Raw genomic sequence first — 72,089 nt, forward strand, 5'->3', positions numbered from 1 at the left:
TGATATAAATAATCTCTAGCCTTCCTCTGACCTAATCTGCCCTTTATACTCACACTCTTTTTTTTTTTTTTAGTTATCTTCGTTCTTTTAATCAGTTTTTTGCTCTACCCATTTTCCTTTACACTAACAATCAGACACCTTCATGGTTCTCACATTGTCTTTTAACCCTTTCTGTTCGACATGCTTTCAGGTACACTTCTCTTGCACTCCTCAGTGACATTCTCTTATGCCCGTGCTAATCTACACATGCTAAATCTTTTGCTCCTCCCATTCTCAGAACATTTCTTCATTCATATCATCTACTCGTGGAACTTTTTCTGTCTTCAACATTTTCTCTGCTGAAAACATCTTCAGTGACCACCCCTTCCCATTTCTGCTCTTTCACACATTGGGTCTAGCCCGTTTAAAGTCTATCATAACATTCTAATTGCATATCATATCCATTAAACTGGCAATAATGTTGTTCTCATTCTTCTAGCTGGAGGAACTACCTCGACGTGATATCAATGACGGTAAATATAACCCACTTCAGCAGACGAAGAATGTATCATTAAACAGTCGGTGGACAGCCACCATCATCAGTGGTTAAGACAGTCTTTCGCCCACTCTGTCCTGACCAGTGAAGATGGTGACAGTGTCCACACAAACAAATTAGGAACATTCTTCGTCTGTTTTCAGGTGTCCTTTACCTTTACCTCTCTGGCAGGCACTTCAGTCTGTTCCACTAACACTTTACCATACAATCCTTTCACTATTTTGTTGCTTCCACTCTAATCTCATTTTTTCAAGAACAGTTTATTTTACCTTGCTCTTTCTTTTCATTTTTTTTTTTTTTTTTTGTCTGCCAAATACTTCATATTCTCTAATCTGGCTCCCCTTTGCCAGTCTTTTCGCTTCTTTCCTTATAAACACGTCGTCACAATCCGTCTTTAATACCTATTTATCAATTTGGTACCCTGGCCATTCCTCATATACTGTATATTCTTAGCATCCACTGGTATTGCAACCTCCTCACTCCTTTAATTTGACCCTCTACCTTCCTACATTTCCTTTGTAGTTAATGACCTTTCTACATGGTACGTACAGAGATTCCTGTAGTGTTATATATTAGATAGAATCCCCTATTTCTTTAGATTCACCTACGACGTAAATACCAGATCTCTTTTTGTGACTGATCAACATCTTTTTATCCTATTCACACAATATATCCATCTATCTGTTTACCTTTCTATCTCTATATATTTGTCTACCGATCTATGAATATCTATCAATATATCTATCAATATATATATATATATATATATATATATATATATATATATATATATGTGTGTGTGTGTGTGTGTGTGTGTGTAGGCTACCTGTGGTTTATTGTACGTAAAGTTCGTTTTATCTACCTGTAGTTCACACAGTGAGTCCAGCAGTATTTCCTACGAGTTTCCGACAGAATAAAAGGGCAAGACATTCATTACATAAACAGTCACCCCTAGACAGGCATTTCCACATTACCGTACGTGTGTCAGTGTGGCCACCATTTGCAGTGATGCAAGATGTAATCCTACGCCTCATACTGGACACCAGTTCACGTAGTGTGTACTGTGGAAGCCTCTCCCACTTTTCTTGCACTGCCTGGATCATTTGTCGTCTGTTTTGTGGTTTGGGGCTCTTAAGGTAGTGCCACACATGTCCAGTTGGGTTCTAAAGCAGGTTGGAAGGCAGGCCATGGTAATATGTTGACTTTCTTAGCCTGCAGAAACTCAGTTTTGACACGAGCGGCATGTGGACGGGTGTTATCTTGTTGCAACTTTGTTACATTTGGATGATCGTGTAGACACGGGATCACAAGGGGCCTGAAAACATTGTCGATGTATCCTCGAACCGTCAGATTACCTTCAGAGATCACTAGAGGTTTTTGTAGTTGGCTGAAATGCCTGCCCATGACATGATGCCGGGTCCACCCCAGCAATTATCCTATCTAACAAAATTGCTAGCATAAAGTTCATTACGTCATTTTCAAACACTCAGACGTCCATCAGAGTGATCCACACAGAAACCACATTCATCAGAGAAGAGAACAGCATTAAACTGTCATCTGGTACAATTTCATGCTGGCTACACCACTGTAGTCTGTTCCGACGACGGGCAAGTGAGAGATTCAAATCCCTTAGGAGTCTACCTGAGTTTAGGGCAAACGAACGTAGTTGCCGCTGTAATGTGGACCTGCTTATCCGGTGATTATGTTGACCAGTACTCTCTTGTGCTGTTTGTGTTGCCGACCAGAATCTGTCCCGGAGATGCAGCATCCGGATGTGGTGGTCTTGATGTTCTCTTGTGACATGAACCCCTCCAGGACGCTGTCGGTCGTCAACTGAGCCAGCATCATGATGCCTCTGGATGAGCGTGACATTTGTTGAATGATAACAACCCATTCTACAGGCTACCTCACGTTCCACTACGACACCCCAGCATTCCTAGTGCATGATGACGTTCAAAGCTTGACAAACGTGGCATGGTGGCAGGTTTTCAAAAACTAACAGGTTGTATTCCAATTACACCCGACCAAACCTTGGTGGTGTACGTAAAACAACGACATATTCCATTTCCACCAGTTGGCAGCGAGTGGAATGGGTTAGATGGATTAATTATCTCCGAGATATTGCTTCGTGAACAAAGCGAATCTTTTTGTTTAGATGGATGTTGTGTGAGTACATGATCAGAGCAAATCAGATTAATACTGGAAACAAGCTCCAGTACACTAATTATTGCAACTGTATTAGGTGGTGGGTTTTCATTGACTCTCATTATATATATATATATATATATATATATATATATATATAACATAGCCTATGATTTCATCATCCTTTGTGTAATTCTAACGTACAGTATGCTGCATGTTTGATCACGAGCGTGTTCTACCTGGCTCCCCCCTTTTACCCTTAGAGTAGAGTAAGTCGTTCTTTCTGTTGTTCAGAGCAGGATTGTCAACTCTTTGTCCCCTATGGCTTCATTTGCACGTACCTCTTACAAGTTGTATCAAGCTCTGCCGGCCCCTATATAATGAGCTCAGTCTCTGCATTAATGGCCACTTAGATCTACTCCTCATTTTGCTCACATCTCTGTCCTCCCATGTACAGTTGTTATTATTGTGAGAGCTCAGGAAGTCTCCAACCATCTAGCAGCTGTGTAATTTGAGTATGAGTGTTATTACATTTTGTTCTTGTGCTGTATGGCATAAGGTGTTGATTCGTAGGCCTAGTAAAGTTTTTTTAATTCATATTGTCAGCCAGTGGTAATAATATTTTGTATCTGTAATAATATATCTTGCATTCACTGAGTATTATCTGGTTTTCTCATTTTATCAGGGCAGACTTAGATAAATTTACTCTTGCTAATTTCGTGTTAATAGAGGCTATTGCAGTTAACCATATATTTAACCTTTTTTTTGCCATTACATTATCCTTATGAGTCCTGAATGTTTTGTTGTTAGTTTCAGCATTAAACTTTAACTTGTAATTTTACCTAACTCTTTTGTTTTGAACCTGGAACTTTACGGGACAATAGTGATTTTTTAGTATTCTCACTTAAAGTGTACATTATCTTTCTCTGTTCCGTAACATAAATTTGGCGACCTCTTATCAGGATATTCAGGATACTATCATAAGGATATTGCTTGATATTTTGTGACTGTGATTTATTCATGATGTCTACTATTACTACTCTGGATGAAGCCAAAGATTATTTGTCAAATGTGCAAACAGTGTGTGATGTAGAAAACAGAACAAAGAATGAACTTAAGCTTGTTGCTCAACAATTGGGAATTGCTGTTCGCTCTCATCATTCTAAAGATCAAATTGTTGTCATGATTAATGAAAGCTTGTTTAATGTAACTCCTCCAAATGAGCAAACGCAGATTGAATTAGCTAAGTTACAGCTAGCCCTGCAGGAGGCTCGTGCTAAGGAGGCTGAATTTCAGGCAAATGCTCGTATTCAGGAGGCTCAGGCACAAATTGAACTTGCAAGGATTCAGGCAGGCCATGAGTATCGCATGAAACAAGATGGAGCTGGATCATCTAGCTCTGATGATTTTGATGTGGCTAAAAATGTTAAACTTTTCTCTCCTTTTACTGAATCTGATTTAACAAAGTATTTTCAGTTGTTTGAGAGGGTAGCTACAGGTTTTAATTGGCCCAAAAAGTATTGGCCAGTACTCCTTCAAACTGTTCTCACCGGTAAAGCTCAAGTAACTTATGCGTCTTTGCCTCAGGATCAATCTGATAATTATGATGTAGTTAAGAGCTTGATTCTTAAGGCCTATGAGCTTGTTCCTGAAGCCTATAGAGTATAATTTAGGACAACTTATAAGCAACATAAGCAATCCTATGTTGAGTATGCAAAAATCAAAGAAGATCTGTTAGAGCAGTGATTAAATTATAAAAATGTGGATTCTGATTTTGGTAAATTTAAGCAGATGATTTTGCTGGAGGACTTCAAAAGGTGTAATAATCATAATGTATGCCTATATCTTGATGAGAAAAGAATAGATAATTTGTCTGACGCTGCAGTTTTAGCTGATGAATATCTTCTCACTCACAAGAGATATTCTAGAGAAAAAAGGAAAGCTGAGAGTAAGTACGTTGCCTCTACTCAGAGTACAGGTAACAGGAAAGAGAATAAAGATGATGTTTCTCAGGATGTAAATACCAGCTTCACCTCTAGGTTTCAGAAAAGTAAATGTACTTATTTAAGTAAGCTTGGTCATACTACGGAGAAATGTTTCAGGAGACAGCGTGATGCGAACAAAAATGAGTCTTTAAATATTCAGTCAATTGGTCTAGTGTCCACCCTTGAGAGTTCCCAGAATTCTTTAACTGAGTTAACTGAACCTGCTTTGAGGGGTAAATTAAATTCTTATGATGAAGCTCCTCTTTTGAGTAGTAACGTGGGTGACACTCTCAAGAGTTCATGTGCTAATTTCCTGTCTGATGGTTTTGTCAGTCCTTTGGACAGCAATGAGAGGGAAAACAGTTAAAATATATCGTGATACAGGTGCTTGCCAATCCCTTATGCTGACCAGTGTTCTAGGCTCTAATGTTAATTCCTCTGATGAAACTAATCTTACAAGGTGTAGGGAATAATTACTTCTCTGTCCCTCTGTGCTGAGTGAATTTTGAGTCTGGTTTTGTTAATGGTTCCGTTATGGTTGGGTTGGATGAGACACTCCCAATGTCAGGTGTAACTTTCTTACTTGGAAATGATATTGGTGGAAGTCAAGTGTGTCCAGCTCCTCAGTTGTCTAGTGAGCCAGTGGCTGCGGCCCAGGATTTTGATGACCCTGATGTGTTCTCTGCATGTACTGTCACTAGGGCTAAGTCTAAAGTTACTGATGACTTAGAGGATAATGATGATGATGATGTTATCCTAGCTGACACTTTTCTTGCTAATTTGGACCACTCACCAGATGAGGCAGTACCCCGTAGTGTTGATGATTTGTCTCGTCAAGAGTTGGTTGAGTTGCAGGTTGCTGACCCTGAGTTGAAAGGTCTAGCTAACTCTGCTTGCAGTGAGGAAGAGTCAGCTGGTGCTTCTACTTGTTATTATATAAAGTCAGGAGTACTTATGAGGAAGTGGAGGCCCCCAACAGCATCAGCCGACTGTGAATGGGAGGTTGTACATCAAGTTGTCATCCCTCGTGTTTGTAGGCAGGATATCATTACAGTGGCTCATGATTCTAGTTTGGCAGGACACCGTGGAGTGAGGAAGATAGTGGCACGCATTTTGAAACACTTCTACTGGCCAGGTATCTTCAGGGATGTTTCCTGGTATTGTAAGTCTTGTCACACCTGTCAAGTTGTGGGGAAGTGTAATCAGATCGAAAAGGTTGCACCTCTAGTTCCCATTCCTCCTTTTGAGGCGCCATTCACCCGTGTGTTGGTGGATATTGTGGGCCCTCTTCCTAAGACTTCTTCAGGATTTACTTATGTGTTGACTCTGATTGATATGGCTACTCGTTATCCTGAAGCCATTCCACTTAGAAATATCTCAGCAAAGAACGTGGTTAAGGAAATGCTAGGGTTCTTCACAAAGTTTGGTCTGCCCAAGGAGGTACAGTCAGACCGGGGAAGTAATTTCATGTCAAATGTTTTCAAGCAGTCTCTGAAAGAGTTGGGCATCTCCCAGATCACGTCTTCAGCTTACCATCCCCAGACCCAAGGAGCGTTGGAGAGATATCATCAAACACTCAAATCGATGCTCAAGAAATACTGTTTGGAACATCAGAAAGACTGGGATAAAGGTCTTCCATTCGTTGTGTTTGCCGCAAGAGAATCTCCAAATGAATCACTGGGCTTCTCACCTTTTGAACTACTGTTTGGCCATGAAGTAAGAGGACCCCTTAAGCTTCTCAAGGAATGCTGGCTGTCGGAGGAAGATGACGTCAACCTGCTGGAGTATGTGATGAAGTTCAAAGAATGGCTGTCCACTGCTTTACAACTGGCGAGAGAGAATTTAGGAGCTGCTCAGGAGAAGATGAAGACTTGGTATGATAAGAAGTCCAGGTTACGCCACTTTCAGCCAGGAGATCAGGTTTTGATTCTGCTACCAGTGCATGGGCAACCTCTTGAAGCCAAGTTTAGTGGTCCTTATTTCGTGGAGAAGAAACTCAGTGATGTCAACTATGTCATCGCCACACCAGATCGTAGAAAGAACAAGCAACTTTGTCACATCAACATGATAAAGTTATATCACAGGTGGGACGAAAATAACCCAATCTGCACTGTAGCTGTTCCACCCGAGTCTGCAAGTGAAGTTCTCCCATGCAGCATGAGCCTGAGTGATAGTTTGGGGAAGAATTCTGATATCATGAATGATCTCCAGACTAAGCTTTCTCATCTACCTCCCGAAGAAAGGCAGGAGTTTTCGGCATTACTGCAGGAGTACCCGCAAGTGTTCCGTGCCACTCCAGGAAGAACCACTGTGTTGATGCATGATGTCGATGTCGGAGACGCAAAGCCAATTAAATTGCCACCTTACCATATGAACCCAGTGAAAGTTCCTCTCATCCAGAAGGAGCTTGGCTACCTGTTGGACCACAAGATGATTGAGCCCTGTCAGAGCGAGTGGAGTTCTCCTGTCACTCTAGTCCCGGTGGGTCACAGCGGCTTTGCATTGACTACAAACGTGTTAATCAGATAACCAAAACAGACACTTACCCTCTCCCTCGCGTGGAAGATTGCATAGACAAGATCGGAAAGGCTAGGTACATAAGTAAGTTTGATTTGTTAAAGGGATACTGGCAAGTACCTATGACTGAACGTGCTAGGGAGATCTCATGTTTTGTAACACTAGGAAAGACTTTTGCATGTTCTGTAATGCCATATGGTATGAAGAATGCACCAGCCACATTTCAGAAGCTCATGAATGTTGTAACAGAGGGTTTGGCAGGGTGTGTTGTTTATATTGATGATATATTAATCTTCAGTGACAACTGGAAAGATCACCTATGCCATGTCAGTAAATTTCTTGAGCGTTTGGTTCAGGCTAATCTTGTAGCTAATTTATCAAAGTGTGAGTTTGGTCAAGCTAAAGTTCAGTACCTTGGGTACGTAATTGGTGATGGACATGTTGCACCACCAGGAGCTAAGGTTCAGGTTCTAAGTGAGCTTCCCAGACCTAAAAATAGGAAAGAGCTACAAAGATTTTTGGCAATGGTAGGTTATTACAGGAGATTTGTTCTCAGCTTTTCAATTCTTGTATCACCACTTACAGACCTACTGAAAAAGGGAGTTAAATTTTTTGTCTGGACCGATGACTGTGAATCCTCTTTCAGCAAACTTAAAGCTATCCTATTAAGTCAGCCAGTGCTCGCTACTCCAAATTTTGCTAAGCCTTTTAAGATGGCTGTTGACGCAAGTGAAACAGGAGCTGGGGCTGTTTTGCTGCAAGAGGATGATCAGGGTATTGAACATCCTGTATCTTATTACAGTAAGAAGTTCACTCCACCTCAAAAGAACTACTCAACTATTGAGAAAGAGCTTTTGGCCTTGATTTTGGGTTTACAGCATTTTTCATTTTATTTGTGTTCTGGTTTTGACCCGTTAGTCATTTATACCGATCATAACCCACTGAAATTCCTTAGTAAGTTTAAAGATAAAAATCAGGGATTGACAAGATGGAGTCTACTTCTTCAGGACATACAACATGTCAAGGGGAAAGAAAATGTTATTGCAGATTGCTTATCTAGGCTTTAGACAGATTGTTTTAGAGTAATAAGAAATTTCCTTTGTAAATTTCTTTTTATTTGTGGGGAGGTGTTACATAGCCAATGATTTCATCATCCTTTGTGTAATTCTAACGTACAGTATGCTGCATGTTTGATCACGAGCGTGTTCTACCTCACTCCCCCCTTTTACCCTTATAGTAAAGTCGTTCTTTCTGTTGTTCAGAGCAGGATTGTCAACTCTTTGTCCCCTATGGCTTCATTTGCACGTCCCTCTTACAAGTTGTATCAAGCTCTGCCGGCCCCTATATAATGAGCTCAGTCTCTGCATCAATGGCCACTTTGATCTACTCCTCATTTTGATCACATCTCTGTCCTCCCCTGTACAGTTGTTATTATTGTGAGTGCTCAGAAAGTCTCCAACCATCTAGCAGCTGTGTAATTTGAGTATGAGTGTTATTACATTTTGTTCTTGTGCTGTATAGCGTAAGGTGTTGATTCGTAGGCCTAGTGAAGTTTTTGTAATTCATATTGTCAGCCAGTGGTAATGATAGTTTGTATCTATAATAATATATCTTGCTTTCACTGAGTATTATCTGGTATTTCTCATTTTATCAGGGTCGACTTAGATAAATTTACTCCTGCTAATTTCGTGTTAATAGAGGCTATTGCAGTTAACCATATATTTAACCTATTTTTTGCCATTACATTATCCTTATGAGTCCTGAAAGTTTTGTTGTTAGTTTGAGCATTAAACTTTAACTTGTAATTTTACCTAACTCTTTTGTTTTGAACCTGGAACTTTACGGGACAGTAGTGATTTTTTAGTATTCTCACTTAAAGTGTACATTATCTTTCTCTGTTCCGTAACAATATATATATATATATATATATATATATATATATATATATATATATATATATATATACGATATATATATATATATATATATATATATATATATATATATATATATATATATATATATATATATATATATATATATATATATATATATATATATATATATATATATATATTACGGGTAACTTTACACTCCCTCTTCCGTCTTTCTTTCCTTCATTCTTTCCTCTTCCTTCTGCCTGTGGGTGACTACATTGAATAACAAGCCAAATGGTTTCCTGTACACCAGGAAATGATTTACTAGGCTGGGTGGTAACCATATAACCAAATTTTGGCGCCTGGTGGTTTAGTGGGTAATTATTGCGCTCCAGTCGGATTAAGCCGGTGAAGTCCAAGGGGTGGTTGGGGTTTATTGCTCACGTAATGCAACTCAGGGATGAGTGAGGCTGGTCACTCTCATCTTAAATGTCAGGACCAACTGCTTAGCCCCGGGCTCCTACGCTCGTCATAAGGGAACGTAGGATTGGATATATATATATATATATATATATAGGTAGGTAAGTGGGGCGCCCACCATCCTCTCACTCAATGTAGTGCTGCTCTCGGGTGTCTGCCCTGTCCCCTCCTCCATCCTTGTTTCCTTCCATCTTCTGTCTTTCCTTCATTTTTTTCTTCTCCTTCTGCCTACTGGTGGCTTTACACTCCCTCTACTATCTTTCATTCCTTCATTCTTTCCTCTTCCTTCTGCCTGTGGGTGACTCTACACTGAGTGACAAGCCAAATGGTTTCCTGTACACCAGGAAACCATTTACTACTCTGGGTGGTAAACATATAACCAAATTTTGGCGCCTGGTGGTTTAGTGGGTAATTATTGTGCTCCAGTCGGATTAAATCGGTGAAGGTTTATATCCAAGGGTGATTGGAGTTTATTGCTCATGTAATGCCACTCAGGGATGAGTGAGGCTGGTCACTCTCATCTTAAATGTCAGGAACAACTGCCAAGCCCCGGGCTTCTACGCTCCTTATGGGGCAACGTAGGATTGGATGATGGATGGATATATATATAGATAGATAGATAGACAGATAGATAGATATAGATAGATAGATAGATATAGATGTCTGTATCTAAATCTAGACAATTTGAAAGGTGACTGATATGTTCATGCTGTTATTCGCCATTTGCCGTACGGTTCTCTGTTGCTTTTACTGGATCCATATAACTGGGTATGGGACGAAGGTGTAGACCCCACTAGTTGGAAAATGGATATAGTCCTCCCGTCTCCTAAGCCACGCAAGGGTCATTCTTATGTTTCTAATTATCGTCCCATTTGTTTGACATCATGTGTGTGCGTGAGGCTCGTTTGGTATCTAGAGAAATACGGTGTCTTCTCTTCTTCACAAAGTGGGTTTTGCAGGATGGGGTACGTCTGACGTCATCATTCGACTTCAGTCATCAAACTTTGAAGCTTTCTAGACAACATCTTGTGGCTGTGTTTTCTGGCTTGGAAAAGGCATACGATACGGCATGGTGCCATGGCACCCTGAATCAGCTGCACAGTTCTGGGCTACGGTGTCAACTGTCATCTAATATTTTATTTGAGAAAAGTGTGTGTGTGTGTGTGTGTGTGTGTGTGTGTGTGTGTGTGTGTCAAAAAGCTCTGAAACTGTTCACATCCAATGAAATTTGGTGTCCACAGCTGCTGGAATCCCAGTAGGTGCCAAACGAAATCTCATCGGCGGGGTTTCACTTGTGGGCCAATTTCAAGCTGGTTTGTGTCCCCATTGGATTATATTGAGCGGTCGATCCTTGCTAAAGTTAGCATGTCTGCTTCAAACCAGCCGTTAGAGATCGAATACAATCGTTGACAGTCCTCATGCAACTATCGATTTCGGTGCCCTGAAGCATTCTATTTAATATTAATTGGTGAGTTATTTCTGTAGAGGTAACTCACTTATATCAAATTCGCTGAGGTGCTCGAAACAAATCACGTGTACATCACATCTGCCAGCTTCTTCCTGTGTGCTGACTTTGTACCAGCTTCTTTGTGTGTTCTTCATGTACCCTTGAGGTGCTCTGAGCTGATCACGAGGCAAAGATCCCCATTAGTGCATCATTTATGAAGCCACACAATACTTTAAACATGAAAAAAAAAGTAAAGCAGTTTCGTCTTTTCTTACAATGCATAATAATATGTAAAAGTAACAGCATAGCGGCAGCTTTTGACTTGTGGGTCTCGGTAAGCATCTACTCCAAGTACGAAGGCGAAACCCAAAAACCCTCGGCTGGAGCAAGAAGTGCTTGTTGTTACTAAAGGACTTCTTGTCTAACCGAAGGTTTCAGGTTCGTGTGGGCTCGTCCCTCTCTCTCCCTCGGGTTCAGGATGAGGGTGTTCCAGAGGGGAGTGTGCTAAGCGTCCCCTTGTTTGTTATAATCATCAGTGGCATAGTAGATTTCATACCAGAGGGAGTGTCTTCCTCCCTTTACCTAGATGACTTGGCCATTTGGTTTGCTGGTTCACGGATGACTGCTGTGAGACGCGAATGCAGCTGTCATTCGACAGAGTCGCCAGTTGGGCGGACAGGAAAGGTTTTCGTTTTTCGTCAACGAAAACTGTAGCCATGCTTTTGTTGAAAAAGGTGAGTCCACCCAGATCCCGACTTATTTTTGTGCAGGCACTGTCTCCAATGCTTGAGGGGGACTAGGTTACTTGGTTTGACATTTGATAGCAGGTGGACGTGGGTTCTATTTCTGAAGCTTTGATGAGTGTCCTGAATGCAGCCAATGAATTTGTTGAGGATGTCTTACACCTCGTGGGGTGCTGAGTGAGTGACGCTCCTGCACCTGAATCACACCTTGATGAGATCTAAGCTTGTCTATGGTTGCGAGGTGTAACCTATTTCTTGGGTACTTAACCGCTGCATAGTGTTCTCCATCCTGTACATCATGTTGGGCTGCGACTTGCTACTGGTGCTTTCAAATCCTCCCCTGATGCCTAGTTTGCTACTGGAGGCTGGTGTGCTTCCCTTAGATCTGCAGCAAAAGGCCATTGATCATTCGTTGCTGGAACTGTGTGCGACGTGAGCCACACTTACATGCAACCATTTGTGTGTATCAACAATTAGGTTTTCATTATCATGATTCTCATCCTCACACTGTGGACTTCTTGGCGTTCAGGGTCAGGCAGATCGCGGAGGAGTTTGTCGTTTCAACTGCGCCTGTGTATACTGTTCAGGGCCCATGGATCAGGCCTTGATTCCTTCCAATAGTGCAGTTCTGCAGGGATTTTGCTGGTACTAAGTTTTCAGACTCTTCCCAAGTGATATGTCAGGTAATATTAGAACATTCATCCCTTCATGGAAATACTGTCCCAGTTTACACAGACGAATCCAAATTGGCCACTTGGGTTGGGGGTCGGGTTTTTAGTGGTGTTCCCAGATTTTGTGAGGGAAAGTAGCCTTCTTCTAGATGCATCAGTTTTTACTGCAAATTGTCTGCTGTCATTTTAGCTCTTCAACTCATCTTAGCACATGCGAACAGGTATTTTACGGATATTAGCGATTCCCAAAGCACATTTTTTGACTATTGAGAGTTTAGCTCATCCTCTGGCCCTTGCCGATCCTGAGTTAGTTTTCTTGATTGGCAGACGTGGTAAACTGGTCCAGTTTTTTTTGGGTACCTGCACATGATGGCGTGGCAGGTAATGAAAGAGTGGATGCTTTAGCTAAATCAGCGTGTTGTTGACGGATCTTGACAACTCCCCACATCCTGCTGCCGTACTGATATATTTCCTTCCGTAAAGTCGGCGGCTCGTGCTTGTTGGCGGAGAGAGCGGAATGCTGTCACTAATAAAAAAAATAAATGTCTTTTTTCAGAGTGATTTTATAAACGGCTTTCCCCTCCATGCTCGGTGGTTAAAGGTGGCTGTTCCGCGGCTTCGCATTGGGCACTCACGGCTTAACCATGGGTTCCTGATGTGTGGTGAGACTCAGCCCTATTGTGAAGCCTGCCTGGTTCCCCTTACTGCCCGGTACTTGCTGGGCGAGTGTCCAAGTCTGGGTGAACTTCGCCCGAGGTGTCTGCATTGGCATACGGGGTGGATGGTTCTTACTGACTGTCTTCCATGCTTGGGTAGTCCTCTGGCAGTACAGACAATGTTTTTACTTTTCTAGAGGACGAGGGCCTCCTCCACCTTTCATTATTCATTGGGGTTTTGGGAGTTTTAGCTTCTTATGTTACTGCATTATTTTTATTTTATTTTACTTTTTTTAAATTATTTAACTTACCTTACGACGCCATATGACCTGGCCATTGTGGCGAGTCGATTATAATGAATAATTCAGTTCACTTTGTGTCGAAAGCAACATCCACAAAACCATTCTCATCCACTCCTGACCCCCTAAAGGCAGGCATGATTTCAGATTCTGCATTCCTCCCATCTATATGTAATGTATCTAATATTTCTTCGCCACACCCATCTGTTCCTCTTTTCCAGCTCTTTGGTCTGATTCTCCTTCCTTCCTTCTTTCCTGAACTGCCTTTTCCTTATTCGCCTTATTGCCATTCAAATCGTGTTTCTCCTTCGAAAGTTGAAAATTCATTTTTCCACTTACATAAATTATTTTCCCTCCTTCACGTTTTCCTTCTGCTCTGTTATTTTCACCCTCACACTACATTCTTGTCAGTCTTTTATTTTCTTATTCTTCTCTTTTAGTAATCCTTCCCCCTAAACGCATTTCTTTTTATTCATTTTTTTAAAAAGAAAGTTAAGTATATACCATTCTTTCTCATTTTGATGCATTCTCTTTCCTTATCCAGTCCAAATATGGATTCTTCCGTCCTTTCTTTCCTATTCTTACTAGCTTCATTTATACAGCCTATCTATATTCCCTTTAAAAATTCCCAAAAGTGTTCCAATGTCATTACCGTTTTACCCCTCCTAAATTCTCTCTCTCTCTCTCTCCAAGTATATATATATATATATATATATATATATATATATATATATATATATATATATATATATTTATATATATATATATATATATATATATATATATATATATATATATATTTATATATATATATATATTGTGTGTGTGTGTATGTGTGTGTCATCTTACCCACCTTTGCAATCAGTATTGCGCACTATTTCAATAACGTGTTTTTCTTACCTCTCTCGTCCATGTGTCTCATCAGCTCTCCAACTTTCCTTCATTCTTCTGCTTCCTTCTTTTATTAATCTTTCTCCCTTTTCCCTCTTGCTTTACTTGCATACTTTCCTCCTAAATACCCTTTAACTGCTAGCAATTTTCACGTCTGGAAACAAGCGGCTTTTGATAGCGTGATTAAATATCCAAGTGCGTTCCCATCAGCGAAAAGTGTACGAAACTCTCACACTATATTTCTCTTTCAAGTTGTTGCCTTCCATTTATCTTTCAGTTTTCTCTTGTTCTCCCTTCCCATAATTTCTTACATAAGTTCTTTTCTAACACACAAGTGTCGAACTTCCCACCTGCCCTTTTATCAACAGCTTGATTATATTTTGAATCAAAAACTTTGCAACCTAAGCCAAAAAAAAAAAAAAAATAGTTTACGGCCACTAAAATAGTTCATCATTTTTTTAAAAAGCCGTTATGAATACTTTCCTTCTCGAAAACCTCCAGTATAGATTTATATTTAGGTTCCTGAGTACTTTATAATGGTATGTAATTGTACTTGGTGTTTATAAGCATATATATATATATATATATATATATATATATATATATATATATATATATATATATATACACTCACTGTGCTTTGGCAGTGAAGTGTCTGTTAGTTGTATGAGTAAAATGATAATAGTAAAAGGAAGCCAGTAAGATCATACATATATTAAACACTCTAAAATTTATGAGTAACCAAGTAAGGCATCGCCCTTCACAAACATACCGACAAGTCCATTGCTGGAATTCAGATTTGTTTTCGTAGGAAGGACAAAGAAAGAATGCAATAAAATCTTCCCACATCTTCAAGTTATTTGTGGAAAAAATGAATTGGTTCAAGTTTGTGAATCTGTTTCCAGCTCATGCTCATCCAACGGAATGCCCCCCCCCTCTCTCTCTCTCTCTCTCTCTCTCTCCATGTCAATTTCATTATTGCATAATGGAACCTTAATTGGCCACTCTCGCTTTTTGCCCCGCCGATGTTTTTATAGCAGCCGCCTTGATCTTTTGTTTTACCAGCTGTTGAATTTAATTAAAAGTGATCCTGTTTTTTTTTACCATGTGTTGCTGAGTACCAGAGATTCCTTTGTTTTATTTTTTTATTTGTGTCTGACTACCACCGACTTGAAGCGCAGTACATGTGGTGTGTGGCGACGAGCACTTGAAAACTTAAATACCGTACATTCATGGCACGTATGGAAAGCATACGGTATATTGAACAGCATGGATTATGGAAAACTATAGTCGTACGTCTGGTGCAGAAGGTAAACGATGGATGCTGTAAAGAACGTCTCTGATATCCGATGGCATTCTCGGACATAGTTAGGGATTTGCATTAGTTAATCTAGGTCACTAAGGCTTGGAAAGATGTACTCTTGCTCACTAAATATACAAAGGAAGGGAGTAATCCAAGATGATGGTAATCTATTTTTTTTTTTTTTTTTTTTTTTTTAGCAAGAAGGAACCAGAGGCCAGGAGCCCACAAGACTGTTCCCTCCAAGGGCAAATTTGCTCCACTGTGGAAGAAGATAGTCGAAGAATTTTTGGATAGCCAATAAACGTAAGGTGTACGTAGTTTAAAAGGACAGATATATTTAGTCAGTGATGTACAGGACAGCCGTAACACAAGTATGAGAGATTACGAATATTACTTTCAGGAACTGGACAAGAAATTAGTTTGTTACATACACATATAAGTAATAACAACATTTGGCTTTGGATTAAGTATTGAGAAAGTACAAAGAAACTATATAGTTGCTCTCACCGGTGACCTCAATATAATTACGGTGATAAAACGGTAAAGCTTAGAGGAGGAAAGCTGGCGCTTACCAGGAGGAGCTAGGAGGAAAGATCACAAACAACAGAAACGAGTATAAAATCTGTCGGTTATATAATTTGGTAATAATATTGAAACTGTAGTACTGAGCTCAACATGCATGTGATTGGAGTACATAATTCAGACCTAATGTTTCGTCGAGTTTGCTGGTTTGCTGTCCATACTACTGACACACTGAAAGAAAACAAAAATCAGCAGAGGGTAATACTCAGTGTTTGGTCTTGCTGTCAACAAGAAACGCAGCCTCCGCTCTCCCTATCACCAACCCCCTGAATATCATCGTATTCAGCTGTGCCACAGAGTCCACCCTTGCTGACATCAGTACTTTTTGTTCAGCTTCAGACACACCAGTCGCAATGAAGGAGTTGGAAACAATCTCTATCATCCCTCCAGTAAGCTGATTTCTTTTATTTTTCTCTTTCTGAAGGCACCAAACATTACCATTTAGTGTAGGTGAATCCTCTAGTAGTAATGGAACAATCTTAACCATCCATGACGCTGGCTAAGATTGTCAGTGTTCAACTATTGAAAATATTTTTAACATCCACGCTGACTGAAGACTTAAAATCAAGTGTAAGGCGTTTGGAAAGTTGTGATGAGTTTTCATATATTCAGTTTGTTACTCAGTTAAGCTGGAAACATCGAGTCTATTTAATGTAAAAAGTGTAAAAGAATCTTGTTAAAAAATGATGTTACGTAGTCTGTGGAGAGTGGGAAGGTAATATAACACTTTTGTTAAGTCAGCAGTACTCGTTCACTGGAAGTGGAAATTGCTCTGCCACAAGGTTCCTGTGCAGATGGAACATAGTCGTGGGGAAGGGGGTGGGTGGGCAGAGGGGGTATTACTTGTTTCTTTATTTCTAAAAATTCAGACTGTGTTGCTTAAAGTATCTACCGTACCATTAATACATATGAAGTTTCTCGTCAAGGTTCTCGAAATATATTATACATTATGGACATAAGAAGAGAGGATTACTGTAGTGGGCAGATTGGCTCATGCTAAGCAACTCATACAAGTGATGATAAACCAATAGGATAAGGCAAGGATTGTAACCACCACTATTTATTCACCATCAACATCCAGACAGCAACAACAACCCCTGACGTTACTAATGCCACTAGACCCATAACGCCACCATTGTTGCTGTGCTCCTTCCAGTCAACACCGTCATTGTTTTTACGAGCTGCAAGATACACACTTATACCACCCCTAGCACAAGAACCACATACTTAATTTTTTCGAAGCCAATTTACAGTGTTATTCCTACCTCAATAGCACCAGCACAAATAAAAATTCCAGTCAGTGTAAAATACATTCACTCATAGTAAATCCATCAGTATACTTAGAACCATCACAAAACATTATCATAACAGGCAATACATAAACTCCAACTCTGTTACACACTCGCGCCAGCTCACTGGATTACTAACCGCCTCCGCATACTAACATCGCCATTATTCAAGTAAAACCACCTTGGTTCTAATACAGTTATGCTAACGACAACATTAGCGTCAATGTGTCTGTAAGAATAACAACAAAAAAGGTACCTGGAGATAATTTAGTAACGTTCCAGTACTGTGCTTCCGTGCTTACACCCTGCCCAGGTAAACTCTTTCGCCTTTGTCTGTCAACTTGTACCTTTCCTTCCTGCTGGAAGTTTGTTCACATTCAGCCAGTCCCCATGAAGGGTGACCATTCCAACCCTCTAACTATCATCCAATTGCTTTAACATCCTCTCTCAAAAGTTTTGAGTCATTTCTTAACAGAAAAATTTGACAGCATCTTCCCTATCACAATCTTCTCTCTGATCGTCAGTATGGGTTCAGTCAGGAACGATCCACTGGCGATCTTCTCACCTACCTATCAGACTCCTGGTCATCCTCCTTTCGGGACTTTGGCGGAAGCTTTACCATCGCACTTGACATCTCAAAAACTTTCGATCGAGTCCGGCATAAATCTTTTATTTCCAAACTGCTCTCTTACTGTTTCTAACCTTCTATCTGTGCTGCCTTCATCTATAGCTTCCTTTCTGGTCGTTCCATAGCCGCTGTTGTAGACGGCCATCGTTCTTCTCCTAGATCTGTCAACAGTGGTGTTCCTCAGGGCTCTGTCCTATCACCAACTCTCTTCCTTTTATTCATCAGTGACCTTCTAGGCTGTGCATCTAACCCTATCCACCCGTTCGCTAAAGATTCCACCCTTCACCTTTCCATTCGGTTCCTGCAACGTCCATCTCAGCAGTTACTTCAACAAACAAGGATTGAGGCTGCGGCAAACCTAACATCTGACTTGCTCGTATCTCTGACTGGGGTAAAAATAATCTTGTTGTTTTTAATGCATCAAAAACTCAGATTTTACACCTATCAACCCGACACAATCTTCCACAGGTATACCCACTAATGTTTAATAATACTCAACCCAAGCCTGCATCATTTTTGATCATGCTTGGGGTTTCATTCACTCGGGACTTATCTTAGAAAGATCATATTGCATCTCTTGTAAAATATGCTTCCATGAGATTAGGTGTGCTAAGCCAACTCCGTACTTTCATTACCCCTGCACAGTGGTTGACTTTATACAAGGGTTTTATTCGCCCATGTTGAGTAAAACTCTCATGTGTGGGGAGGCTCCCCACATACAGCTCTTCTCAACAGGGTGGAGTCAAAGGCTTTTTGTCTCATCAAGTCTTCTCTTGCTGGCCCCTTTCAACCTCTGTCACCTCGCCTCACTGTTGCATCTTTATCTCTTTTCTATCACTGTTTCAGTGGTCGCTGCTCCTCTGAACTGTCTGCTTGCATCCCTTCACCTCTACGACGGGTGCGTAGCACCCGTCTAGCAACTTACTCTCATCCCTTTTCTGTCCAACTCTCTAATGCAAGAGGTAACCTTTACTCCCACCCCTTCATTTATGCAACAGGTCAACTCTGGATCTGTCTCTCTATCTGTATTTCCTACTTCCTATGATCTCCAGTCTTTCAAACGCAGTGTGACCAGGCATCTCGAAATGAATGGATCTTGGGCTCTCTTTTGGGCTGTTTTTGTTTTTTTCTTGGAAGGAGCGGTTTGTGGGCCTCTAGCCTTTGGTTCCTTCTTTCTTGCATAAAAAAAAAAAAACTATCATAATTTAGTTCTAAAATGCTCGAGCTGTGTGTTCGAGGCGGTAGCATCTCTAAAATAGTATTATTATATATAATGGTGATGTTAGCTGTACTGTACTGGTCGTTTGCCATGTTGGTGTAAAAAGGGTAAGCAGGTCATTCCTGATGTTACCATAACGATATTACTGTTGTGACATCTGCGGTGGTGAAGGTGATTATACGGCAAGTGATGGCATTCCACCACTCGCCGGATATCACCTAACCACAACAGTAATACCGTAAACGCAGTATCAGGAGTGGCCTGTGTACCTCTTCTGCAACACGACACAAGAGCATAACCGTACAGTTAACATCATCATTATTACTATTTTAGATACTCAAAACTATTAGTCAATGGCCTACGCTCCGAAACACCACAGACTGAGGGCTTTCTTCACAAATTCAGCATACACATTGCAATTCTACAATGAGCAGAAGTACAGCGCACACACAACTCCACACCCCACACAGTACTCAACCATTCGCAGATACAGAAAACACCCAAACATTGCACAGAGCATTACTAATCTCAGAAAACAACACGGCTCACTCAGACACAATTCCTCTCTCCCACATATACACAAAAGATATCATCACAAGGCTACAGTAAACAACGAAATCAACATTAACATTAACACACACCAAACTGTAAATCCTTTGCAGCAACACCCAGTCACTTCAAACACTCCTCTCAGCTGAACCGTTACCCTTCCTAACAGCTGCATCCTCAACTTTGTCTTCCATATCACTTCCTCCTTATATCCCTCCTTCAACACTTCTTCCTCTTCCTCTTTTTTTTTTTTTAACAGTTCTTCCTTCCTTCACTAAAACAAGTTACCTCATCTTTCCCCTTTTCAACGCCGCTTTGTCTCCCTCTCTCCTCCATACTTCCATCTCCAAACAACACCTTCTTCTCTCACTCATTTCAGGTATTACTTGCCTTTCTAATGATACACTTCACCCCCTCCGCCATAACCCCACATCTCTTCCTTTCTCAACGCCTCTTCCTTTTCCTCCCTTGTTGCCCAACACCATTTTTCCCTCCAGCTGATTCCCTCCTCCCTATTACCCTTATCCCCTTCCCTCGGGTCGAGCTCCGGCAGTATTTTCATTCGTTCTGCAACATACTGCGGAATAATGGCCACACCACATAGTAAGAAGGACCAGGTCAAGAGTCCATTGTGGGGATATCGCTTGACACATTATACGCTGGTACTATGAAAGTATTACATTAAACTCTTCACTACGAGGACTTCCTTTTAAATGCTATTGAACAGTCAGTTGATTCGATTTTTTGATATTCCTTCCAATGCTGTTGGTGTCAGTCCTTTTTTATCTACCTTCCCCAGTTCGATATCCGATTACCTCAGTCAAACTTCCTTTCCTTCCATTTTCAACTCTTCAGCTCGAGGACTGTTGATTTCAAACGAACTCGTATTCATTTTGGAACTCGCCCCCCCCCGGCACTGAAGGGATATATATATATATATATATATATATATATATATATATATATATATACTGCGGAGCCTCTGCGGTATATTGGTAAAGTGTGCGTTTTCGTACACTGGAGAGCGAGGGTTCGTGCCCCGCCAGGGTAATAAGCCTCGGAAGCGTTCTCCCGGCCATGTACTGCTTTGGCGGACACCAGGGGTGCTGTGGTTGAACCAGTGTCGCATACTGTTATGTTTGCACCCAGTCGGCTTGTGCGGGCCGATTACAGTACACTTGGTTCACAGACTACACACACATCCAAAGCCACTACATTTACACTTACAAGCACTTCTCACACTACATACAATCTCTACCAGACAGCCTAAGCCACTTGGTAGAGATACATTGGCTGTATCGTCCCTACTTCGGTAGGGATAAGCCCATCCTGCAGTGGATACTCAAACGGCTGATGATGATGATGATATATATACTGTATATTCACTATAGAGTCATAAAACTTGACATAGATATGTGTCGGACAGTACACTGTGTCATAAGCATTTTTTTTTTTTAAATAATAAATGTCATAAAATATTTTTCCAAAGATTTCGATGTGACCTGCGCAAGGAATCTGAAGATACCCAGGTTATGTGTCTTCCAGGCCTTCTCTTCATGCCCACCTTCAGTAAACATTGGGAGTGAGAAGATGAGGGCAGTTATGAGCTTAGTTAGGTGTGCAGGAAGGTAGGGGGGGGGTATGTGCTTGGTCAGATGAAGGGTTGCAACAGTGTAGCGAAGCCTATGTTTTAGGTTCATTCTTGACTCCATTAAGCAACCATATTCCTTTAGGAAGGATCACTGAAAGGGCTCAGTGAAGACAAATTGTAACTGCTTTGCAACCTGGAGACTCTTTCTTGTTCCATTTCATCATCTGTTCGTTAGCAGAATAAAAGTAAAAAGTTACTAACACAGTGAACAGGTTAATGAATGTTAGATTCAACCCCTCCACTAAAAAGTTATTCTTAGAGAGAGAGAGAGAGAGAGAGAGAGAGAGAATCACAAAATTATAACATAACCATCTTACCTTGTGGACCTTACAAATGAAGAAATGAACTTTCGAGAACTTCACAACGCAGATGTCTTTACTGTAGTGTTCGTGTCATCACCTAATAGATTACAAGGAAACGAAGAACCGAACCTGAGGGTATTAGATATCGTCTATGGTAATCGCTCCACTACTCGTTAAGAAAAAAAATAAAGGTGTATACAGTCGTCTCATGGTAGAAGTTTTAATGTAAATATTGTTATTCCAGAGACAAGGTTAATGGTCTTCTTACACACTTCCTCCAACATCAATGTCCAATTTTCTTTCATATTCTCTCATAGTTTCTTTTCTCCTTCTTCCCATACACACGCCGTCATTAATCATTTCGTTCCTTGTTTTTCTGCCAGCTCATCCCTTCCACTCTTTCCAACTCCTTCTCCTCCTCCTCTTCCTCCTCGTCCCCCTGCTCGTTCTTCTCCTCTTTATCCATATGTTAAAGATTTTACTGTTATGAATTTAAATTTCTTCGTTCTTCATTCCTTCCATTATATTCTTTTCTATCTCTTATTCCCATACACTCAGTTTTCCTGAAATTATTCAATCCCTGCTTCTCTACCAGCCTTCCATAGCTCATAACTCTTATCCTATTCTTTTAAGTTCCTTCTCTTATTCTTCTTCCTTTTGCTCCTCGTTTTCTTACTTTCCCTCCCTTAAATCCTTATTTCTTTTCTTCTCCTCTACTTACTTTTCCTTTCCTTCTTTCTCTTCTTTTAGTTATTTTTCATATCATACTATTTTTCCCCTTACTGATATATATATATATATATATATATATATATATATATATATATATATATATATATATATATTTTACGCTCGTGACTGGGAATCGAACCTGAGACTTCTAGGTAAAAAAAAGTCAGGCACTGTTACCATTACACCACGGCGTGATAAATGCCAAGCCACCTGAATTTTTTGATGAACCAGGTAAATCCATTATGGGAGAATATATTTCAGCCACAACACATTAGGACTACTGCTCAGCCCCACGCAACTGGGCAAGCGACAGAGCAATTTTAATCTATCTCAGCCACAACACAAGCGTCTTTATTTTGGAGAGACATTACACGCGTGTGTACAACTGTTTTTTACGCGCCTGACCGGGAATCGAACCCGAGACTTCTAAATATAAGTCATGCACTGTTACCACAACACCACGGCATGGTAAAACTTGAGTCATATGAATTTTTTGACGAACCAGGTAAATCCATTATGTAATGTGTGTCTCTCCAACATAAAGACGGTAGTGTTGTGTCTGGGATAGATTAAAACTGCCCTGTCACTTGATGAGTTACGTGGGGCTGAGCAATAGTCCTAATGTGCTGTGACTGAAACAATTCCCTCCAAATGGATTTACATGGTTTGCCAGAAAATTCAGGTGACTCAACTTATATCTCGCCGTGGTGTAGCGGTAACAGTGCCTGGCTTTTTTTTTTTTTTTTTTTTTTTTTCCCTCGCAGTCTCGTGTTCGATTCCCGCTGAGGAGAGTAAAAAAACATTTGTACACACGCGTGTAATGCGTGTCTCTCCTTTATATATACTGTGTAGATAGATACAGAGATAAAATGTAAATATCTTTTCTGTAATTTTTACTCTCGTACTTGTCGTCGTCGTCGTCGCCGTCCTCGTCCTGGTCCTCCTCTTTCTCCACTGAATCAGTTCAAGGAAGGACATCTCCCCTTTTACCAGAGGTTTCAGCTGGCCCGAGAGTGCGTGAAAAGGGCTTTAAAAGATTGAATCTCAGCTCTATTCCGAAGAGAGAGAGAGAGAGAGAGAGAGAGAGAGAGAGAGAGAGGCTATGTTAAACATATCTTTCGTAAATCATAATTCATCGCTAAAATTAACCAATTTTCACCAGTATTACTTCTCCCTCCGGCTGAATTGTGTGGTAGTTTAGAGTTTGGTTGTCAAGAACTACTGTCCTTGGCTCCACATTACGTGTTCCATCCATTTGCCTGTCTCCCGAAACAGCCCAGTTTCTACTGTTTCATTTTTTGCATTTTATTCTCCTCCGTTTGGTAGTATCTATAGACTCTGCTCCTTACGGGTATACTTCAGCGTATGTCACATATATATACCGATTTATATATTTTTAGTTCGATGTTTCATATGCAATGAAGGACAATATTTAAAAAATCTAAATACTGTACTGGAAAATAGCAAGGAACCGTGAGTCACTGGCAAAAAATTGCCTTTTGTGAGGGTTGTCGAGTACAGATACGAACTATCCTCCGCTCATTACCTGTTCTGGATCCAAATGTATATCACACCTTCTTGCTTGTCCCCCATCTCTCCTGTCCCCTTCCAAAATTTTCCTCCACTACAGCGGTCCATGTTACGGTCACAGTGAAGTTTAGTACAAAAGTTGAGAAGCAAAAAATTAAGTCAAAGAGATAAAAGGCTTCCATAACACCAGACTGTTTAGAGATAGTAGATATTTTTAAATTTCTCCCTCTCTGACTCTCCATCATTTCCATTCATGCTTTCCTCTTTCTTCCTCTCCTCCACATTCCTTCCTTCTCTGAACCATGTCCCTTACCTTCCTTTTGTTCTCTCCCTCCCACACGCCCTCCTGACCTCCTTCCCTGTCCCATCTCTGCGTTTTTCACAAAATTATTTGCTGATTTCAGGACAACATAATTTGTTGATATCTCTATCTTCATCCATTTCTTTCCATTCTACCCGTCTTTTCTTTTTGCATCATCCCCACTCCTCACCCCCTTCATTCATTTACTACTTCATGCTTTTTTTTTTCTAGTATTTGGTTTTACTTTGTGATGTACGAACAGCACGTCTTCATTACTGCTATCTGAATTTAATACCTCTCTCTCTCTCTCTCTCTCGCTAGTGAATATGTAATGTGAGATGGAGATCCATAGTTATACCATCAGGAATTCAGATTACTATTATTATTATTATTATTATGTGTCCAACTCTGGGCATAGGCTTCGCAGCCTGCTCTCAAGGTCCAGTAGTCCTCCTACATGCCATACACCTCTACATGTCACCACTTCGGCGCTAACACCCACCGTCCATATTGAATACGTGCTAGGGCTGTCTCATACAGGACTGGTGTAATGGTAATAGCGGGGGTATTTTTACGACATGTCGGCGGGTCTTCTGGTAGATCAGTAAAGCCTGATTTTATGAACTTCAAATCCTTGAACTGTTCCTGCCCCAACGTGGATTTGAACCTGAGTCCGGTAGGACTGTAGGCCACCTCTCCACCGATTGAGCCACCGCCTCCCCCATTAAAGACCAAGCACCACTACTGAAGTGTTTCAGTTCTCTGTCACTCCTATATTCATTTCGGAAAAGATGAGTTTCCTTTGTCACCCAATGCTGTAATTTTACGTTGAGATAAGGAATTATTGTCAGCTGTGTACTCACAAAACCATTTTCTCAGCAGATTTGGCCAGAGGCAGCGATCACTGCCAAATTATCACATTCTGGCAGCGTCTGAGTCATGACAACTAAGCAACAAACATCCGTTGGCTTACATTTGTCTCTCCCAGGGAAATTAAGATGTATCCCATGTACCAGACTTAGAGATTAATAGAGGAAAATTTAAATAATAAAATAACATCATTATTTCAATTGAACGATTAGATAATATGACAATATACTATATTAATATTAAGACCATACTAATTAATAGGGAGACTATTTAACTAAATTCATAAAAAAATTTAAAATGATATAATATTGAATTATGTCACTGTGAAGAACATAAAAGTACAATAATTTAATAGCTGGTTATACAGGATATACATTGGAATCGCGAGAGAATAAGCTCTCGTAATTACTAAATAATGTTCACATCATTAGTTGGATGTCCACACACCTTCTCACAAATCGACACAGTAAAGTTGAAGTGGTCGGTGGTGCTGTTGGTAGTTGCCTCTGGGCAGTGGGTAGTGGGCCGTCACGTTCCCACGCAAATTTCTCCAACTTCAGCATGAGGTTGCAGTTCCTTCATGTCATTTTTAGGTTTAACAGGTTTCACTGTTTTCCTTGTGCCATGTTGTAGCCTAACTTCCTGGAGTCTTTTTTTTTTTTTTTTTTTTCATACATTTAACACAGCAATGGACAAAATCCATCACAATAAAAAATCCTAGCAAAGTAAATGCAATCGAAGGATATACATATATATAAATGAGAGCTCAGAAATGTATGTGATGAAGGAAGTGAGGTATCTGTACTATAGCATTCCCACAAGGAACAGCTGTGATGGGGAAGATACTAAAGGAAAACACAGGACAAAGTTGAAGGGTTTGACAGCTGACGAACACGAATGTAAGAGATCAGGCGGACATATGGTCGTGCGACAGAAGAAATCACAGTACACAAATGCAGTGCATTTTATACAGTTCTAAGCTTGAGGAAGGAAAAATAGTTTCCACATTAAAGTTAGTGCGAGCCCATTGCAAAAATTAAACGATGATCTGACACTGGGACAGAGTCTGTGGTAACATGACTACTGACAAACCCTCTACTTGAACATAAATTATTAGAGGGACAAAGACAATGATATAAGATGGAAGGCGATATACAATATTTGTGTAACAACTTTAATCTTATCATTTCAATAAGATATCCATATCTTTGTACAACTGCATACCTGTTTCATTCATATATGTAACAATACAAACTTATAACACAAATGACGTCCCCCACTAACATACTTCCCCCCGGGGTTTTACCAATGCCCCTGGGCGGAGGACCCCATCTCTGTCCCTGTCACCCAGATATGAACCAAGAACAGCAAGCGCCAGCGAGGCAGTCTATACTCCCCACAATATCTTACTTATAAAAGGAATCCGGATTAACGTTGAAATCAGCTAAGTGGATCTGACTGATGGAGGAACAGACCTAAGCAACAGTGGAGAGAGTTGCTGAGTGAAGCTTTTGTCTGTACTCATTAACAAGTAGAGTAGAAGGTGATGAAAGTGATGAAAGGGTAACAAGGACAAAAGGAGGAGGAGAAGGAGGAGGAGGAGGAGGAGGAGGAGAAGGAGGAGGAGGAGAAGAAGAAGAAGAAGAAGAAGAAGAAGAAAGAAAAAGATGAAGAAAAAAAGAAGAAAAAGAAAAAGAAGATAACGAAGAACAAGAAAAAGAAGAACAACAAGAAAAAGAACAAGAAAAAGAACAAGAAAAACAAGAAGAACAAGAGAAAGAAGAAAAACAAAAACAAAAAGAGGAAGGAGAAGATGCAGTATATACTTTCCTGATATTCCTACCACTGGAAGTACCTGGGAGTTCCCTTAAGATCATCTGCGCAAACCAATTTACTTACAGATGGCAAGTCTTTAATCTCAAATTTGTTACCTTTACGAGATATCACGCGGTGTGGGCCTGTAAACGTGTCGCACAATTTTAAACTAGGAGTATATAAATACTAAGTCCCCAAAGTTAATGTTGATAGATAAGACCAAGCTATGCTGCAGATGTAGGTTATCCTCCACTGATGAGGACAGATTAGCCTATACATACTAGTGTTTTTTCTGGAAGTCTGCCAGTTTCGCTTTCACAAAATCCGCGAAGTAACAGAGTGGACTTGGTTTTGATAACACTGAATAGTGAATGTTTTTACAGAATCAGTATAGGACAAACAATGGAGTTTAACCACTAGATTTATTAATAGAGATACTGATAGAAGCAGCACCCTGGGGTATCCACTCATCCCACCAGGAGTTTTGAGAACGTAAGTACCTCAAGCACTCCAACGCCTTACGATTTCGTCTTTCGACATGGCCACTGGAAGTCGTTTGTCTGGGTGTGGCATTACATTTATTGGATGAAACTGTGGTTCATCGTGGGAACAGGTCCCTGTTGCAAAAACACTTCTTTGCAAAAACAGATCCGTCCAGTAGTTTCCGTAAATAAAGTCCTGAGTGTATTAAAAGCACAGGACAATGAAGTAAGAGCTATACTTGGAAGGGTAAGTCTTCTAAACAAGGTGGACGGGCGGAGAAAGAGATAAGAGGAGAAAGGGAGTTGAGAGTGAAGCACGAGAGAGAGATGAAAGTAGCTGAGTATGGTGGAGGGGGAGAGAGAGGGGAAGGAGGGAGAGAGGGGGGGAGGTGAATTACGAGGAGGAGGAGGGAGAGGGGCAGGATGGAAGAGTGAGTTGAATATTGTAACGGGCAAGGGAGGAAAAGAGCAGGGGAAGGTTAAAGAGGGTGGACGTAAGAAAGACTGCATTGTAATTTTTAGAGCAGTTTGCATGATATAATTGAGTGAATTAGTCAGGCATGTTTGCAATGTTGTCACTGTGCTAGGGTTGAATGAAAAATTAAACTGAATGATTTCCTAATTACATTCCGAGAGTAAGGTGCCAGGAAAAGGGTTAAATATTCCTATCAAGCTAATTTGCTAGTTATATTTTCACCCACTATCCACATTACATTCAATCATCAAAATAATACTCAAGACCTGAGACCAACCAGCCTCAAGAAAGGAAAATAAACAGCATAGAGAATGAGTGATGAGTGTGGTAATGGTGAACTTGTAATGCGTTTTTGCTTCTTTTTACAGGCAAAAAATAATGTGTAATGCTTTCCATATGTGATGTTCTTGTAATGGAATGTAAGCTCAGTGTGTGGCTTTCGTTACAGCAGACAGGTCAGGCATAGTAATCGAATTATTTTTATTTTGTTTTATCATCATGGCAACTGTCATGGTACCATTTGCAATATGATTTGTTACTGGCTGTTCCTGCCCCAGTCTACAACTGTTTATGAAAAGAAACTATGCACATTAACACCCATACACAAACACATTGACAACTCAGGGAAAAGGAAATGTTTTCAGCAGTTTATTATCATTATCGCAACACAATTTATCACCTATAATACACGGTGGGGAATAAACTTTCAAAACAGCAGTGCAATACAGTGTGTGGTGTTGAGGTATTTCGGAATATGGAATACGAACAAGGAAAATGTAGTCTATATATTAAATTCTTTTTTCCCCCGACATAGTGACATTACATTACTGCTGCTGTAAATATTATATTTCTATGAGAAACAAGTTTTCTTCAGCAGTGCTAAAATTTTGTAAACAGCTTTAAAATCAACAATAACAGAACTGCAGCAGAAAAGATGCAAACTCTGTCTACATATTCCTTGTTGCTGATGATACGTGAGGAAAAAGTGTACAGTAGATCGCTTTGCGAAGGGATGAAACCAATATTTAGTAAGGATGGATGTTGTGTGAATGGCTTTGTGGCGCATTTTACTGAGTACACTATTTCATGGTTCTACTTTGCCTTTCTCGGACGTTGCTTCACCCTTATTCTAAGACCTAAACCCTGGAATCACACGATCTTTCATATCACATAACTCTTGCTAGCTCAGGACGAATTTATTCAGTTCAGAAACGATTTTTCAATTTTAAGCTCTAGTAACTGCCATTATTATCCCATTCACCACAAGAAGTCTCTCCTTTACAAAAAAAAAAAAAAAAACATATACCGGGATGTATATATATATATATATATATATATATATATATATATATATATATATATATATATATATATACTGTATCTATCTATCTATTTATATTATCTATCTATCTATCTATGAACTTTTTTCTGTCTATATGCTAATTGTCATAATAAAGCAGCTGCAGTGAAATAAAATACTTGTTTTCATGTGGTGAAAACGAAAAACTCACTTCATTTTTTTATGTGGTTGCTTTGACTTAACTGAGCCCTTGATCATACGTGGTAATGAGTCTCCTTGAGTACTGTTTAGTCGACTTTCCACTCTGAATACATTTGGTCAGTAAGGAAGCTGAAAAGAGTTAGGGATATTTGTTGGATCTAACACTATATTTTGATCCTGGATCATCGTGAGGTGAGGCTGAATTCGGCATTAGAACATGCCAATACTACCCTTATAAAATGTGTACATAGCGTCCAAATTTATTGGATGACTGAGCCTAAGCAAACAAATCTAACCTTTGTATATGATGGTAAAGCGTGTTTACATTATCACATCGAGACAAAAGTCAGGATGATGCAAGCCTTTTGACCTTGATCCAAGAGTAGAGCTGAGTATGTATAAGACCAGTCCGATGGACTCGTTATGTGTAAAAAATAATAATCTTGTATCAAATAATACGTAACTATGTACTAACCCTATTGTATGGCTGTCATATTTAGTTAGCTTGTCCTGCTTTCCAACAAGCAAGGAATAAAGCAACAGAAACAGTCTTGAATAATATTCCAAACCAAAGTCGTTTTTATAATTCATATTTGTAATGCAAAATTAATTAATATTTAGTCATACAATTTTTTTTTTTTTTTTAGTGTAATTAGTTGCAGTTCTTAAAATTCTAGTATGAGCATTCGCAGAAATAGGATGCTATTTGCAAAGCAAAAAACTAAATGTCACTTCTCTCGTGTGAAGTATACTACATCATCATAAATATTATTTCGAAAAAAACTGTCAGTTCAGTTTTGCTCCTGTGCAAGGGACAATGACAAATGGAACACTGTCCAGGCCATGAAAGTTAAGGGAAGCTTCAAACGTCGGATCCTTCTGACAATCTAACGAGTGCACTGGAGAGGGATGGTGGGGATGGTGGGAGATGGGAGAGTGAGATTGTACGATTCGCCTTCCCTCTATAGGCAGACTTTATAAATTTACCCTCTCCCTTGCTCAGTATTGGCGAATAATACTAATTCACTTCGGTAAGCAAGCATACAAACCATGTTAAATTAATCTGTAAGTTTTGATACACTATATCGCATTTCGTTGACATCAGTGTAAACCACTTGGTAAAGAACCATGACGACACGCCAGTTACCAAATGCGATGAGGACCCCACCACCTCAACCTGAACTAGGTGTTCTCGTTCCATTTGGTAGCAACTGTACATTCACATTTGACGAATCAATAATTACACAATAGCTTTTTGTAGAATTCCACTGAGTTAGAAATACAATCACTCAGTGTCAACTCTGGTCACAAACAAGAAATCATTGTGTGTGTGTAATTCACCGGGTCGGTCAGGATCACTTGATGGTCGTGATCGTCAGCATTTTACCCTCCCGGAAGGGAGCTGAGAGCTCATATAGTCCGATCAAAGGGCAAGGCTGTGACCTTCACACACCCACACACCCGTCCCCTTGCTCAAGGGGGACAGTAACCACCCACTTCGTCAGCGAAACTTTTCGCAACCTGAGCGAGGCGCGAACTCCCGTCTACCAGATGGCAAGCAAGAACGTTACCACTGCACCAGCGAGTGTGTGTGTGTGTGTGTGTGTGTGTGTGTGTGTGTGTGTGTGTGTGTGTACATTCCTCCTGACGCCTTCTACGCGGTACGAATGTAATACAACCCTCAGCTCCTCCCTCTAACACAGACTCCTAGCTCTGTACTGGATGGGAACTTTACTTTAGAAAATGCTGCCTGGTACGAACACAATGAACACGACTGTCAGTGCCTCAACACTGCATCACAGTTCAGCAACAGGTACAGTGCATTCTCAGTGATGCCGGTCAATAAACCTATCTCCAGTATTAATTACACCGCTGCCCCTACTTCCCAAACATTACAGTCTCTTCACACACGACCATCTGGCAGACGGAACTCAAACTCCTTTCAGAACACCTCCCTGTTCTTATCACCACGAGAGTACATCTCAGACCAAAGTGATGGCACATCACAAACACAGACTGTATTAAAGCAGACTGGAAAAAGTACACAGTACAACACTTAAACGCAATTAGCAATACACCTTATTGCCAACATTGACAGGCACACAAATTTTAGATGATCACACAAAACGAGAATTAACACCGCATTCCTTGAGGCAACAGAAGATACTGCAACCTTAACTTTAAAGCAGGGACTGCTCGTTTCAGAAAACAACGCGACTCACGGAAACATAGCTCCCCCTCTCCTACACATACACAGAAAATATCATCTCAAGGCTACAGTAAATATGAAACGAAATTAACAATAAAATTAGCAAACAGCAACTGGGAATCCTTTATAGCAACACTCAGCCACTCCACACACCCCTCTCAGCTCAATCGATACCCCTCCCAACGGCCGCATCCACTACTTTGTCTTCAGTTTCACTTTCGCTTTATATCTCCCCCTGAAAACTTCTTCCACTTCCTTCTTTTATCAACACTTCCACTGCCTGCCTCACCTTGAAAAAGTATTCTCTTCCTTCCTCTTTCAACGCCTCTTCGTCTCCCTCCCTCCATTCTCTTATTATCTGCAAACAACACCTCCTCTCTCTCGTTACAGGGTTCTACATGCCTGTCTTATGATAAACTTCACCTCTTGGTCACCCCACCGTATCTCTCCTTTCTCCACGCTTATTCCTCTTCCTCCCTAACTTCTCTACACCACTGTTCCCTGCATTTGATTCCCCCCTTTCTATTGCCCTAATCCCCTCCCCAGGTTTGAGCTGCGGCAGTATACGCTCTCGGTGTACATACTTAAGGCGGAGTAATGGCCTCACCACATGGTAGGAGGGACGAGGACAAGGGTCCGACATGGGGAAATAGCTAGATACATTATACTGTGGTAATATAAAAATGTTATATTTAACCCATTCACTAAGAGAACATCCTATTGGGCCGCCAGCTGACTCGATTTCTCGATATACCTTCCAATATTGTTGGCGTCGGTCCCTCTTTTTTATCGACCTTCCTCAGTTCGATATCCGATTACCTCAGCCATTTTCCCTTTCCTTCCACGTTAAACTGTTCGGGTCAAAGACTTTTGATTTCAAATGAACTCATATTCATTGTCGAACTTCCCCCCTCATGCACATATATATATATATATATATATATAGAGAGAGAGAGAGAGAGAGAGAGAGAGAGAGAGAGAGAGAGAGAGAGATGGATAGCTAGCTAGATAGACAGATATTGACACAGGTAAACATGTAATGTCCTCTCCTGCTTAATGTCTCTCCAAAGCCACGTAAAATCATCAGGAGATAGCAACATCAAAGTAAAAATGACGTCCCGGAGGTGTTGGGATTTATGCCAAGAAATCTGCCACTAGTTTTTCGGTAATTTTTTCCGATTTACATGGTTATTAAGTTTCGCCATATATATGGCGAAGCTTATGTTTTTTTCTTTTCTTAGATCTTGATAATAATACAGGAATGTACTCAAGCGCAACCCAAGTACTTGTGGCAAATATATATGACCTTAACCAGTTTTTGAAGGTCATATACTCATTTTTGTTGCAAAAACTGCATATGTGAAATTGAAATATCTCAGAAACTAATTGGAATACAGCTATTTGGTTGAAAATCTCATGAAAAAAAGTTTACAGAGAATTTTGGCTGAATACTTTCTTTCTTAGCCAATGGAAAGTACCGAATACAAATCTCCTCAGTGTTTTCTTTATAAGACGTTGTAGAGAAAACCACAAATGCTGTAAAGCTGTAACTTTACAGAAATATAGTTGTGGCCCCTCTCATTATCTGAAAGGAATATGGTTACAGTTAAGCATACAGTTAACCAGTTATTGAGACAAATGTAAACTGTACCCATGCAAACAGACACTCAATACCATCAATAGTTACGGCGAAGTTTCCTTATTGTGGCTACACAATGAGTGAATAGGTAACTAGTTTTTTAAATTGTTTCTGACTTTACTTTTTTATTTATATTTTTCCACTTTTTCCAACTTATTTTATATAGTCTTTTTTCCTGATATTTTTACACTTCCATAACATATATTTCTGCTATATGAAGCAACCTATTAATTATCTCCCTGTTACTTAGTGCGTAGTGATTCCTTCTTTCATTCTCCTTTCCTTCAGCTAGTTTTTGCCTTTGCCGCTTACATAGCTGAAATAATATTCTCCCTCTCTCTCTCTCTCTCTCTCTCTCTCTCATACATAGGTCAGGCGTCGTGGCCTATCTTCAAATATGGTAATAACTCTGGAGAGGACTGGAAGTTCTTACGACATTCGTAACAGTGTTGTCTGATATCGAGCTGTATTCTCACTGGATCAGGTCCTTGTTTGCGACTTTTCTTTTATACCATATACAGCCTTATTAATGTCTTTCATAGTATTAACCTTTGTTTAATACCGATATAGTATGGATCAGTATCATATAGATTCCTCAGGTGTATTATGTAAAACACCTCGCGAGGAGAATGTATTGCTATATCTTTCAGCCAACTAGAATACGACCCAGGAGTGTTTTGCTGGCACTTCAGCATGGTGAATACTTTTGTCTTTGTTTTTACTTGGTATTACTTTCCTTTTCTTTGGTGTTAAGGTAAATATAATCTGGCGTCTTGGTTAATTTGCTCCATTAATCAGTCGACAATTTTACTTTGCACCCGCGATATTTTTCAAACTGCCGGGGATGTTTATATGGCTTTTGGGCCTCTTCAATATGTATTTCATAAGATAAAAACTGCCTTGTGGTCGTAACAAGATCTAAATATTAATATGTCATCGTTTTTACGAGGCTGATAGCCTGCTGCATTAGTATGTACATGATTCAGTAATCCTGGACGATGTGCAATGAATGTTCAAGCGACAGGCTCGGTATAGAGGCTAAAGGATCTGGGACATGAACATACAGAGAAAGAGAAGACTGGGGACAGACGACAGTATTGCTTGGAAGTAGGCTTCAGAGAAGACCCATTTCTGGACGCAGGTTTTGGAAGAACAAAGCAGCGTGGAGTGATCACATTCTGCACGCCTCACCTCCTCACTTGAGTTGCCGAGTTTGGGAGTTGTGCAGGGATCTCACAGTAAATGTATAGTAAAAAAGTACGATAAAAGAAAATATGCCAATATATATTGTACAAGAAATACCTGAAATATAGATAGGGCAAACATTCTAATTATGACCACAAACATATAAACATAAAAGGAAATGCCATTATGGATGTAATTTCCATTGACTGTTTCTCGAGGCCCACGCTTGACCAGCTTAGGTTTAAAACGATAGAAAACCCTCACGATTTAAAATATTTCAAATCTGTCAATAACACACGCACTGCACGATGCATACTCGGCCTCGGACTGACTCACTAATACTGTACAGCTGGGATCAATGAAACAAAGAAACTGCCTTACCCCCACACAAATGCCCTGGGTCGCTTCTGGCTGACGAATTAGACTGGACAGAAGGATGGGTGTGATACACGTCTGCTACCCCCCCCCCCCACACACACACTCACATAATGTAAGTAGTTAATGATAAGTGATCCAGTTTGTGTATACACATGGCTGCCCATGTAGTTTTGTTCCAAGAAATACTGTTTCACTGTTTGTAGAGTCCCGGAAAAAAAAAATCACACACACACACACACACACACACACACACACACACATTCAAAGATCGTTTTGACTGACGTTAATGAAGGTCATAGCGTGAATCTCAGTTACGGGGCGTCGGACTCGAGTTTATTATCCATTCTGGTGTTCACGCCAGACTTGAGGCCAGAACTGTTGGTAGGTAAAGGTAAAATATGATGGATATGGTATAACACGTATGGCATGACATTTGATTTCAAGGGTAGTGGAATTTAGGCGCCTGAAGGGCAAAGGAAAATATTGGTGTGAATATTGGAGTAGACCTACAGAAAAAAAGAGAAAGATTGAATTCATTAGTCCGAGGTTGGCTTTTGTACTTCATTCTTGCCACCGCCAGACAATATCAAGTATTTAGGAAGATCTTTAATTGTGAAGGCATTAACCACTGCAGTCGAGCACGGTTTTTAGGTTCATTGTGGCCTCTATTAAGCAATTTTATTCGCCTTAGAAGGACCTCTTGAGTTGAAAGGGGCTAAATGCAGACAGATAATAACCGCTTGGCAGTCTGAAGCCTCTTTCTTGTTTCATTTCATCATCTGTTCATTGGCCACAATAAAAGTAAAAAGATGTTGACACTGTGAACGGTGAAAATGAAGGCTGTAGTCAACCCCTCCACTAAGAGAAGTTAGTCCACGTAAATTCTTCTAGTATGATATAATATGAAAACCGACATCGTGGTGAAAGAAATGGCGAAGGGAGGACAGGGAATGTAGCGGTATAAAGAGGAGTAAAGAATAATGGTGAGAACAGAAGAATCTGAAGTAACGAAATTTTGAGCCGAAGAAAGAGGTGGATCAGGGAGATGGAGAAAACGTGGCGAAAATTGTGTGTGTGTGTGTGAGAGAGAGAGAGAGAGAGAGAGAGAGAGAGAGAGAGAGAGAGAGAGAGAGAGAGAGAGAGAATGAAAATCATTCTCTTACCATCCTACCTTGCAGACTTGACCTGTGAAAAACTGAGCTTTCGAGGAGAATTTTACGTCGCAGACGTCTTTAATATCTAATTCATGTTATCTGCCAATATTCTGGATGGAAGGGACGTAGGCTACTCGACCTAAAGGTATATGATAATGCGTTTGTTTATCCCTTACTACTAGATAACAATAACAGTCTGCGCAGTCGTCTCGTAGTGGTAATTTAAATGTAATTGTTGTTATTATACAGAAGAGATTAATGGTCTTTTTACATATTTCCTACAACATCAGCGTCCAATTTTCTTTCATTTTCCCTCATAGTTTCCTTTCCCCTTCTTCCCATACACGCTGTCATGAATCACTTCGATCCCTGTTTTTCTGCCACCTCACCCTTTCCACCCTCTTCCTCCTCCTCCTCCTCCTCCTCTTTTCATCCTTCCCTTAAAGATCCTACCATTGAGAATTTTAATTTGTTTTATATTTCCCATTGTTTCTCTTTTTTCCTTTCTTGGTCGTTTTCCCATGGGCTCAGTTTTCCTCAGTTTATTCAATCCCTGCTTTTCTATCAGCCTTTCCTAGCTCAAAACTCCTCCCATATTCTTTCAAGTTTTCCCTCTCGTCCTCACCTTCTTACTTCCCCTCCCTGAAGTCTTACTTTTTTCCTCTCCTCCTCCTCTTACTTTTCCCACCTTTAGTCTTCCTCTTTTAGCTATTTTTTCATCATTCATTATTCTTCACTGTAATTTATAGTCTCACACTGCTTGTCGTCGTCCTCCTCCTCTTCCTCCTCCTCCTCCTTCTTCTCTTCCGCTTCCTGCTTCTTCTCCTCCTCTTTCTCCACCGAATCACTTAAAGGAAAAACATCTCTTTTACCACCGATATTTCAACTGGCCCAAGAGTACGTGTAAAGGGTTTTAAAAAATTGGATCTCAGCTCTATTCCGGGGAGGGAGGGAGGGAGAGAGAGAGAGAGAGAGAGAGAGAGAGGCTGTGTAGAACATATACTTCGTAAATCATTGCTTCATCACCAGAACTAACCAATTTTCACCTGAATTACTTCTCCCTCTGGCTGAATTGCGTGGTAGTTTAGAAATCCGTCGTCAAGAAATACTTTCCTAGACTCCACATTACCTCTACGTGTTCTAACCACTTGCCTGTTTCCTGAATGTGCTCAGTTTCTACTGCTTAGTTCTTTGTTTTTTATTCTCGGGTTGGCAGGCTTGTGTAAATCTGTTCCTTGCGGGTCTGTTTCAGCGTCTGGCACGTAATTTTTTTCTTCGGCGTTTATTATGTAATGTAGGCCGATATCAAAAGGACCGAAGAACTGTACTGGAAAATAGCAAGGATTCAGTGTAATGAATAAATCACTGGAAAGGACTGCATTTCGTTAGGGTCGAGGAGTGTGGACACAGAGAAGAACAATCCGCCGCTCCACATTGCCTTTTCCGGATCCAAATTTATTCTCGCTCGTCATTAGATTTTCTGTGTCCGAATGTATATCACACTTTCTTGTCTGCCTCCCTCTCTCCTGTCCACTCCCATATTATTCCCAACACAGCAGCGGTTTAATATTGTGGTCATACTGAATTTTAGTATAAAAGGTGAGAAGCCGAAAATAAAATCCAGGAGAAACAAGAAGCGGTGCCAAGGCACAGCAAACCTATCCCCGGCAGTCAATTTAGTGCAGACGTATAAACATAACAGGATATCTAGTCAAAGATATCACATCAAATATGGAGAAATTGGGTGAAAATTTACGATTTTATGCCCATTTGAAATTTTAGATCCGACCCACCTGACACTGACCCTCTACCGCTGATTGGAGGGTGACCCCCCTGATGTAATGAGGCATGTTATAGAATGCAGATTTGAAAGATGTACCTTTAGGTTTTTGTTTCATGTCTGTATGACGAATTGAAAAGGAGGTATAGCGAAAAAAAAAAAATCTATCATTTTTGGGGCTCTACAGCCTGGACCTTGGCCCAATTTGCCCCAAAATTTAATCAGTTGACCAAAAGGTCATAGCTCATCATCTCTGTAGTTTTAGCCAAAATCCCACCAGTAGGTTTCGCGTAAAGTTGTTAAGAGACAGACAAGCAGACAGACAAACAAACAAACAAACAGGCAAACCGATGAAAACAATACCCGGAGGGGCGAGGACGGTAAAAAGGTTTCCATATGACGGACGGGACGGAGTCCGGCAAGGTATTTTTTGGGTGGAATTTCTTTGTCTCTTTGTGTCTTTGTTAGCAACATTACGGAAAAAGGCTGAATGAAATTATATGAAAGTTTTAGGATATATGAGCACTGGTCCCAAAAGGAAGTGATTAATTTATTTTTGTAGGTAACCGAGTGACCCTGAAAGGCTAAAGTCAAGGTCACGGATTGTCAGACCGCTATAACTTGTACCTGGTTGAAGATAGGGATAATTACAACTATTATCAACATACAGGAACTCCCATATGGGCTTTCATTTGGCACCAATACCTTTGACACTGAGTGACCTTGAAAGGTCAAACTCAAGGCCACGGAGATTCAGGGGGTTATAACTCGAAACTGGTTGCAGACCAGTATTTACCATTATCAACATATAGCAAGTCCAATATGAGTTTTTAATGGGTACCATGATCTTTGACCTTAAGTGACCTTGAAAGGTTGCACTTAAGGTCACGGATATTCAGGGGGCTATAACTTGATACTGAACATAAGAACATAAGAGGAGAGTAGGCCGGTTGGCCCATGCTAGGCAGCTCCTAGAAGAGTAACTGAACTACTAGAATGAGATAAGGATAGGAAAGAAGAAGGTTCTCCCCCGCCCTCCAAACCCTCCAGCCGAAGCCGGCAGGAAAAAGTCAGAAAGAACACCACGCAGTATAGAAAAACTGGCGTGGACATTTTACAGGAAAGTGTGAAAGGAGAGTAGAGACTATCATAGTGTAACCTGAAAAGGAAAAATTACGACATAGTATTGGTTATAAGATTTTCTTTTTTCTATATCCACCCCTTATTAGTCATATGTTTGTCTAGCCTATGCCTGAAACTCTCAATGGAAGAGGCAGCAACTACTTTACTAGGTAGCTTATTCCATTCGTCTACTACTCTATTACCAAACCAATTTCTACCTATTTCCTTACTGAAACGGAATTTTTCTAGTTTGAAACCATTATTTCTAGTTCTATCCTGTATGCTCACTTTAAGTACCTTGCTAATATCTCCCTTATTTATACCCTTCATCCACTTAAACACCTCAATTAAGTCTCCCCTTACTCTACGCCTCTCTAGCGAATGCAGACTTAGTCTTTTCAGTCTGTCTTCATATGACAGGTTTCGGACGTCATGTATCATTTTTGTCATTCTCCTCTGTATATTTTCTAATGAATTAATATCCATTCTATAGCAAGGACACCAAAATTGTACTGCCTAGTCCAAATGTGGCCTTACTAATGCTAAAGTTTCAGTATTACTTTAGATGATCAATTGCTCACGCTTCTCGAAATAAATCCTAGGACCCTATTTGCTTTATTTCTCGCATTAATACACTGTTGCCTTGGTTTAAGGTCGTTACTAATCATAACTCCTAGATCTCTCTCTTTGTTATCTAAGCTGTATTTAGTATCTCCAATGGTCTTGCCTACGTTAAGCACTTTACATTTTTCAACGTTAAATTCCATTTGCCAAGTTTTAGACCATTTGGACAATGTATCGAGGTCTCTTTGTAAGTTATGGCAATCGTCAGTCGAGTTAATGATACGCCCTATTTTTGTAACGTCGGCAAATTTGCTGATGCTGCTATTGACTCCTAAGTCTAGATCATTTATATATATAATAAATAATAAGGTACCGAGTACTGAACCCTGTGTGGGCTTTCATTTGGCACCATGACCTTCGAGCTTGAGTGACCTTGAAAGGTCAAACGCAAGATCACGGATTTTCAGAGGGCTATAATATGAAAACGGTTGAAAATAAAGATATATACTGTGATCAGTATCTAGGAAGATTGAAAATAAAGATATATTCTGTGATCAATATCTAAGAAGGTTGAAAATAAAGATATATTCTGTGATCGATATATAGGAAGTCCTGCATGATCTTTCTTTTCATTTGCAGCATTACCGTAGACTTCAGTTGCATACTCACCCTAAATAGCAGTACCAATTCAGTATTTAATAGCAATAAAATAACTGCTGTCGGGGGAGGTTTGTTGTGCATGGCACCCCTTGTTTCTCTCTCTCTCTCTCTCTCTCTCTCTCTAACGAATAAATAAAACGATGAAGTGTGGAAATGAACACTATCTTCCCAAGCCACAAATGAAATTAAGATGCCAGTTACTGCATAACCGCTGCGAGTCCGACGTACGTTTAGTTTTTGTTTTCAGGAATCACTCCTTTCTTCCTAAGTATCCCATCTTTACTGTCATTTCTTATTAATCTTCTTTCCCTTTCAGGTGACTTTACGATGAGTGACAAGCCTAACCCTACGTTTGTATCCTGGGGTGTTTGAACACCCCCCCTCCCCCAAAAAAAAACAATGTATGCTCACAATTTTGAGTTGACAACACAGACATTCCTCTGCTCTCCAGTACCTTCGTGAATAATGTAAGGGGAGGGACCACCGAGAGTTTCACACTCCTGTCCCTGGTCGTGTGAAGAACAGACGCATATTTGTCCTTTGGGGTGTGTAGTCACCCCACGGTACTAGCTTCTCCTTTATGGTTCTTTAATTACCTCATGATGTTTTTCTTGCAATTTCATGTTTATTGGAACATTTTGCACTTATTTTGGTTACTTATACATTTTTCTATCATTGTCTTGGTGTGTTTTTGGAAGCATAAACAATGTATATTTTTCACTGCCAATCAGCAACAGAATTAGTTTTATATCACAACATTGACATATTTCTCTAGCTATGATTTTAGTAAAGAATCTGAAAATGAAACTTATTTAGGAGTTAGTATATTGTCTATGATGATTTTGAGGAAATAAAAACCATATCATATATAATACTGTATACCTCAATCTAATGAATAAATGTTAGAACCAAATTTCGCTTTCGTTTAATTTCGACCAATTCTTTTACACATATATTCTCCAACATCAGTTACAATGAAATTAACCTGTTCATGAGTAACTGGAGGAGTACAGTCAAGAAGTTATATGAATATATTAGAACAATTAGCAGCAATACATGAGTTTTGGGGGGTGGGGTGTTCAAACACTCCAGGGTACTAACGGTGTTCCAATACGCCAGGGGACTAACGCAGGGCTAATGGTTTTCTGTAAGTCAAGACACCATTTACAACGATTGGTGGTAACCGTATATCCAACCCATATGTGTTCCCTACGCACCAAAAAGTGGGCTGGCTGAGGATTAGTGCCCCTCCCCATAAAACAACTAACTCACAGGAAAACGACCATCCCATGCTGAATTATGGCGCCTGGCTATATATATATATATATATATATATATATAAAGACAAAAGGCGATGGCACCTCAGATTGCTACCACCGGCAGGGCATGGCTGACAGCACAATGCTCTCCTGGTCGTCATCAAGGAAGTGTGCCAGCAACGGTTACTGCTAACACAGACCATTTTTTTTTCCCGTGAAGCACAATGTTAAGCATCTTGAATCCAACAACTTAACTGTTGACGGACGATATGGTTTTCGCCAGGAAAGCTCCACTGTTGACATACCCAATTTCTTTACCCATACCATCCAATAATCAACTGACCAACCAGGTGAAAACCACGCAGTGGAGCTTGATATTTGTAAAGCTTATGACAGAATGTGGCACCGTTCTCTGTTTTCCAGGCTCCTTTGCTACTGTCTATCATCTTTTGTCCCAGTAATTTCCTCTTATCAAACAACAGAAAGATGAGATTAAGGTAGATGATGTATATATCAATCGCCACTCAGTTAATACCGGCGTGCCACATTGATCAGTCGTACCCCTAACCCTGATCCTCGTTCATATTAATATCCTGTCTGTCACTCATAATCCCATTCATTCATATTTAGATGATTCAACGCTTCGCACTTCCTCTACATTGAAACAAAAACTCATGAAGTCTGATATTTTTAACTCCCAACTCAGCACAGCAGTCTCCATATATAAAGCCTTATCTGTTGTAAGATCTCTAAATGGAGCAAAATAAAATGGTTTCATTTAATGCTAGGAAAACCAAATATATCCAATTTACTAACAAACAGATATAGCCTAATTACTATTTTACCTTTTTGAGCAACCAATAATCCCATCTCTAAAAGTATTGGAATTCTCGGTGTTTCGCTTAACAATGCCCTCAGTTGGACATCTCACGTTAGATCACATGCTATCAACTCAAAGAAACTTGGTTTATTGCACAGAATCCGCTATTTCTTCACTGTCTAGCAGTTAGCTATAATTGGCGAGAGTAATTTGTGCTGTCAGCTTGAATATTGCCCACCCTTGTGGAGGGGATGTGGAGTGGTTGTAATATAACTGGATAAAATTCAAAACAAAGGTACAAGAATAATGAACAACCAAACAATTGCAAATGAACCATCTCGCCTAAAAGTACTGTAAGGTAGAATGTTGCCTCCCTTGCTATATTTTACAGATACTTTTATGGCAAATACTCAAACAAAGCTGCATCCATTGTGCCACCTCTCCACACTTTCCCCCGTGCTTCAAGGGCATCTGGTAGCACTCATAACTGGAATTTATCTATCTATCTATCTATCTATGTCTGTCTATCTATCTATATATTACATACTATCTGTCTGTCTGCCTGTCAGTCTGTCCTCTTCAGTAATAATGGAAAATTAGGTAAAAAACCCTCTATAAATATCAAGCTGGTGTAACATTATAGTTGCTCATCTGCCGCCCCTGATAGCCAAGATGAGAACTAATTGACCAAAATAAATAACATGGTATAAACATGGAAGCCAGTTACAATTGATTTTTTTATTAGTTCATCCACCATTATTATCTTTATTAGCTACAGCCAGCCGGACGGGTGGACGGACTGCTGACGTGGGTGGGTGGACAGGGTTGAGTGGCAGGGTGGGTGTGGTGGGTCAGCGTGAGTGGGTGACTGGTTGGGCAGGATGAGTAGGTGACTATGGGATGTGGGTGGGATGGGTGGGTGGGAAAGTGAGGGGATGGATGGGTAGGGTAGGTGGGTGGGATGGTAGGTGAGCGGGGTGGATGGGTGGGTAGTGGGGTAATAGACTCAAAATCCATAGGGAATATATCCCTGATTAAATGGGATAAGGAAGAACATAGGTTCAATGGTTAAAATGGGACTCCGGGGGTCTTCTCTCACAGGGGGTGGCCATCCAGGGCCCCAGGCAATTTCCGTATGGACGAGGGTTGTACCCAGACAAAGCCGGTTACCGCTGCACACACACACACACACACACACACACACACACAGAGATAGAGAGAGAGAGGGAGACAGAGAGAGTCAGACAGACAGACAGACAAGTACATAAATAAACAGATAGATAGACAGACATATATTACTAAGGCATTCAACTGTTCGTACACCCAGTGAGGTAAGAATAAACCTAACTCTCCAGTGTTTCATTTATATACTGTATCTCATTACCACACCTACCGTCACTCCAGTACAGCCTAGTATATTCTCTTGCAATTAAATTTGTCCTGATAAAAAGAATTTGTGAAAGGTAGATGGCTGAGTGGAGGAAGGGTAATTGTACTGATTGGAACATCTGGTAATGCAAATACCTGATAGTACGGTTAATAGGCAGTTATATGGGGATAATGCTGTAAATGAGGAAGTTGTTTATTTAGGGCTAATGTCCCTAATAAACTTCATACATTCGTCTGGTGAGAACCAGTGTAAAAATTGTCATCAGCGTGGTGACAAATGATCTGAGATAGCTCACAAGCTGATTATAGTAGCTCCTAGTACCTAAAAAAAACTACAGCCGTTTTCAGAGTCAAAAGTTTTAGAAATGATGAATTAGTAACAAGAAAAATGAAAGTTGCCTTAATGCTTTCACTGAGATTACGTCCTACGCATTTTGTACTTGCAAATCATATATAATTCTTATGATTTTCAGTTCACGCTGAGAGAGTTGCGGGCAGTGTGCATTATCCTCTATGGTACCATTATGTTTATTATATTCTGCTTCTGTAACGAAACTCAAATTTATTCTGCTCATAAAAGTAGCTTATTCGAAGTGATAGTGCTAATTCGTGATGGGATACTGGCATGCACTAGAGGCGTTGACAGGCGTTATTTTCCAAAGCGTATCATCGTTATTATAACAGCTAGATTCTGATGCACGTATTTTAGTTCATCCTTTAACAAAGTGGATGAATCAATGAAAATTAATAGGGTTAGGCATTCGGACAATTGAAGAAAGTGGGGTACATTAGGGAATATATTAAGGCAAATACAAGGTGGTGGCGACCATCATCCACTCACATGATGTAGTGTTACCTACTTCTTCCTTCACCTTTATCACTTTTTTTCTGTCTGATCTCCTCCCATCCAATTTCTCCCATCTTTTCTGTCACTTTTTATTACTCCTCTTTGCTTTTCAGGTGGCTTTACATCGAGTGACAAGAGTAGTAGTTTACTCTAAGCCAAGAAACCATTTACAACGCTTGGTGGTAACCATATAACCAACCCACACATGTTAGTGCCGCTTCCCGTAATACTACTAACTCACAGACAGCCATCCCTTACGCCGGGTCATGGTGTCTGGCTATAGGTAAATGGTGTCATTCTTCTCCCTCATTATAATATTATATCATTAGACACCCAGTGTGTTGAATGTAGACTGTAGACCCATCCTCTCCCTTTCTCTCCGCTCTTACTGTTTTTTGCATTGACTGTTTTCAAATATTTTTCTCTTCTCAACGACATCACAACGATGCTTCTTGCTCTGCTTCACCCATACTACTCTTAATGTCAAACAGCCTAAGAGATTTAATGAACTGGAGATGCCTGATAAAACGTTCAATGATCCCTTCGGTGCAATAGGTCTTTTCTATCTATCTATCTATCTATCTATACACCTAGGCTATTACCTCCAGAAAAAGGGAGGTAACCGAGACAGGACGACACACTCATACTTTACTCATCCACACACACACATTTACCCGTATCTTAGCCCCACAGGAGAAGGGACAGATCCTCACCGCACCACACTGCACGAGGGTCAATGTGCGGTGTAATAAATTTGTCTGAAGGCAGGAAGAATAAACTAAAATATTACGACCTGTTGGGGAATTCAGTAAATGAATTGAAGTAACAAGGCAAGGGTTATAAATGGATAGGAAGTGATCCTGACGTAGGCGAAACGGGGAAACAATGAGAAGGAGAATGTAATTAGCTAGTGACGAGGAAAAGACAGACGGCGGAGATAGATAGATAGATACACACACACACACACACACACACACACATACACACACACATACACACACACACACACACACACACACACACAGATGGGCAGACACAAATGCCACTGAGAGAACAGATGAACAGATGGGAAGAAAAGGGAAAATAGAGAAGAAGATGCCAAGGGTCACATCTATGATTTGGGACAAAGTGAAAATTAAGAGTGAAAGAGAGACGGGTGGAAAGGAGGAAACAGTCTCTTGAAACTGGGCCCTTCCTCTTACTCTTTTCTCAATGAGAGAGAGAGAGAGAGAGAGAGAGAGAGAGAGAGAGAGAGAGAGAGAATCCTTTTGTCAATATTACGGTATACATACATGTCACGGGGTTTTTAAAATAAATGCAATTTTAAATGATAATTCTCAATAATTCTGAAGAGCAGGGACAATGAATTGTCTTGCTAAATCAAGCAATGATTATACCGGCCCGCTTCGCCGACTCTCTCAGAACGAGAATTTATAAACTTTCTCAACAGGACACAGCAGAGACTAATTACTCACAGTCGCTGTTTATTAGTACTGTTAGCCTCTGGAGAAAGTGACTTCACCCCTGACAATAAATAACTAATACTATTAATAATATCAGGTTCTTGCTGATGCGTAACTCCTAGAAGGCACAACGGATTTTAAGCTTAATACAACAAGACTGGCCTAAGTACCAGTTATGAATAGCAAAACGTTTGTGCAAGCTAGGAGCTATAAGGGAAATAAGCTTAATTGTGGAGAAATGAAACACGAGTTTACATTACATTAAGCTCAAAGAAAAAGAACTGTTAAATTTATTAATTACAAAGGAACAAATTCAATGTTACATTTCAAAATGAATTCAAATAAAGAGATCGCACTCACTCACTCAAAAGCTAAATTCTTACGCCTAGGAAAACAACATGCGGTGCAGCCGGCCAGCATGTGAGGAAACAGTACACTTAACTAAACTCTTAAGTCTAGGAAAACGAAAAGAAAATACTGGTCAATGTAGCGTATCACCAAGGAAGGGTGAGAACCTGGAGAACTGTAGTCTAGTGGAGTCTGGGTCCTAGATGACCTCTCTCATTCTCACTGCTGGAGCACAGAACCTCACTCCGTCGCGACAGACAAAAGACTATATTCAAATACGATGCATGTGGTAGGAATATGCACAGGCCACCGGAAGAAGGCGTGGCCAACGGTCGAGGCAAGCAGGGGCGAACAATAAAGAAACAATGATATCGCTCAGTAGAGCACTTAATGACGTGCATTAGATCGGTCACTTTTGAAGCAGTGACGAATATTTTGAAAAGTATACCACCGAAATGGAGAGAGAAACGGTTAACTGAACGATACACAGTGAGTTTTCCACTAGTAGTTCGTGGTTTCTCACAAAAGGGAAATGTCGCGAATTTGATTCGTGACAATACAACGGACATTTTCTCTTCTTCATAAAGTACCTTCTTGTTCAAATCTTTACATTTTTCGACTCCTTTTCCTTCCTATACTTCCTATCTCTCTTGCTCTCCTCAGATTTTCCCTGTTCTTTTATCTATTCGATCTGTCTCATTCTTGTTTATTCCCTGTCGCTACTTTTCACATACATTCAGTTACTCCTCCCTGCTGACGTTCCTTCTTGTTGTTCGTATTCCACCTGTTCTTTCCATCAACCTCACATTTTCACAGCACAACATTTGTATTGGTATTTTCTGTTTCTACACAATATTGATTAGTCTCTCGCGTTCAGTCGATCAGTTCGCTCCGTCTCACAACCTTCCGTCTTGACAGTCACATCTTGCAGCGCTCATCCTTCCTAGCTGTCACTCTTCCCTTCCCAGTAATTTTCTCCATTTTTGTCCGTTACTTCTTTTCACTTTTAAGGCACAGGAGGTATGAGAGATTGTTTTTCTGTTGATTTTCCCTAATTACAGTACTAAAGAAGCAGCACAGAGATAATTATTTTCAGTTTCTTTTAACTTTCCACCCCGCGCGCTTGTGTGTGTGTGTGTGTGTGTGTGTGTGTGTGTGTTATATGGTTATCACTCACACCGACTTCTGCAAAAGCAATCTAGAGGAGCTGGTGAGTAAGAGAAGTAGCAGCAGCAAGAGTGGTTTGATGGATGGGATCTTATTTCCCACCTGTGGTTTTTATAGTGGCTATTGAAACTGTGATCAAATAAAACAGAATAACACGTCTACTACGTACAGATCGATTTAATGTAGTTTTCATTTTCTTATTTCCATCTCCATCCATCATTCTTAAATTTTACTCCTACAGTACACCCTCACGATTGCCGTGCAAAACAGCACTGCACGTAATCGCGTATTGGTATATATATATATATATATATATATATATATATATATATATATATATATATATATATATATATATATATATATAGACTATCCCAGCCAAAAATATAGAACATATTGAAGTGGATAATCGCCCGACAGAACAATGTCATTAAGGTCTATCATCCTTAGAAAAAGAGTGGTTGACGCAACCTTGACGGCCGATGGCCAACACCCACCTAAAGGGTGAGCTGCCAGCTATATTATAACACAGTAAACTCCGTTTGCGTTGTATGCATCATTTCTCTGGTTATTAAAAAAAAAAAAAAAAAAAGGTCAGTTGAGGCTTCAAAGCTGTTGCTGTAGCTTTCAGGCACGTATATATATATATATATATATATATATATATATATATATATATATATATATATATATATATATATATATACGATTACCTGACAGTTTCATTTACCAGTTCCCTACCAGTTTCCCTCTACAAGTTCACGAGAGAGAGAGGGGGGGGGGAGAGATATGCCGTAACATTATGTTCCCTGTCTGCTCATGTTGTGTTGCAACATTTATCTCTGGTATTTTGTGAACTCTCTAATAAAAAAAGGAAAAAAATGATCGGTTGAGGCTTCAGAAACTTTGATGCAATTTTGGCACATTTTTAATTTTTACTTTTGGTTTATTCGCCCCTGTATATATATATATATATATATATATATATATATATATATATATATATATTAGTTAGATTTATCAGTAACCTGCCCGATTCCCTTTACAGTTCGAGAGAGAGAGAGAGAGAGAGAGAGAGAGAGAGCATCATATTCTTTTCCTGCTCATGCAGTGTTGCCACAAGTAACTCTTTTTTTTTTTTTCTATAAACTGAAATATCTGCCACTAAATAGACGTATCCATATTTTTTTTTTGTATCCCCTTTCCTGTTGTATCCTTCAGATTTCTGTGATGGAAGCTAAATAACTAATTTGCTTTTACTTAGGTTTAACATGAATTCATTTTTTTTCCTCTAAGATATGTCATGATAATGTGCCAGAATCAGAATACTCCTAATTAAGGACACGCTTTTTCATCCGGTCATACTTACAATAGTCTGCGATGAGAATAAGGCATCGTCATGTTACGACAATAGAAAAATTTTTGTATCAGTTCCTTTAGTAGAAAGATGTTGACATCTTACGCATCCATGTTTAAATGAGCATTCTCGTGGAACAAGTATTTTTGATGGTATTAGGAACGTACATTGCGCAAATAATGAGGGTGTACTGTATTTAGTTGTTCGGTGGCAGTCGCCTTATCTGGGTGTCGTAATCAGTAAAGCAGTCAGTCAATCGCCATCATCATAATCATTCGGACCTCATTATTTCCCACCTAAGGGTGAACTGAGGTAGGGCCCTGAAAGTAAGGCAAGAAAATGCATTGCCAGTGAAATGAACCAGATAGTTATTCACTCACCATTCACGCTTATCTGCTCCTTTTTGTGATATATTTACATTTAGATTAATTCCACGTAACTGAAGAGTCAACCACACGGATGTCACGTCGAAAAAATTCATATAACATTTTTTGCTCATAATTCCCTGATCTATCATTTCCGGAAGTTCTGCTCTCTCCTCCCGGGACACCCTATATCTATATCTATATCTATCTATCTATGTGTCTATCTATCTATCTATCTATCTGTCTGTCTATCTACCTATCTATCTATCTGACTATCTATATCAATCAATCTATCTATCTATACCTAGCTATCTGTCTATACCTAACTATCTATCTATCTATCTATATCTATATCTATCTATATCTATCTATCTATCTATATATATATATAAAGCCTGTTAACACCATATAAACTTTGTTCAAAGGTGTGAACAAAATCGTTTCGATTTTTTTTTATTATCATAAAATAATGAACATATATTCTGACATGAAACAAAGCAAACGCATAACGGGTAATGCAGTAGTCTTCAGGTGACGTGAACAGCAAGCACTGAGCGTAAAGAGAGCTAACCATTACTGAGAGAAGAGTGTATAAATGCCGTAGACTCGTCAGGTTTAGGCATGCAGCCAATCAGAGCACGAGGCACGATGTTGCCTGACTTTTATCGGCTTCTGCTTCACCCTCCCCCACAAACACCAACCTGGGGCCAGGCCAGCTGCACCAGCGTCTTTGGCTGGCTCAGTGAAGGGATGTAAGGATTTAATGGTGGGAAAGTATGGATACTTAACTTTTTTCTTTGTGATGATTATTTATAAAATGGAAAAAAAAATGAAAATATTTCAAAGATAGACAAGGACTCCCTCACAATCTTCCATAGACCCCATCCTCGACTGGGACCCACTGCCCTAGTTGATCACTAAGAGCACCTTCCTTTACCATTCTGAGTCACAAAAATAACGACTGGACATTCCAACACTTTCTTGACATACCATTCCTTTATCGACATCCATGCCCCTCAATATTCTTATTTACTCCACCTTTCTTTCTCAGTTTCCCAGTCTTTTCATGCATGTCAGTCGCTTTTCTATAGTTAACCTTATACTCTTCTCATATTCTGACATCCTGGACTCCGACATTTATTCTCACCTTTCCTACCGACCATGTATCGTGCCCTCTCTCTCTCTCTCTCTCTCTCTCTCTCTCTCTCAATATTCGGCAAGACATCGTGGGCACACATTGATCCTGTTGATAATTTTATGGGAACAATGGAAAGTTTATGCCGGTCCTGATATTACAGTCTGATTCTCGTTGTTAAAGAAGATATAATAAGTAGTTCTTTTTTTTCATATATTTAACTTTACCATCGTCTTTTATGTTCTGAGATTTTTCTTAATATTGATAAAGTTTACATATAGTACTTGGCAAAAGAAGTCGCGCGCACACACACACACACACACACACACACACACACACACACACACACACACACACACACACACACACACACACACACAAGTTCTCCTCCTCCTTCCTCGCTGAAACCCGCAAAGGGAAGTAAAACTCTCCTCTCACTGAGAAGACTGACTGGACCCAGATTGCATGTGAAGGGTTCAGCAATAGTGGACCTCTACTTCTTTATTCTTGAGAGAGAGAGAGAGAGAGAGAGAGAGAGAGAGAGAGAGAGAGAGAGAGGCGGGGTATTGTTTGTTTGTGTGTGTGTGTGTGTGTGTGTGTGTGTATTTTCTTTCCGACACACACACACACACACACACACACACACACACACACACACACATCTATCTACCTATCTGTCTACATATACCAGGGACAGGATCCCACTGCTATCTGGCGCGTCCTCTGGTGGCGGATAGGGAATGGTCTTGAAGATTATACGAGGTACCGTCTTAGACAGCGCGAAACCATGGGATCCCTTATTGATATATTGGGCTCCACTGAATATACTGAATACGGTGGCACAAAAATTACATCTCATCAGAAATGGCAGTGAGTGAGATTATTTGCCGCAATCCTTCCAATCAAAAATTATTTCTACCGTTAATGATTTCACGGGCTTTCCTGTTGGATCATCATCTACTAAAGGTCCAACCGCACTGCCTCCTGAGCTTACGGGTGGTGTGCCACTGAAGGTAAGTAGGCAGTATCTCAGCAAATCGGAGGCCTGGACATTAAACAAACTGAAATCCATGAATATCTACACATAGAATATAAGAAGCCTTGCAGTAGAGTACAAACTTCGTACATTAATGACTGAAAGAGAAAACATTAGTTGAGATATTGTAGCTCTAAGCAAGATCCACAGAAAAGGAGAAAAATTAATTCAGCTCCAAGACAGCAAATACCTAATTTACTACAGAGGAAGGCAAAATTAAAGTATTAGTGGTAAAGGACTTCACAGCAGAAATCTAGCAGAAAACAATTTCAGCAGTACATCCGAAGATCTGATAGAGTAGCATGGGCTGTAATTGGGATAGCAAAAGATACACCCTGAAAGTAGTACAAGTATATGCACCGTCTTCCCAAACCTCAGATGAAGAAGTAGAAACATTCTATGATGACATCTCCCAGATAATGGAAGAAGGAAAGACCAGATATTCAATACACACGGAAAACTTTAATGCAAAAGTAGGCAAATCGAAAAATGGAGAAGCATCTATGGGAAACTTCAGAGTGGTAGAAAAGAAGGGCAGAGATGAAATGGTATTAAATTTGGTGAAATGTATAACAGGAGAATAATGAAGTCATTCATCGCTTAAGAACAGGGGGAAAATGGACCTAAGGAAGTCCAAATGGACAAACAAAGAGTGAAATCAACTTCATTACAGCAGATAAGAATAACACGACCATAAATGTCAGGTATCAGCAAAGCCACATTCAGTATCAGAAGTGAAAGAAAGAAGCCAATTAAAAATAAAAAGATATGGCCAACAAAAGTTATCGAAAACAAAACAGCCTCTCCGTTAGAAATAATGATCAGATTTCAGGCTCTAAGCTATGCTGAGTGTGACATAGATGAGTTGAATCATAAACTAACAAAACCGTTATCAAAGCGTAGTAGGAAAAGTTAATACAACCAAAGCCAACAAGCATTCAACGAGCTCACGAAAAGAAGAAAGGAGGCGAAAGTAAAAACAAAGAAAAATTAAGTAGAAAGAGCGGAATTAAATAAGCTTATCAACAAATGACTGAGAAGAAGAAAAAAAAAGAAACATGGATCAGATCAAAGAAACCATCAAAAAAAGGAAAACGTTTGGAACATGTCCAAAGTAAAATAGGACTGGGAAGGCAACAATTTATCACACACACACACACACACACACACACACACACACACACAGCGCGCACGCGCAGTCATTAAGTGCAGAAATAAGATGGTGAAGAGAGTTGAAGAATTTTGCGAAGAACTGTATGTACCAAAGAGAATGATACCAACAGCTAACTTTTCATTTGACACAAGTGAAATACCCGAGGTAACATCAGACGAAGTAAACATTTCTCTTAAAAGTATGAGAAGACGGAAGGCCCCAGGAGAAGACAGAATAGTAGCAGATTTACTGTCGGACGCAGTAGCAGAGGTAGGAAACAGGCTCGTCCACTCATTTACTCAGTGTATAAAGGAGAAGAAAATTCTTTGAAACATGGTTTAATGCAGCAATTAATTTGCTTTACATGAAAGTCATCTCAAATAATCTTGTAACTATCGACTCCTTAGCTTAGTATCAGTTATTTTGCAAACTCTTCCCAAAAGTCCTTCTGAGAAAGAAGCAAGAAATTTGAAAGAAAACCAACCACGTGAGTAGGCAGGATTCCGAAGCGTGTATTCGACTACTGATCAACTACACACAATGAATGATCTGAGAAAACTACAAAGTGTAATAAACCATTGGGCTTTGGCTTTGCTGATAACGAAAAGGCTTTCGACTCAGTGGAGCACATAGTAATTAGAAACTCACTGCAGAAACAAGGAGGACATGAGAACATTGTAAAACTGCTTCAAATTATATATATATATATATATATATATATATATTTTTTTTTTTTTTTTTTGCGAGGAAGAAGGAACCAAAGGCCATGAGCCCGCAGTAACAGTTCCCTCCAAGAGAAAAACAAAATACAATAGAGAGCCAAATTCAAGATCCGATCATTTTGAGATGTCTGGACACACTGCGTTTGAAAGACTGGAGATCATAGGCAGCAGGAAATACAGATACAGGGAGACAGTTCCAGAGCTGACCTGTTGCATAAATGAAAGACTGGGAGTAACGGTTAACTCTTGCATTAGAGAGTTGGACAGAAAGGGATGAGAGTTTGCTGCCAGACGGGTGCTACGCACCCGTCGTAGAGGTGGAGGAATGCAAGCAGACAGTTCGGAGGGCAGTGACCATTAAAGTAGCGATAGAAAAGAGATAAAGATGCAACAGTGCGGTGAAGAGACAGAGGTTGAAGGGAGTCAGTAAGAGGAGGAGAGTTAATGAGACGAAAAGCCTTTGACTCCACCCTATTGAGAAGAGCTGTATGTGGGGAGCCTCCCCACACATGAGAGCTGCACTCCACACAGGGGCGGATAAAACCCCTGTATAGAGTCAACAATTGTGCAGGGGTAAAGAAAGGGCGGAGTTGGCTTAGGACACCCAATCTCTTGGAAGCAGATTTTACAAGAGATGTAATATGATCTTTCCAAGATAAGTCCCGAGTAAATGAAACCCCAAGCATGTTCAAGGATGATGCAGGATTAAGCTGAATATTATTAAACATTAGTGGGTATACCTGTGGAAAATTTTGTCGGGTTGATAGGTGTAAGAACTGAGTCTTAGATGCATTAAAGACAACCATATTATTTTTACCCCAGTCAGAGATACGAGCCAAGTCAGACATTAGGTGTGCCATAGCCTCATCCCTTGTTTGTTGAAGTAACTGTTGAGATGGGCGTTGCTGGAACCGAATGGAAAGGTGAAGGGTGGAGTCATCAGCGTATGAGTGGATAGGGTTAGATGTACAGCTTAGAAGATCATTGATGAATAAAAGGAAGAGAGTTGGTGATAGGACAGAGCCCTGAGGAACACCACTATTGATAGATCTAGGAGAAGAACGATGGCCGTCTACAACAGCGGCTATAGAACGACCAGAAAGGAAGCTAGCGATGAAGGCACAGATAGAAGGATAGAAACCATAGGAGGGCAGTTTGGAAATTAAAGATTTATGCCAGACTCGATCGAAAGCCTTTGAGATGTCAAGTGCAATGGCAAAGCTTTCGCCAAAGTCCCGAAAGGAGGATGACCAGGAGTCTGAAAGGTAGGTGAGAAGATCGCCAGTGGAGCGTCCCTGACGGAACCCATACTGACGATCGGAAAGAAGGTTGTGATAGGAATGATGTCTTAAAATTTTTCTATTGAGAATTGACTCGAAAACTTTTGAAATACAAGACGTTAAAGCAATTGGACGATAGTTGGAGGGTTGGGAGTGGTCACCCTTCTTTGGGACTGGCTGAATGAGAGCAAACTTCCAGCAAGAAGGAAAGGTACAAGTTGACAGACAAAGGCGAAAGAGTTTGCCTAGGCAGGATGTAAGCACAGAAGCACAGTTCTTGGGAACAACAGGAGGGACCCCATCAGGCCCATATGCCTTGTTAGTACTGAGGCCAGTGATGGCAGAAAATACATCAACTGAAGAAATTTTAATGTCAGCCATGAGGAAGTCAGAGGGGGGAAGTGATGGAGGAACAGCACCAGAATCGTCTAAGGTGGAATTGGAGGAGAAAGTTCAGTGCGAAGAGATCTGCTTTATCAGTAGAAGAAATAGCTACAGAACCATCAGAGTAGAAAAGAGGAGGGAAGGATGATGAGGTAAAGTTGTTAGAAAGATTTTTGGCAAGGTGCCAGAAGGAGCGGGAAGAATTCGAGTTGGAGAGTTGAGAGCATTTAGTATGGATGAAATTATTTTTAGTAGAGCGAAGAACAGACTTAGCACGATTCCGGGCAGAAACGTAAAGATGATGTGATTCAGGGGTGGGTTGGCTCCGGTACCTTTTGTAGGCCTTCTCCTTGTTGCGGACAGCATTAGAACAAGCGTGATTAAACCAATACTTTCTTGCGTTAGTCAAAGGATATGAGAGAGGAATGTATGCTTCCATGCCCGAGAGAATAACCTCCGTAATGCGCAAGGCACACTCAGATGGCTCACGGCCATGGAAGCAATAATCATTCCAGGGAAAATCAAAGAAGTACTGCCTGAGGGCCTCCCAGTCCGCAGCTCCAAAATGCCACAGACGACGTTTCCCTGGAGGGTCCACAGCCCATACTGGAGTGATAAGACAGGTTAAGGTAATAAGGTTGTGATCGGAGGAGCCCAACGGAGAGAAAAGATTAACAGAGTAAGCAGAAGGATTAGTTGTGAGGAAGAGGTCAAGTATGTTGGAGCTCTCTCCAAGGCGGTCAGGGATACGGGTAGGGTGCTGTACAAGCTGCTCTAGGTCATTAAGGATAGAAAAGATGTAGGCTTGTTCACCAGGTGGATCAGTGAAAGGAGAGGAGAGCCAAAGGTGGTGGTGAACATTGAAATCTCCAAGAATGGAGATTTCAGAGAAAGGAGAAATAGACAGAATGTGTTCCATCGTAGAAGTAAGATAGTCGAAGAATTTTTGATAGTCAGTAGAATTAGGGGATAAGTAAACAGCACAGATATATTTAGTCAGAGAATGACAGGAAAGCCGAAGCCAGAGTATGGAGAATTCAGAAGAATCAAGTTCAGGAACACGAGAGCAAGATAAGTCGTTGCGTATGTAAACACAACAGCCACCTTTGGCTTTGAAATGAGTATAGAGAAAGTAGGAGGATACAGAAAAGGGTTTGCTGTCAGTTGCCTCAGACAGCTGAGTCTCCGTTAGAAAAAGAAGGTGAGGTTTAGAGGAGGAGAGGTGGTGCTCAACAGAGCGAAAGTTAGATGAAAGGCCGCGAATGTTGCAGAAATGAAGAAGAAGAGAGTCAGACAGTGGTTCCAGGCACCTCGAGTCGTCACCGGGAGAGGGGCAGATGGCGGGGGCATTTATGGTCCCCCCCCTTGGGACTCCGAGGCTGGGTGAATTGACGCCATTTTTGGTGAATTTTGAATAGGAAGTGTAGTGTGTACTGTGCATGTAGTTTGGTGAAGATAGTTAGAGAAATTTGTACTGGAGAGCATGCTGGCCTACTCTCTGTGTAACTGAGACACTGATGAGGGCTCTGCTATAGTTAAATTACATAAAGCTTAAAAAAAACTAAGGCTGAGAAGGGCGTGTGTCAAGGAGATACAGCTTCACCAAAATTTAGTGCCGCATGCCAAGGAAGTATTTTCAGAAAGGTAGACTGGGAGAACAAAGAAGTAAACATAGATGGAGAAATCTTAACCCGAGACGTCCTGTCGACGTATGGGTACGTTGCAACATTTTGCATTTGCCAGTCCCATCAACGTACTGGTACATTTTGCAATTGCAAGGTCCCTAATTTGCACAATTTTCAATTTTCGCACTTGATTTTTCGTATGTATACATGGGACACCTTCCTCTATTCCTCTACAAGATGCCAAGCAGGGACAATGCCTTACACCGCATAACCTCCCCCCCCCCGCATGCCATTGTCTTGGCTATTCACCTGTTACCAGTGACCTGGCCAATAAAGATATTCAGGGCCACAGTGATTCCCCAATTGATGACAATGTGGAGGACAAAGTTTACATAGCATTATAGGAAGAAACAGTCAGAAATGATGATCAGGTAATGTGGCAAAATAAGATCAGGAATGGTGATGAGTTAGTGAGTGAAACAATGCTTATAATGCCTATATTACTGTTTGAAAACCAATATACTCTCATACTACATATAAATTCATACCAAATAAATAAATAAATACCGTTTAGGAGTGGTGTGGAATAGTTATCCTCCCATAGAACTCGTTTTCTTTGCAGCCAGCCTGATAGAAAACCCTGTAAGGTAAGGAGGTACTCCTACCTGTATCGAGTATTTTAAACCTCAGGTGAGCAATTTCTCTATGAATTTTCGATATTTCTCACCAAAAGCGGAGGTTTTAGCCAAAAAATTTTTTTTCCAAAAGTGGTCGGGACTGGGGCGTGTTGGAGGTGCGAAAGTGGTCGGGACGTGACGGGTTAAACCATTTAAGATTTCCACATGACATTGTCCTAATCTCCGACGCAGCAGACATTGCACGAAATGTTAAGTGACCTTAAGAGAGAACGTCTCAAAATTTTGTTAAAGATGAAGCAGAGTTAAACAAAAGTAATATTAAATCCAAATACACCAATGAGCGTCATCAGAATATGCGAAGAAATTCTTGAAGTCGAGAACTACTGTTACTTAGGGAAATACTAAAACTAACGAAAGACCATGATAGTGAGATAAGAGGACGCATTACAACTGGATGGAAAGCCTTCGGTAAACATAGAGACATCATGAAGAGTATCTTGCCAGTAAGTATGAAACAAAAAGTATATGACGAATGGGCGATTATAATCCCAGCTATGAACAACGGTAGTGAGACCTGGAAACTGACAAAATGGATGGGAAATCAACTAATCCATTCTCAAAGAGCAATGGAAGGGTCGGTGTTGGGAATATCTTTCAGAGACACGGAAAGATCATCTTGGGTGAGAAAACAGACTACATGTATAGTCAAAAAGATATAATGGGAGTTTGTAAAAGGACAGAAATGGAGGTGGGGAGGTTATGTAGCATGAATAACGGATAACTGATAAAGCAAGAGACCGACTAACTGGAGTCAAGAGACTGTTAGAGTAGCAGAAAAAGGCCAGACAGAAGGTGAAGAGATGAAATAGAGAAGTTTGCAGGCAAAACTTGGCAGAGTTTGGCTCAGTCAAAGAATTCGTGGAGAAGGTCGGAGGAGGCCTATCTGGTAATGACACACACACACACACACACACACACACACACACACACACACCCATATATATATATATATATATATATATATATATATATATATATATATATAGATATATATATATATATCATCTGCTGTTTGAGTATCCACTGCAGGACCGGCCTATCCCGACCGAAGTCGGGACGATACAGCCAATGTATCTCTACCAAGTGGCTTAGGCTGTCTGGTTGAGATTGTATGAAGGGTGAGAAGTGCTTGTAAGTGTAATTATAGTGTTGGAGTGGTTTTGGATGTGTGTGTAGTGTGTGAACCAAGTGTAATCGGTCAGCGCAAGCTGACTGGGTGCAACCATACTTTATAGTAAGCGACACTGGTTCAACCACAGCATCCCATGTGTCCGCAAATGCAGTAAGTGGCCGGCTGAACACTCCCAAAGATTATTATCCTGGCGGGGTGAGAACCCTGGTTCACCCGTGTACAAAACGCACACTCTACCACTGTACCTCCATATATATATATATATATATATATGGTGGCTGAATCGATAGAGAGCCAGCTTGTAGTCCTGATGGACCCTGGATCGAATCCCGGCTGGGGCAGGGAACAGTTTAAGGATTTAAATGTCCTAAAAAGCAGACTTTCCTGATCTACCACATGACCCGCCGATATGTTGTAAAGATACTCCTGCTAATACCAGTACACCAGTCCTGTATGAGACAGCCCTAGTATGTATTCAATATGGACGGGGGGTGTTGCTCTCTCTCTCTGGATATATATATATATATATATATATATATATATATATATATATATATATATATATATATATATATATATCAGAATATTCGTCATTTGGGTTGGAAGGAACTGGAAGACACAGGAGTCTGTTTTCATGTTCCACTGCCATAACTTTCTTGTATATATTTATTTATTAATTTTTACTTCCTTGCGGTATTCTGGTTCATATTAATGATCTCTTATCTGTCACTCACAATCCCGTTCACTCATATGCAGATGACTCAACACTACATAGTTCATTCACACTCAGACATCCATTTACAAAGTCTAATATCTCTACCTCTCAACTCAGTACAGCCATCTCCATAAATCAAGATCTATCTACAATCAGTGAATGGGGACAAAACAACGTTGTCTCTTTTAATGCTAGTAAAACTAAATATATACAGTTTACTAATAGACAGATATTGCCAGATTCGTACATTACCTTCATTGCTACTAATATTCCCATCTCCAAAAGTATTGAAATTCTTGGTGTCTCACTTGACAGTGCCCTCAGCTGGACTTCTCATGTCAGATCACTTGCTAAGGCCGCCTCAAAGAAACTTGGATTATTGTACAGAGTCCGTAACTTCTTCGCCGATGAGCAGTTAGCTATAATTTATAAGAGTCATGTGCGCTCTCAGCTTGAATATTGCTCACCCTTGTGGAATGGTTGTGGAGAGGTTGCATTGAGACAACTGGACAAAATTCAGAATAAAGCTGTTAGAATCATTAACAACTCTGCCATTACATATAAACTACCTCCCCTGCAAGTAAGAAGGAATGTTGCCTCCCTTGCATTATTTTACAGATATTTTTTTGCCAAGTGCTCAGACGAGGTTGCGTCCATGGTGCCGCCTCTCCATACCTTCCCTCGTGCTACACGGGCATCTGGTAGCGCTCATGACTGGAATGTCACTCAGCCATATTGCAGAACTTCTGCCTATCAGAATTCTTTCATTCCCCGAACTGCATCTCTCTGGAACTCGCTTTCCTAGAGTTGTTTTCCTCCAAATTTCAACCCACAACTGTTCAAGTCTAACTGTTACAGATATTTTATGAATGGAGGACACCAGTAGTCTGGTGTATGGATTATTTTTTTATTTTCCCCCATTTGTTTTTCCTTCCTCCGTTCTGTTATTTAAAAAAAAAAAAAAAATTCTGCTGCTCAGGAAAGGTGCCTCAACCTGAATGAGGCCGCTTACAGAAGCCCTTTTTGTGTTATCATACCTTCTGCATTCTCTTCATGTTACCCCAGTACAAGTATAATGGGCTTATAAGGCGACATGCTTCGTAGTGTTTGTGGTAAGTCGATAACATACTGGCAGTTACTAGACGAACTGACACTTCTTATTTTTCAAGAAATTTATCCTGGCTTCTGTAGTAATTACATTCTAATACCTTAACAAAATGAATGAAATAATGGAAAGAGTTTCATTAAGGGAGAAGACAAAACTGAAAGGGGAGAGGATAAAGTGGGATTATATGAGAGGAGGGGAAAGGGGAAAGGGAATGCAAATTGAAAGTGTGCCATTCTTCTTTGTCATAATCTTTCATCAAGGAACACGTGTGAATATTTGATGAAAGAGAGACAGGAAGGGGAGCGCTGATTAAGAAAGGAGGAAAGAGGAACAAATTTTAAATGGAGATGAGCTGCTGATGAATTAGGTAGGGAAAATAGACACGAATTAAGAGAGAACATAGAAGCGAGTTAGCTCACGCGGGGGGAGGGGTGTGTTATAAACATGAGTAAGGGAATTTAAGAGCTGGAAAAATGGGTTAGAAGAGCTATCGACGAGGGAAAGAGTGGAGAGAGGACAGCAGTGGGTGAGGAAAGAGGAAGGAGAGGGAAGACCAGATACAGGTGAAAAAAAAAGAGGAAGAGAGGATAAATCTAATTAGTAGAGATGAGGTAACAGAGAGTACAATGAAGGGATTATGTAAAGGTTTTGCAATAGAAGGATGATACTACAGAGATGTTGGGTCAGGTAAGAGACAGGAGAAAGAATATGTGATACGGATGAGGAAGTATGAAAAAGAAAAAGAAGGGGGAAAATGAATGGGAAAATGATGAGAAAAACTAGGTGTAGGTGAATTGATAGAAGTAAATAAAGGATGGCAATAAAGGGGGATAAGAGGAAGAGAAAATGAACAGTTGAACAAAGAGAACCGAAAAAGTGTCAATATAAGGCAAAATAGCGACGCCTTACTTCCGGTTTCCAATTGCTTCCTCCGCCATCCACCACAGCATTTAGTTCAACATTGACAGGATGCGAGAACATTACACATATCCTGAATTATGATTAGTTTTTTAATAACAATCTCCCAAATTCACTTACTCTAGTGTACACGCACGTTAATCTTCCGTAAAACAATTTCCTTACCACCGACAACATACAGTACAACCCAATACATCATCTTCCTATAGCATAAGCATTTCGTTTACTCAGAGCATAATTATATTGGAATAATCAGATCACTTTTCCTGGGGTCCCACGGGCATGGAAGGGTGAAAGTGAATAAAGTTTTTTTGCTACCATCCCAAAAGGTATGTTTTTGAATATATATTTTTTTAATTACTCTCCCCAAAGGTATATTTGTGATGACCTCCATCATTGGTATCATTTTCAATATATAAACCTTTAATCCTCGAACTCTTTCCTTCTTTAGATATTATCCAAGTGATTTTAGTCTTGCAAATCTATGATAATCTGTTTTACCTGCTTCCCGAGGGAGTGGGGTGTGTGAGCAAGACTGCTTGGTCCTTGTCTCACTGTGATGAATTAGGTACAAGTATTTATAGTCACGGTGGACGAGTCGGAAGGTGCCATTATCGTACCCTGGCAACCTACTAGTCAACAGTGCGTCCGATTTCGCATCATAATATGCACAAATTATGTTATTATTCACAAAAATATTATACACGATTATCATTGTACAAGAACATATTATACACTAATCACACACGTATCATATACACGAAATCGGACGCACTGTTGACGGGTAGGTTGCCAGGGTATGATAATGACACTTTCAGACGCGCGCAACGACTATAACTCTTGTGAAATGTTATGGCCCGACCACATCAGGGACCGAAAACCTTGTGTGGTTCATTTTATAGTCAAACCTTTCATCAAACATCCTTCAGTTATTTACTTTTAATCCTCTTTCCCTTCCTCTTGCTTCTTTCCCATTTTCTTTAAATCACTTGTATCAGTGCTCGGTACTTTACCTAATCTCACCTTTGCATTCATATTCTTCCTGTCGACTCTCTCTTACCTCCCCCTTGCCATCCCTTCCTTTGGTCAGGCTTCTGACTGTTTTCCGTATTTTTATGTTTAGCTTATATAAATTTGTTTCTTTTTCCTTGTTTATTTTCCCTGGCATCTTCTCTCTCTCTCTCTCTCTCTCTCTCTCTCTCTCTCTCTCTCTCTCTCTCTCTCTCTCTCTCTCTTTCTCTCTCTGGTTTACTTTAATCACCCCCCTCTTTCTACTCTCACATTTCTCGTTTTCTCATTCATCGTCTATTTTCTCCTTTTCATTATTAGGTACCCTTTACGCTCAACTTCCTCTCAGTTCTGCCTTCTCTCCTTGTCTCCCTGTTTTTCATCATCAGATTTTATTCTCTTGTCCCTTTTTTTTTTTTGTTGTTGTTGCTGTCTACCGTCACCCTTCCCTTTCCCAGCTTCATCATTTCCACCTCACCAGAATTCCCATCTCTCTGTCCGTATATTTTTTCTCTCTTTTTATCTTCCAACTCGCACTCCCTCCTTTTTTACCTCTAATCATTCCAACACTTACTCGTCCCTTTTCTTCTCCCCTGCATATCTCTTCCTCCGCGTGATGGCCAGGCCACAAAAAGAACCAAACACTGATGGACTGAAAGGGTGGTTGAGGGGAGTTGTATTTTTGCATGTGATAAAAACATTTCTCACACCTGTATGTTACTGGGGTTGAAGTACACACACACACACACGTCACCTACCCTCCCAATTCTGCGCGTCTAAACTTCCTTCTTCTTTCATCCCCCTTCATTCCGCCCTGTATTCTGCCCATTAATTCTTATTCATTGTTTTTATTCACTTTTTTTTTTTTTTAATAAAATCTCTCTTGCTCCCACTTTCGCTCTACTTTTGTTTAGTTCCTTCCCTGTTTATCTTTAACCAATTTCCCCTCCTTCCTCGTTTTGTACTACTCTATATTTTTTTGTTCACATTCTTCCCTACCCCTTGCCCTCTACCTTATAAGGTATTCACACCCTTCGTATTATAAATCCATTTTACTGTCCTTCCTCCTTGCTTCCATCTGTTCCGATTCCCCACAACGGCTTCCTTCTTTCTCTTCCCCTTCAGATAATCCTGTCTTTCCCTCTGTCTTGTGTTACTCACTCACTCATTACCATTACCCTTATATCATTCTGTATTTTCATGCTATTCTTAGAAGTTCCATTTCCTTTTGTCCACTGTTAAAATCTCATAAGTGTCCTGAAAAACCGATGTAATAAATAATTTTTTAAATAAATAAATAAATTGGCATCAAGAGCACCTTTGCGTAAACAAGAAGTAGCCGGGACGAAAGTGATAAATGTGATCCAACACACTTTTGGTCTTAGGGTTCTCTACAAATGTTAAAAATGTTCGTCCTGCTGCCACTCATCCCCTCCTCGCCGCCAGTGGTTCTCTTTAACTTTTGCTGGCTTGTAAGCTGAATATATACTGTTTTAATGTTCAGAAATTTTCACATGAACTTTTTATGTTAATTCTATTGGTTCTTTGGTCTTCGCAAAAGCTTGTACCTTCTGCTAGGAAAATTACAAAAATATTTAACATATTTCACCCCAGAATCCAGTTCCCCATTTAATGTTCACGTGGAGTGCACAGGGTCTTTTAATAAAGATGTCTGTCGTATCGCCCTGATATATGGATTAGACAAATAAGTCTGCCAGCTACTTAGCTCCTTCCATGTGGTAGCATGAGTGTGTTTGCGTCACTGGTGGTTGGTTGTGGGGTCATGTCAGTGCCAAGACGCTCTCGGATGCCACTCTCCAGCCCCTTTAAGTCACCTTTTACCACATGAACAAAAAAACCAAGCACAGAAAGTACATGTCCTCACAGATAAATATTTTACCGGAAATGGAGATTTCATTGAGAATTAATAAAAAAATAATTTCATTTTTTTTTTCTAAAACAATGCTTTTGAATTATTACTCTTTCCTATCTCCTGAAGAAGTACCTGCCGTCTCCAACGTAACTAAATAAAGTATGCCTAACCTTTTTCTCATTTCCTTTGTAAATCTCCAATGTACTTGACATATCCGTTAATATTTGTTTTTGAAAATGATCGAACTTGTACAGATTTGAACTCAACTCCTGCAGCAGATTTTTGTTGCATACTTTCCCATTTTTTTTTTTTTTCACACACTAGCAGTACCCATTCATGTAAAAAAATTATCTAAAGCATCAATTAATTCACCTAGTGGGTGCGAATATTATTTTTCCCTTCCCATCTATTGTTTTGACAGTTCTTTAGGACTGATTTCAAGTTGGAGCCGATACATACAGGCTTCGTTAACCCTTTCAGAATGAGGGGTCATTCACATGTCCAGTCAAATTATTCGAAAGTTGCAAGAATGTAAAAAATAGTGTTCATGAAGTTAACTACTTGTACGAGTATAACAGCATTTGCCCAAGAAGTTTCTGAGGTTGTATCTAAATCTTACATTACTCTCCTTTTTTTCGCATTACAAGCCTAAGTATTTTGCAATTGTGTATATATACCAGACAGTATCCATCGCTTATTTTCATTCATTGATAACGTATTTCAGTACATATCTCTTCCTTTCCATCTCCTGGATTCATTAAATGATAAATCTCAGTCTTGCTCTCCTTTACTGCCTCACACTGACCTTTACCTAATGTGCATGTTTATGTCTTCAGTATTCTTATACCTGTGAAAGAACGGGTATTTTGTTTTGTTCGACGTGTGTGTGTGTGTGTGTGTGTGTGTGTGTGTGTGTGTGTGTGTGTGTGTGTGCACAGTATGTATGTTTGGGCATGTGGAGAGGATGGGGAACGAGAAACTGACGAGGAGAGTGTATGCGAGTGAGGTGGAGGGGGGAGAGGGAGGGGGAGGCCGAGGATGAGATGGAGGGATGGAGTGGAGAGGTATATGAGAGAGGGGAGTGCGAGCTTGAAGCAAGGCAGTCAAGTGGCATTGGACAGGGCAACGTGGAGGCGGTTTGTCTGTGGCCACTCCTTACGGGATCGAGTCATCTGGCAATAGATAGATAGATAGATGTGTGTGTGTGTGTGTGTGTGTGTGTGTGTGTGTGTGTGTGTGTGTGTGTGTGTGTGTGTGCAAAATGACAAACACTTTTACTTATATTTTTACCAAACTTAGGGGAAATATTAGGGATGAGGTGTGGTGATGATGCTTCTGTTTAGAACAATAGGTCAAACGTCAAGGTCATAGATCGATTAAAGTTTTACTTAGCAACGCCAGTTTAGAAAACATAATATAAGGAAACGTTAAGATTAAGAATAAAACAAAGTGAACTAATTTTGAGAACAACGCCAAAGGTGAAGGTCACACGCCAAAGTTCAACCCGTGTGTCTAATTGTGAGCTGAATATCTAAAACAAGAAGAGGTGCTAAGGCACAGCAAACCCGTCCTCGGCAGTCATTTTAGTGAAGACGTATAAACAAAACATGATATATAGTCAAAGATGTCACATATCAAATTTGGAGTAAATCGAGTGAAAACTGACGTTATTATGACCATTTAAAATTTTAGGCCAGACCCACCTGACATTGACCCCCTACCGCTAACTGGCAGGTGACCCCCTTGATGTAATGATGCATGCTGTAGGATGCAGATTTGCGAGATGCACCTTTAGGTTTTGGTTTCATGTCGACACGACGAATTTGAATGAAGTTATGACGATAAAACGTTTATTACCCGTCCCCGTTTTTTTTTTTTTTCTTTTTACACTTTTTGGGCCTACAGCCTTGGCCTTGGATCAATTTGGACAAAAATTTAATCAGGTGATCAGAAGGTCATAGCCCATCATCCCTGTAATTTTATTCAAAATCGCACCAGCAGTTGCCGGGTAAAGTTGTTAAAGCAGACAGACAGACAGACAAAAAGATTAACAGACAAACAGAGTGAAAACAATACCCGTCCCCGAGTCCCTCCGGGGTAGGAACGGATAATAATATTGACCTGATTTTGACCAGTTTGGTGGGAAGCTTTACGTTCAAACAAGGGTTGACCAGTAATTTTTGTGAAACTAGGTCAGGCGTGAAGGTCACAAGCCAAGGTCAACTTACAATTTTTTCCTGATTTAGGTAAAACTTTGTGGATAAATTCAGGATAAGCAGAGAAAATATAGTACAGATTTTAAAAAAATTTCCAAGGATCTGGGAACTGTGGAAAGACAAGGTCATTCGTTAACGTCAACGTAAACAGTTTCAATCTGGTTTAGACCAACCTTCCAAGAGGGTCAGGGAAAAACCTTGGATAATGGGTTTCCATTGTAAGAGCCAGCGGCCTAGGTCAAGGTCTCAAGGCAAATGTGCGACTCTTAGACCAATATGTGGACGCGCCGATGTTGCACTCTCTGAACGTCCCTGCTTGTTGTTGTTCCAGTGGCTTTTTTGCTTTTGGCCGATTTTTTTTTTTTTTTAATGGATTTCTTTTGATGTCCTCGCATGAAACCTTCGCTATACTGAATATTCCTTTTCATGCCCCCCTCCCCCACCTCTCTCTCTCTCTCTCTCTCTCTCTCTCTCTCTCATCCCAGTCTTCTTCCATCTCCATCATTGTCTTCATAAACCTTCCTCTCTCCTCTGCTCATCGCTCTCTTCCACGTGGATAACCACTTCACCAAGATTGTCTTTTATAGCTTATTATGATTTCTACGGAGCGATATTAACGTAGCTAAAGACAGTTCTCCAGCAGCTGTACAATTTTTGACGGAAAAAAGATGCAGAGCAGAATGTATTGTTAAGCAAGCATCAAAAATACCTGGGAAAAGACACCATGGAAATAGAGTGGTAAAAAAAAAATAAATAATAAGAATAAGAATAAGAATAAGAATAAATAATAATAATAATAATAATAATAAATAATAATAATAATAATAAATAATAATGATAAAATTAATAATAATAATAAATAATAATAACAATAATAATAATAATAACAATAATAATAATAATAATAATAATAATAATAATAATAATAATACCAGAACTCCCCTATCTGACTGCGTTTGACAATAGCGAAACAAGTATCGCTTAACCCCCTCCAGTCAATGACTCAATTTCAGCATTAGTCTGTCTGAAGCTAGATTATTATACCTGATTCGGGAGACTTTTCGAAACTGAGATATCGCATATACGAGGGAGGCTTCCAAGTCCCATGTTCTAAACCTTTGTACAATGCTCATCTTTTACTAGTTACGATGTCATGAACCGTGAATTATTTTTCTGTTTCAGCTGGCAATGTTTGTGTTTCTTTCTGCTTAAAAAATAATCATCCATAAGCAGCATTGTGCAGTAAATAATAATCATATCAAATCAAGTTGCCACCAGCAGGCATGTAGTGATCTCTTTCTCAGATAAATACCTAATAGACTCTGCCAATTACTGCTCAGTTCACTCTGTAAACCCGAGTCCCTAAATACAGCTCACCCGACACTGTATCACGTCATGCTCAAGACTAAAGCTGCACCTTATAGTTGATTGGTCATTTACTTATTCCCTTATATATTTGTTGATTTAGTTATTTTTATTTAATAGATCCGCTGGGTCTGAGGAGGGACAGGGTTAAATGTCTCCCATCCAGAGATTGTATAAGTTTTATCAGTTTGATTTGTTTTGCTTTTCTACCCTGCCCTGCTCAATTTCCCCTCACAGTGACTTTCATGTGCGATAAACGAAGATAATACAGAAAGGCATCGCTGTGTGGGTACTCCATTTTACCTGCCGTTTTAGTTTTACATCACGTTTATTGAACACTAATTTATTACCATGCTTTCAGTTATCTATTCCTTCATTCACGGTTCACTTGCTCTTCTTTCCTCTTCCACATTCTTTTTTGTTTTGTCTTTACCAGAAAGCAATACCTATCACGACTCTAGCTATTGGCAGCTACTATTTTTTTCCTCGACATGCACAAAATACTTCGGGCTAAATCCACTCTCGCTGTTTCTTTTCCCCAATCACACTCTCCGTTTTGTTTTTTAAATAAAAATTTTACTTTTTTCGGTGATGCTGGGAAGGTACGCCTCCAATTGATGCCATCGAGATAACCAGATGTCTCCTTTGTCCGGTCACAAACATACCTCAGGTCCTGCCCTGTCCCCCGAGAGAAGGATGGTGCACTGCAAAAGCAGTGTAATTTCAGCCTGCAGTCCACCGAATTTGCTTGTTGACAAGCCAACATCAACAATAACAACACTAAGTGTTAATGCTAAACTTTTTTAACAATTAAACTTCCTGGCCATTTCTGTCTCCTTCATCTGTTTTTCTCTTTCGCAGTATCTTTGTTTTTGAATCCTCATACACTGACTTACAATTCATATTCTCCCTCTTCAGGTTTATTCAATGTATCTTTTTTCTGTATTTTTATTCAATTCCACAGCACTTTAATTCTCGTCTAGTCTGTTTTTATGTAAATGCCATATGTCTCAAACTATACTTTCTCCATATCCCCGATTTTTACTTCCCCCCTTTCTTTAGTTCTTAGTCATGTTTTTCTTTCCTTCCCTTCCACTTTCTCTTTCCTGCTTCTCCGCCCCTCTGCTGTTTTCTGGACGCGGTTCAGTGTCATACTGGGGACCGAACATTTTGCAGGATTTTCCTTCAGTGATTTTAAGTTGTTGAACAGGGCAAGTTGGTAGTTAGGAGGTATACCGGTACCATATTTCCGCCTTCGCTTATAGAAGGGTGGGCGTCTGCGAGTGGCAGGGGGAATAGTGGTAGGGAAGGGATTTTAGGATGCATGTGCGTTTATTTAGCTATATTTTCTTCCATACTTCGCTTGAGTCAAATCAGTATTACATATCATATCGGCTTAAGTTATTATTTTTTTGAGGGGTATGAAACTCAGCCTAATGTGTTGCGTTGATTACAGAAACTGTTTCCCATCGTCATCAAGGTTATGTTTTTCGCTAACCAAGCAAAGAAAAGAAACTTAGGTATATTATTCGGATCTTAAATTGTTTAGACTTCCGACTCGTGGAATAAAGCTAATCAAAATTGTGTGGAGTATTGAAAAGCTCTGGCCATGAGCATGATGCATGCTGCAATGGTCAGTAAATTCTACCATCCATACACTGTATTGGCCAGCATCATGTGGACTCTGCTGATACTAACATAAGGAACGAAAAATATGTGGTCATGAGTTGGGGGACAGCAACAACTTCCCCCACCACGCACGCATACTGAAGACGATACTGTATATTCATTTTTCATCTGCATTGTTTTCTTCCTTATATTTAACAATACTTTACTCTCAAGATTGTCACCGTGCCTAATAGACCACCACTTCAATTTAGGCATAATTTTGTGTGTCCATTTCCTTCCCAAGTATAACTTATTGTATTCTAACGTACAAGCACTTGCTCGACCTTCTGTCCTAAACGTGATTAAAAAAAATGTTTTCATCCTGTAGGCTACCACTGAGAGAAAGATGCAGGCGGTTTTGTAATCCTCACCTCTCTCTCTCTCTCTCTCTCTCTCTCTGGGGGGCGCGGTAGCACAGTGGTAGCGCGCTGAGCTTGTGATCGGGAGGTCGCAAGTTCGAGCCTCGCCCGGGCTACCGTTGCCGGGAGGGGTAGCTCCCTCCTGTAACCCCAGGAGGCTATATGGCCTTAGTTGCCTAGCTCGGGGAATTCATTTCTCCATTTCTCTCTCTCCCTCTCTCTCAGCCTTGGCCTAATGTACAGCACTTTTATGTTCTTTGTAGTCGTGCACTTTTTTTTTTTCTGTCTATACAGTATACCTAGGCTTCCCCCCCCCCCAAGGAAAGGGAGGTAGCCAAGACAGGACGACACACTCCCACTTTACTCATACACTCAAACACATTCATTCGCATCTTAGCCCCAAAGGGAGAAGGGACAGATCCTCACCGCACCACACCGCACGAAGGTCAACTGAGCAGTGCAATCAGTGACATCCGTTGCAGGGCCCAACAGCAGAGCTGGTTTACCCCTGCCACATCATAATGAACCCATCCCCTCCCCGCACATGACCTGATCAGCTGATCAGACCGAGAATATACCCTCAGGGCTGCGTCATCATTTATTCATTTTCAATATCTCTCCAATCATTTCTATCACGCACAGCCATTCTGCCTTGCTTAACAGACATACCTCTCTCATCCAACGCCCTCTTCACACTGTCCATCCATCCTATTCGTGGTCTACCTCACAGCCTTACACCTCTCACATCAGATCTAGTTATCTTTTTCACCAGTCGCTCATTATCCATTCCCTCAATATGCCCAAACCATCACAACACCCTCTGCTCAACTCGATCAGCCATCTCCCGCACAACAGTTCTCCTTCGCATTTCAACATTTCTCACTTGATCCATACGTGTCACTCCACAAATACTCCTCAGACACCTCATCTCCATTACAATCAAACTTTTCCTCCCTGCTACACCCACATTCCATGTTTCAGCCCCATATAACGCAGTCGGTACCACAACGCCCTCATACAGCCTTCTGTTTACATCCATTCTAAGCGAACGACATCTAAACACTTTTTTCATTCCTCCAAGTATCATTCCAATTTCATTCATTCTAAACTTCACCTCTACTTCTTTTCTTCCATCCACAGCAATATTTGACCCTAAATACTTAAAACGCTCTACCTCCTCAAGCAACTCACCATTCAAAACTATATTCATCCTCCTACCATCTGCCAACGTCGTACACTTCATCACTTTACTCTTATTCTCATTTACTTTCAATTTTCTCCTTTCACACACCCTTTCAAACTCCTCTACTAACTGTCTCAATCTCTCCTCTGAATCAGCCACCAGTGCAGTATCATCTGCAAACAGTAGCGGCTTCAGATTCCACTCTCTACCATCAACATTCACCAGACTCAGACCTCCATGTAACACTCTTCCATTCACCTCCCTTAAAACACCATCCATATAAATATTAAACAACCAAGGCGACATCATACACCCCTGCCGCAGCCCCACTCTCAGGGGAAACCAATCACTCACAGTATTTTCCACTCTCACACACGCTCTACTATTTACATAAAACCTTTTTGTTCCTTTTAGCAACCTACCATCAAGTCCATATAACCTTAAAACAGTCCACAAAGCCTCCCTCTCAATTCTGTCATACATTTTCTCTAAATCCATGAACGCCTAAAACACATCCTTATCTTTCACTAAATACTTTTCACACACCTGTTTCACAGCAAACACCTGATCCACGCATCCCCTCCCTCTCCCAGAGCCACATTGCTCATAACCAATCACTCTCTCTGTACCCTCTCTAACTCTCTTAATTAACACTGTATCTTGCACCTTACCTACAACACTCAACAGACTTATACCCCTAAATCTAGTACATTCATACTTATCATAATTACCTTTGTACAACGGGACTACACAAGCACTTGCCCAATTAACTGGCACCATACCTTTCACAAAGCACACATTCAACAATCTTACTAACCAGTCAACAATAGTTGCTCCACCATCTTTCAGGCATTCCACAGCACACCTATCCATACCTGCAGCTTTCCCTGTTTTCATCTCCATTACTGCCTCCTGCACTTCCTTCATCGTGACCAAAGAATCACTCAACTCTCCCAACACATTTATTCCTTGCACCCTTCCATCTGCCACAATCTCAGCCTCCCTTTCCTCCTCTACATTTAACAATCTTTTAAAATACTCCACCCATCTCTTCCTTACTGCATCCATCTCCATTAACATCCTTCCATCCTCTGCTTTTAGTTGTTCTTCCTTCTCAGAATCTCCCTTTCGCACCTTTTCACCTCCTTCCAAAACATTTTCTTATTCTGTTGAAAATTCTCAGTCAACCGCCTACCTCACCTCTCATCTGCTACCAGTTTAGCATCACGCACAGCCCTTCTCGCCCTATTCCTCTTTTCTTCGTACCTCTCATATGACACCTCATTCTTCCTCAGCAACCACACTTCATATGCACGTCTCTTCTCAGCCA

The sequence above is a fragment of the Coenobita brevimanus genome, chromosome 104, assembly GCF_032717465.1.
Source record: "Coenobita brevimanus isolate Jiangsu-jjx chromosome 104, ASM3271746v2, whole genome shotgun sequence".
Classification (NCBI taxonomy): Eukaryota; Metazoa; Arthropoda; class Malacostraca; order Decapoda; family Coenobitidae; genus Coenobita; species Coenobita brevimanus.